Source organism: Lolium perenne, chromosome 3, assembly GCF_019359855.2.
Source record: "Lolium perenne isolate Kyuss_39 chromosome 3, Kyuss_2.0, whole genome shotgun sequence".
In the NCBI taxonomy this organism is placed as follows: Eukaryota; Viridiplantae; Streptophyta; class Magnoliopsida; order Poales; family Poaceae; genus Lolium; species Lolium perenne.
The window spans coordinates 261,048,611-261,120,699 of NC_067246.2; the positions used below are offsets into that span (position 1 = coordinate 261,048,611).

Genomic DNA, 72,089 nt, shown 5'->3' on the forward strand with positions numbered 1-72,089 from the left:
ATACTCATGCTGAAGGAATCCAGCCGGAACTTCCGTCCCGAGCGACTGGAACTTCCGCCCAAGTTCCGCTCTAGTTTCAAAATTGCGCCAAAACAACACTGGATAGTGCTGAAGGGAAAACGACCGTTTTCGGAACTAGACCGGAAATTGGCCGGAAGTAAATTGGCCCCGACCGGAACTTCCGCCCCCAGGACCGGAACTTCCGGCCAGATGCCCTGTGAAGAGAATCCAGACGGAACTTCCGCCCGTGACGACCGGAACTTCCGCCTACTCGACTGCCAGCTCAAACAGCACTTTTTGTAACTTACCTCTTCGCCCCACCAACTATAAATATCCCTGTTGGCTCAGATCTGAGATTAGACTTGATGTGAAATTAAACCTGAGGTTTGCTCTTGCCCCATGAGGGAAACCCTACCATAGATTTTAGATCTTGTATCACTCGATCTCCTTATCAAACCTTGGTGATCTCTTTGGTGACTTCTACCGATTGTTGATCTTTTGCTTGCACTTCTACCTTATTTGGTCTTTTGCTTGCACTTCTATCAACCTTCCGGTCTTTTCACCTTTCTAGATCTCTCGGGTTCGATTCGTCGATCTCTTTGTGGGACTTCTACCGGAAGGTCTTTTCCTGCAACCTCTATCGGGTTGGTGGTTCGGGTCAACGAGGACAAACCGATTTGTGTGTGTGTGTGTTTGTATCCCACGATTCCCCTCACGTTCTTCGTGTTCATCGCGTTCTTCCACCTCCCCACAAATTTCACCCAAATCCGTGAAGATCGGGCACACCCTTGGGCTTAGCCCTTACCAGCACCACTTACCAAAATTCCATCTACCGTCATCTATCATTTATCAGTACGCATTATGTAAGATCATGATGAATTCAGATCAGCATATATACCTTTCCTATAAGGATATGTCATGACATTGGTTTCTTGTGACAAAAATTACAAAGGTTTCACAGAGTTCACATAAGAATTTGTTCCATCTCTGCAATTTTGCTTGATATGATGAGTACTCCGCCGTACGAAGAATGTTCTTAGGTATTATTGCTCATTTTTTCTCAGCGAAAAAAAGGGATACTGACATTGCTATATACCTTACCATCCAAGTACGGAAATCATGAGTCAATACGTTTTAAAAACACAGTGTTATCTGTGTTACAACCTTAGCAAAAGCTATTGAGCTGTCTCGTGCTGAAAATTTGGGTGCTAAAAATATGATGATACCCATGGTCATTTTATTTCTCCAGGGAGAAAAATTGTGATGTCCACTCTAAGAACTATTTTCAAAACAATTTTCTCTTTCACAACCTTCTATCTTATTCTTAACCAAGCATATCATCAACCCAACAAAAATTATACGGATAGAAACTTTACCCTTTGCTATCCTGTGAGACTTGTCCAACATTTGTTCTGATATGAACTGTTTATCGGAAATATTGAGTGTCAGTAATATGTCATTTTTTAGATGAATTGTATGTGTAATCTGGAAAAAAAAATTGTATGAACTGTATATGTAATCTGTCAACAAAATTTTGAAGTAAGATCATATAAATTAAGCAGCAGGCCTCATTAAAAACCTTCCAGCCCTGGTAAGGAAAAAAATGCGTAAAAAACCTGCTGCTTCGAGAATTGCACATTGTTCTTACAATCGTTTGCAATCAACTGCCTAATACACTCCGGAGTCGAGTTGCAGGTGGAGCCACTAAACCATAACTTAGCTAACTAGGCTAAAATATGCGCATGACTATTACAGAGGCGATCGTCTTTAGTTACAGAAATATCCCTATATATTTTCAGCAATTCTCTTCCTTCAAGTATAAGGGGCCAACTCCTTGATACATCGGTGCCTACCGAACCCAAGGTCTGGACCGCTCTCAGACAGTCGGATTCAAGAATTGATGGCCAACACTTCAGGAGATCAGATGCTTTAGAACCTCTAAGCATGCCTGGATTTTTGCTTCCTCTGCACTTCCATAATTGGGTGTAAATTTCCACTCTGAACGTATCACAGAGCCCTCGTGGTCACGAACAATGATTCCCAAACCTGCGTCCTTTGAATGAGAGTCCATGACAGAGTTCAGTTTACATGGGTGTTTGAAGCGGTAGTGAACGAGGTTAGGTAGTTTGCTAGAAAATTCACAGAGGCCGTTATGGTAGCTTTTCCATCTCCATGTACCACGTTATTGTGATGATGCCACACCCGTCATCATAAAAATAGGACCCGTGATCGCATGTCAGGGGGTAGCCATTGAAGGAGGTGAAGCAACCACTCCTTTCCAGTCACGTTGAATGCAATATTAGACGGCAGGGACAAAACCGTGCGCATCTCCTGCCGCAGTGCCTTCGCCAGCGTGCAATGGATCAAAGCATGATGGGCGTCTTCATCCTCCATCCCACATATGGGGCAAACAAGATCAGTTTTATGTATACGGTGGTGTAGACTATCTTTCACAGCTAGAGAGTTTGTGGCCGCTCTCCATACGAGACCTTCTGGGATACATCCGTCTTCCAAATCGTGTCCCAAACACGACAATCGCCAGTAGGTTCTGTACTAGACCTAATATGTATATGTAAGAACTGTATATGTAATCTGTCATTTTTCTATATGAACTGGATATGTCATAACAACGCCCAATGCAAGATGGCGCGGCGAAGTGCGTGTTTCCATGTAGCCCAATTCAGTATGATTAATAACTTCTATAAAGCTTATATCACATCAAGTATGATTAATAACTTCTATAAACGAGGACTTAACAGCTAATATACCCCAAGTTTCTATTGAAGAAAATGGCTTACTAACTGCACCTTATTCTGAGGAAGAAGTGCAGAAGGCTATTTTCCAAATGGAATGCAACAAAGCACCGGGTCCCGATGGTTTTCCAGCGGAGTTTTATCAAACTTTCTGGAATAAGTGGATCTTCTAGATTTGTTCAGTGCTCTGCATATAGGACAACTAGAATTATTTCGTCTAAATTTTGGTGAAGTAATATTGTTACCGAAAGTTAATGAGGCAGAAATGATTCAATAATATAGACATATTTGCCTCTTAAACGTCAGTTTCAAGATTTTCACAAAGGTGGCCACCATTAGACTTAATACGGTTGCGGATCATGTCGTTCAGCCATCACATACCGCTTTCATGATGATGCGGGGTGGCTTTTGGACACCTCCGCCTCAAGACCGACAAGTGCAGCCCTTCCTATCGTTGACGCTACACCATGGCCAAGGAGTCCCCCAAGTGGACCAACAACGCAAAACCCCGCCATATATGTCAAGGTGAACCCTATCCTCTCTATGGTCGACATCATGACCAACTTGAATGGTATGCTACCTCATGCCTATCATCATGGTGTCTACAGGTGCCGACATCGACAAGGACCAAGAGAGAAGGAACTCCCATGGTGCAAGGAAGAGGGAAGAAGAAGAAGGAAAGAAGAGAAGAAGGAAGAGGAAGAAGAGGCGGGAGGAGGAGGCCCAGCCGGCCCAGAGGCCGGTCAACCGGGCCCCTGGCCGACCAGGCCGGCCCCAGGGCCGGTCAGACCGGGCCCCAGGCCGGATCCTCCCCGGAGACAACCGGGCGTCGCACCGACGCCAACCGGATGGACATTTGCGACGTTCCCGGTTGCCGCCCGGTCCCTGGCCTGGTTTGGACCGGATGGTCCGGTCCCAGGTCCGGTTGGACCGGCCCCTGGACCAGATTTCACGGGTTCGACTCGACCGGAACTGCCCGAGTCGGTCCACCGCATACCTGTTCGACCCAAGTCGCCTTGTACCTCTGTATAAGCACCTAGGTCGTCCCCTTTACTCTTTAGACAAGATTTAGCCTTAGATATGGATTTGAGCTTTGTCTCCCTAGAGTTTCATCCCCTTTGTACCCAAGGCAACCCTTGTTGAGATTTGGATATTTGTGAGTGAGATTCTAGTGTGCTCCACTCTCTCTCCCTCACCGGTCTCCGTCTCCAACACCAATCTCTCACGCGGAATTCTACCTCGTGTCTCTTCCGGGTGATTCTATTGGCGTGGTCCATCGAGCCACGGGGGTAAGTATCGATTGTATCGGGTTGGTGTGCGTGTGTTCTTCGCTGTGTTCTTCGTGTTCTTCGCGCTCTCCCTCCCTTTCCCCTTTAGATTTCGGGTCAATCGCGAGATCGGGCCACAAACGGGGTCTTAGACCACATCATATGGTATCAGCAGCCTTTGGTTTCCGCGGATTTGACCCTCCACCCACCCAATTTCGTCTCTAAAATTTTCCAAAAAATTCCCCAAAAAGTAGCCCTAATTTGCCTTTGGATGGATCTGCGATTTCGTTGCGTTTTGAGTGGTTTTGGTCCATGGATTCGGTGTTGTTGTGCATATCTACTATTTCCCCAACTTTTAGCCTCCAATTCCATCGTTTCCTTTCGATTTGGGTCGATTTGCTTGGTTTTTGCTCAAGAACAGGAGAGAGAAACGCAAACCGGCCCAGAACCCGGTCAACCGGGCTGCAGACCGGCCAGGCCAGCCCAGGAGCCGGTCAACCGGGCCCCAGGCCGGGCGCCACGCAGACAACTCCCCCGCCGACCACCGCCACCCCTCTCCACCGCCGGCAAGCACCGCAACCACCCCCAAACCACCGGGAAACACCACTGTGGCCCCACAATCACCGCCGCAACTGCAAGAGCATCGACACCACCCACCACCGGCATACCACCGCCACCACCGCCAAGATACTTTGACCCATCTTATCCGCTAACTTGTGTTTGCTTGTTCCGGTTTGAGTGCCTTGTTTGTACAACTAACCCGCAGCTCCGAAGCGAGCGACGACATCCTAGGCACCCCGGACTTGCAACCGTACTCTTGACATCACCGCCATCATCGCAAGTTGTGTGTTCATCACCGCCTAACATCTTAGGTATAACTTGCATTACCCTTGTAACCCCTCTTCTTTTGCGATCTATCCTATCGAGCATTGCTTATTGAGTGTTGCGAGACATTGCACGTGGCCCCGATTGTGAGGTGTGTGTGTAGTGTGGAGTCAAGCTTATAAGCAAAACTTGTGTGGCAAAATAGCAAAAGCGAGCTAACGCTAACATAGAGCGAGAAAAAGAAAGAAAAGCACAAAAAGAGTGTAAGTGCCATCATACATACAAAAGAGTGCAAGTGCCACCATAGATACAAAAGAGTGCAAGTGCCACCGTATACAAAAGAGTCACAAGCTTTTAAGCAAAAGAGATAAGAGAAGAGAGGCCGCGTGTGAATCTTGTTGTCTCTCCGTTTGCAACCAAAGCTTTGACTCTCCTTGTGTTAGTGTGACACCGAGCACCCTTACATACATCTTTTCCGCTCATTCCTTGGTCGCACTAACCCCATTCATCTCGTGTGTGAGTTCCATATCTTTGCCGTGTTTATAGTGATCATCGCTTTGACATTTGATTTTTGGATTTCACCCACTCTTGACAATACACTTGATTTCGGATTTCATATTTTAGCTTTCCACCATACTCACCTAACACCATATTTGCTAGCTTTTGCGTGTGCTTTTGTGTGAGTGCCCGATACAATTGTGTTTGTCCTCGGCTTGTTGGATCACCCCGATCTTATCATACCATGGTAAGGTTGCGAGGCAGTGTTCTTCCACTAACATACACCATATAGATACCATCGTGCTAACATGGATAGCGAAGATGAGGATACGGAGGAGTACATGGAGCACTACGAGGAGGATACCTCTTCAAGCACCGCGGATGTGGAGGAACATGGGGAGCTCTACTCCTACCATGGCTCCCCAAGCATCACCGACATCTCCGACATCGAGGAGCTCGACAACGACCATGGCTCCCGAAGCATCATCGACATCGATGACATGGTGGAGCACCACCTTGAGGATGACTTCGACGAGCTCTACATCGACAATGGCTCATCAAGCATGGACGACATGGTGGAGCAACGCCACGACTACGACATCGACACCATGGTGGAGCCTCACCTAGTCTCCACAATGAGCAACGACGATGCTCCCACGTACCCCTACTTGGCCAATGGAGCTACATATGAAGATAGAGGACCCCCACGATGGCACCATCATATGGATCATCAAGAGCGTCCCCATCATGAGCGTCATCGACACACTTCTCCGAGCTCCACAAGGCGCCACCATGAGAGTGCTTATGCACAAGATCGTCGACTTCAAGTACATCATGTGGAGCATCAAGAGCGTCCCCAACATGATCGTCATCGACACTCGTCTACAAGCTCCACAAGGCGCCACAAGCAACATGCCAAGCCACATGAGCCATCATCTAGGCATGTCGAGGATCGTCATCGACACACACCATCACATGATCGCCGTCGACCACCACCGCCTCATGGATCCCATCGACATATGTCACCACGTGATCCTCGACGACACAAGTCACCCCATGAGCGCCATCGACCAACATCTTCCACGGATCTTCGATGACACCACTCAAGCCATGGTGATGATGCACGAAGACGAGAGCCTCGACATGAAGACGACAAGCACAATCTTTCGGTGTCTACCACTCCAAGGATGGCAAGTGCACATTGCGCATACCTTCCTCATACGACGACTTCCACCTCTTGTGCCACCCACCACAATGGCCTCTAGCTCGTCACATGCCTATGGACTCCGATGCTACAAGTGCAAGCAACAAGGCCACCTCCCACGGGAATGTCCCAATCTCTTATGTGAGGTATGCAAGGCCAAGGGTCACGTGGCATGGCAATGCACAACACCAAGCGCCAAGACGCTCTACTTCGACGAGCTACAAGCCCAAGCCACCAAGATGTAGGATAACGTTGCATAGAAAACAAAAAAATTCCTACCGCGAGAACGCAATCCAAGCCAAGATGCAATCTAGAAGATGGGAGAAACGAGGGGATGATCGAGTCTCACCCTTGAAGAGTTCCAAAGCCTACAAGATGAGGCTCTTGTTGCTGCGGTAGACGTTCACTTGTCGCTTGCAAAAGCGCGTAGAAGATCTTGATCACGGCGCCACGAACGGGCAGCACCTCCGTACTCGGTCACACGTTCGGTTGTTGATGAAGACGACGTCCACCTCCCCGTTCCAGCGGGCAGCGGAAGTAGTAGCTCCTCTTGAATCCAGCAGTACGACGGTGTGGTGTCGGTGGTGGTGGAAAATCCCGGCGGAGCTTCGCTAAGCGTGCGGGGAAGAAGGAGGAGTGGGGCGGCTAGGGTTTGGGGAGAGGGGGCGCCGGCCACTATGGGGTGCGGCCACCTTGTGGTGTTTGAGGTGGCCGCCCCCCTCCCCTTGGCCCTCATTATATAGGTGGAACACCCAAGAGTTGGTCTATAAGTCTTCGAATAAGACCCCAAACCAAAACCTTCCATACCACATGAAACCTACCCAAGCTAGGACTCCCACTAGAGGTGGGATTCCCACCTTCCCTTGGGAGGGGGTGGCCGGCCACCATAGGTGGAGTCCACCTGGGACTCCACCCCTTAGGGTTGGCCGGCCATGGTGGTGGAGTCCCTTCGGGACTCCGCCTTCCAAAGTGACTTTCTTCCGGAATATTCTAGAACCTTCTAGCACCTTCCATAAATGCACCGGATCATTTTCAAACTCATAAAATGACTTCCTATATATGAATCTTATTCTCCGGACCATTCCGGAACTCCTCGTGATGTCCGGGATCCCATCCGAGACTTCGAACAATACTTCGAACTCCATTCCATATTCAAGTTCTACCATTTCAACATCAAACCTTAAGTGTGTCACCCTACGGTTCGCGAACTATGTGGACATGGTTGAGAACTCTCTCCGACCAATAACCAATAGCGGGATCTGGAGATCCATAATGGCTCCCACATATTCAACGATAACTTTAGTGATCGATTCACATACGATACCAATTCCCTTTGTCACGCGATATTTTACTTGTCCGAGGTTTGATCATCGGTATCACTCTATACCTTGTTCAACCTCGTCTCCTGACAAGTACTCTTTACTCGTACCGTGGTATGTGGTCTCTTATGAACTTATTCATATGCTTGCAAGACATTAGACGACATTCCACCGAGAGGGCCCAGAGTATATCTATCCGTCATCGGGATGGACAAAACCCACTGTTGATCCATATGCCTCAACTCATACTTTCCGGATACTTAATCCCATCTTTATAACCACCCATTTACGCAGTGGCGTTTGATGTAATCAAAGTACCTTTCCGGTATAAGTGATTTACATGATCTCATGGTCATAAGGACTAGGTAACTATGTATCGAAAGCTTATAGCAAATAACTTAATGACGTGATCTTATGCTACGCTTAATCGGGTGTGTCCATTACATCATTCATATAATGATATAACCTTGTTATTAATAACATCCAATGTTCATGATTATGAAACTAATCATCTATTAATCAACAAGCTAGTTAAGAGGCATACTAGGGACTCTTTGTTGTTTACATATCACACATGTATCAATGTTTCGGTTAATACAATTATAGCATGGTATATAAACATTCGTCATAACCATAAAGATATATATAATAACCACTTTTATTATTGCCTCTTGGGCATATCTCCAACACAAGAAGCCTTTGACGCCAACACTTCAAGATGAAGATCACCAAGGTGAACTCAACGGTGAAGTTGATCCGAGCCTAGCTCTCAACGACACTATGGCGCCACCGATGGAGGACGACTTGGGAGGCGATGGAGTTGAGATGGTTGAGCATGGGAATTTCCCTTCAACCAAGGAGGCGCATGGAGATGAGAAAGTCGAACCTACTCCTATATGCTTGACCGATGAGTTGGTACCAATCCCATGTGAGCATGAGAGCCACTTATCCCACTTGAGTGAGAGTGATAGTGAGTTGAGTGACTTCCACCCCATATGTGAGATTGAGTGCTTCCATTTGGAGGACATGAGTGAGCCACCGAGAGAGTTGCGAGAGGTAGTTGATAGGTCCATGGAGGACATTCCATTTGCCAACACATTAACCTCTCCCTCTATGGTGTCTTCTTATGTTGCACTAGGTTCCATTGATGTCGAAGTGCCGACGATGGAGAAGAACATGTACATGGTGCAAGAAGATCACATCACACCATGCTTCGATGAAGATGACGATGTCAACCATGTGGAGCATACAACTACCACAATACCTACATCAAATGAGTCGGACTACCAAGGTAAGGCCAAAGGTATTGGTGAGCCCATGCTTCCCCTTGTGGACATGACAAATGATAACTTGTTTCCTCTTGCTTGTGATATGAGGACTACTTGCTCTTTCACATGTGATGTTGACAATGATGACATTAGCTTCCGCATGCTTTGCCCAAAATGTTTACACCATTCCATGATCCTTGCATCCAAGATTGTGAACAATTGCTCTTTCTTATGCTTGGTATGCAAGAATGCTTATTTCATTGTCCACGAGATGGCCCCCATAGCCTTCTCACTTTTTGATGATCATGAGTTACCACATGCCATGAATGCACCTTCATGCCATTTGCACTATCGCCATGCATTTCATACCATCTTGCTTGACACTCATGGTGATGTGCACGAGACATGGAACATCATGATGGATGATGTGTTCCTCTACCATGCACACACGCTTTTTGTTTTCTCTATTGTGTATGTAGGTACCCGAACGACAAATTCCACCGCTACGGAGCATGAGCTCACGAAACGCGCAATTGAGAGCTACCCCAATAAGGACCTAACCCCGCGGGATTCACACCAAAGGGTATGTTCCCGCAAGCCTTCGCCCTCGTGTGTTTCCGACTTGTCTTGTCGAGCTTTCGGTTTGGTCCAATTCCTCGTCACCTCTTTTGCCTCTTATGCAACATATCTTAACACATCTTGTTGGCACAATGGTTGTTGTATGTCTTGATGTAATCATCATACACTCCGAGAATCTCAAGGACCATGTCATACATGTGAGAGACACCTTATGCATCTTGTGCCACATGTCACACAAAAAGTTGCTCTTATTTGGATTTCTCATTTCATCTATGGCAATTGAAATGGATTCTTTGAAACTTGAGGATACTCATACTCGGCTCACGCCAACCATACTTTCCCAAGCTAGAAGTTTCCATCTCTTTGCCATTGCACATAACAATTTTGCCCAAAATTTTGCCGCCGTTACTTGCCTTTTGATTGTTCCATTTGTGTGGGACAATGCTACACATCCCATTTTTGACAACTTACAAAGCAAACTTTTACATGCACAAATTTTTGCCCTACCACATTTTGGATACACCGACACTCTTTTGGTTCCCATTTTTGCCAAATGCCTCTTGGAGAAACGACTTGATGTGTAATATCCCAGGTATTGGGGTTACAAAAATAGAGGAAACAGATGTGTGCATTGCATTCATGCATAGAAAATCTGGGGAATTTTCGCGCTTTAAAGTAAAACAGTCACAGTAACTGAAGTTTCACTTGACCTTGGTGGAATTGAAGTAGCTCATCAAGTCAAGCTCTATAAACCTCAATGTGACTTTGTTAAACCTTCTTTTGGGTAGAGATGATTTGATCTAAGGGGTTAGATCAACTGGAATTAAATCTAACACAACAACACTTCAATCAATGATCCATTGCTTGATCTTATAACAAACCATAGTATGGTAATCCTTGCCATAACATATGAACATCCATTTAATTAGAAATCAAGTAACAATAAAATGGAGAAACCATACCTGACTTATCTTTCCATGTCTTAAGCTAATTCTTGAACCTACCATGAACCTCACGGTATCCATTACATTTCAATCTTGGAAACAAGACAAGGAGATCAACTCTAGAAATATATATATAACCTTCTCTATTCCATATTAGTATACATCAAACCAAGAGAGATGAGAGTTCTACAATAATTATTAGAGAAGCAACAAACCTTGAGCTAAACCTTGGATATGTATCCAAGTATTCAAATCATCATCTTAAAGAGAAACCCTAGGATATTATTCAAGTCCTTCCCAAGTGAGAGAGCCCATTCATATCAATTCTAGTTTTACCTATTAATGAATAGAGGACAATCTTTGAACTAAAGAATTGGGTTGTAAACCATTTCATCTTGGAGTGGTGAGATAACCAAATATCAAGTGGAATAAGACTATATCCATGAATTAGTGAAATAAGGGTTGGACTAATCCAACTAAGTTAGACAATTGAATCTTTAGCTCAGCAACCTAAATAAATATTAGGAGTACACCATAAACCCTAGAATAAACCATTCCTATATGAGAGCACTCAAGCTATGGAGTTACACTAAAAATAGATGAGGCAACACCTGGATTTGAGAGAGAGAACTATTTTTATGACCAGATGATCATATCATCATTGTTGAGTAGAACTCTAACATAATATCTCAGGCATTCTCCTGGGATATAAACTTTAGAGGCAATCCTAGTAGTCCCATTCAAGAAGGTAAATTAGAAGTACTATACCCTAGTTGATCAAGACAATGCTTGATCATGGAACTGAGAAACCTAATTAATGAGAGATACCTTAGGAAGCCAAACCTTGATCATTATTAATTAAGTGATGATCATAAACCCTAAGAACTTGAGGTATGGAGAATAAACCCTAATAGGATAAGTAGATCTCATTCACCACATGAAATCATAGGGAGGTAACTAGTAGGCAACCCTAGGCTTATATTCCAACCCTAACTTGTGATTCAATTGGTGATCATAAGTAGAATTCTACCATATCTACATTCCACATATTCTTCATTTAAGAAACATAAGAAAACCTTAGAGTTAAACACTATACTCTATATGGTGAGAAACCATACATCCATATGACCAAAGTTAACTATAAAAAGAACTATAATCAATGTAGTTACTTTAATGATAAGTTGGGGATAATAATAGGAGTTAATTGGTACAAGATAAAACGAATTCTTAAATCCTTAGTAATTAGGGAAGCACATGAAATATTAAGCAAGTAACCACCTTATCATGGTTAGGGGAGATAAAACCCTAGCACATGCAATATGGTGTCATCCCATCTCTATAACCTAGAATTAAATCTCAACCCTAGTTTGTGTATCACTATGGTGATCATATTATAAAACCAGACCATAATTGAGATTCAAACCAATTACAGTTAGGTGAATATGACTAGAACCCTACTTGTTCATTAAATCAAATCCTATGCCTCAATTGTTAAACATAAGAGACTCCCAATGATAAACCCTATATTAAAACCATATGGGTAGTGATCAACTATTTATCTTTGTAACCAAGAATAACCATGATGGAACAATACCTACCTTAGATGCTTTCAAATATAATGATAGTGTTAACCTTAAAAGGGGGTTACAATAGAAGTTATAAAACCCTAGCAAGATGGTGCTCACCCAAAATCATATGTAATCATCCACTTCTCAAATGGAAACCAAGTCTTAATAATAATAACCTCTGAAATACTTTGAGTTGAAATTATCAACTCTAATAAATCATAACAGAATTGATTCACAAGAAAAAAGGAAATTAAAAATGAGGATATAAACTCATACATAGTTTCTATTTTGAATAAACCCACAAGTATGAAATATATTCAAATATAAAATTCTTGTTATAAATAAAGAATAGTGTAATATCCATTGCACTATGTCTTAATTCAGAAACATAACAAGAAACCTGCAAGTAAAAATTTGAATCCAAATCAGATTCAAATAGAAAAATATAAAACAGAAAATAGAAAATAGAAAAAGCAAAATGAGGAAAAATAGAGAGAAGCTTACCTGCCTCACCTGGACCTTGACAGCCCAAACGAGCCCAACAGCACAACCTACAGAGCAGCCCACCAGCAGCCCAGCAGCATCGGCCCAGGGCCAGCCCAGCATACCGTTTCGCCAGGCCATCGTCTTCTTTCTCCTCCTCGCATGAACGCCACCGAGACGACGTGCAGGACTTCGCCGGCCACCTCACCGTCGTCGATAAGGACGAACGCGGACGCCATCGACCAAGCCAGAGCTGCCCATAACCTCTCTCGCGTCCACCTTATCCTGTATCGCCAAGATTCGTGCCCGAATCATGCACCGACATTGTCGTTCATCCCGGCCAGTCATCGCCGTCGAGCTGACGCTCTAAGCCTCGCCATGAGCTATAAAGACTTTCTGAAACTCCCCGGCGAACCCTAGTGCCTCTCCACTCACTCAATCGTCCTCTGAACCTCTCCTTCTCTCGCCATTTCCACCTACTGGCCGCCGGAGTCGAGGAAGAACCCGACGGTTGGAGCCACCCCAGCACCCGTGCGGAGGTCCAGGAGATGCGCCTTGTCGAGTAGAGCATCTAGGAGGAAGATAGCATCCGGGGGAGCAGTGATTGATGCCAATTTGGAGATTCCCTTTCGCAGTTCATCTCCGGCATACAAGCAATTGAGCTCGTCTCCGCCCACGATCATCATCGCAGACCACCTCAACAGAACCAGGGTATGAATACGCACCTGTAGCCCTATAATTTGCATCAAATGGCCACCTGTAGCTTCATTTCGACACTTGGCCGGAGCTGCGCCGCCGCAGACATGGTCTCCGGCGATGCTCCGGTGAGTTTCTCGAGAGGCCAACACCACCACCAGCCTCAGTGCGTAGAGAGGGTCCGGAAAAGCCTAGTCGCGCGTCCGGGTGCCAGTAAATGGCGGCGCTGCGCTAACTCGCCGGCGTTTAACCGCCGGTAGAGTCAAACTCCCGGTCAACTTTGGTGGTCGCTGCTCACATGGCGATGACGTGTCACTGACCCCACAGGTCAGTGACTAGGGTTAGGGTTTGCCACGGTATCAAACCATTTTCTTTATTTTAATTTCAATTCAATTATTACTGAAACTTTATAGATATGTAGAAAATTCGTTATAACTCAGAAAAATGTAAATAAGATATCAAAATTCTTAGAAAATTAAACTCTATCCAATAAAAATATAAAATGAAATTTTTATTTTTAATAATAAATTTAATTATTTAGTACTTATTAAATAAGCCTTTTCTTTAATTCTAAATTGAATTAAAATTCAATAATTAAGAAAACCTTCTAAAATAAATAAAAACCAGTAAGAAATTAAAGAAAACATTAAAGCTATTTTTCTTTATTTGTTATTTTAATAAATCTTTATTAGTGGAGATTTAAACCCTGATTAATAATTACCTTAATTATTAACTCACTGAAAATAATAAAATGCCAAATCCAATATTAATTTTATTTCAAAAATATTAATAACTTCAACCTTAAAGTGAAGTTATTAATTCAAGAATTTTAGGGTATTTAGACAACCCTAATTTCATAAGTAATAGAACCATGAACTCATCATTTCATGTGATCCCTAAAACCCTAATATCATTAGGAACCCTAGCTCCATTATTCATGTAAACCTTAATTTGCTTCTAAACCTAAACCTAGGTTAGAATATGTGATCATGTAACTACTTCTGATCCACAAAACCATAATTAGCAATTAAATACTTGTTATGTCCACATAAAATGTAGGAGCTCTTTTATCAATCATTTAGTACCCCATATATGCACCCCTATCCTACATGGTTGATCAAATAGGGTCAACCAAATGCAAACCCTAGCTCATATCCTTTGAATTATCATCCTTAAGTAACTTTAATTAGCATCACACCATGGTGATTAACCCTAATAGCAACCATGCCTAATATCTTGCATTACCTAACCATACTCCACTAAACCCTATCAGTGTGAGATAATTATTAATCATCCTATTTAGGAAACCAACATTCCTTCCTTAGTAGATCCAATAACCAACCCTAGACAACCTCAACCTTAATTGTAATACTTCTTATTAATTAAGAAGTATGTTCTTCAAAAGTTATTCTTTTAAAGAAAATAAGGAATCATCATCAATCCTGCCTTATAGGAAATATAAACCCTAGCTAGCCATCACCAATAAGATGAAACGGTCCAGATAGCAACCTTGTATGAATAATTGCTTAGGATGCCTAGGCTTAACTCAACCTTACCAACCCTAGGAGTTGATAAATCCAACATTGTTGGGATACATCTAATACTTACTCCAGAAACTAAATGAAACCATAGTCAACCATAGAACCCCATCAACCTAATTATCATACTTGTTCTTTACTAAAGAACATGTTCTTCAAAAGTTATTCTTTTAAAGTATATGATAATTAATCATTAACCATGCCATATAGTACTAAAACTGACCACTGTTCTTTACTTGTTAACATTATGCCAATTATCATTCTTTGTGTGCTCAATTGAATATTATGCTTTATTATCTACCTGTTTATAATACCAAGTAATCACACCTAAATAAGAACATTGTATGTGGATCACTTTAAAATTGCAACACCCCCTGAACCAATCATTATAACTCACTGATCATAAATCATCGGGGTTAGGTCACGCTTAGAGCGATTACATCTCATACTTATGCATTATTGCATCCTTGCCAATCTTTTAAACATCGTCGTTACCGGACGATGATGTTATTTCAGAATTTGGAGTTATTGCGTATCGAAGACCTTGCCTGCATAATCTTGCAGTCAAGAAAGGCAAGTTCATCACTTGCTCATGTCATTTGAGTATTTTTATCAAATTACTTGCAAAGTATTATGGTTATCACTATTGCACAAAAATCAAAACCACTACTTTCATAACTATGAATATGACTAAGTGGTGGGCAATGGAACCATGGATTGTGTTGATATGGTGGAGGTTCCATTGCACGGGTTATATCCATCTAGGATTAAACAACAAATGTCGCCAGTGATTCTTGTGCCGTAATACCCGTGTTAACCATAAGATCCGGAGTGGGACGGAGTAGTCAAAAGTGTTTCCACCTCTCGTTCATCAACGGATGCGCTTACCATAGACGGTTGCTGCTTGCGGAACAATTGGTGGGTGGGGATCCCCTTCTAATTCCCCACGGTAATGTGGTCTATGATGGGTTGCAACTACCGGCGAAGGAGTTTGGTTCAATCCCAGACTATCGTCGTGGTCGGGGTCCACCCTGAAATTACGGGAATAATGGGACCGGCGAGGACCCAGGGTCGGGGCATGCAACAAAGGGTGGGTGTTCGAGGTAGCGGAGGAACATGATTGGCTATGACCTTATACCGGGCCTCACACCAAAGGAAGTGTGGACGAGAACATGACTCGGTTGGCACCAAGGTTAAGATCTCTTATGGGTAAAGCAACACACCTCTGCAGAGTGTAATGAATCGTGACCAGTCACTCCCTGTTCCGGGTTTTGGAACTGCGAACGCGGCCGGAAAGGAACTCCATGAAGTTCTAGTAAACCGGTGAAGGCTGACGGACATAGTTCTTCTGAATAAGAGCAACCTTTTGAAGAAATGGTTATGAAAACCTGCATTGGTATTAGACTTTCTAGTCTAATGCCGTAGCTAGTGCATTAAACACCTCTTTCCTATAATGAACTTGTTGAGTACGCTCGTACTCATCCCACTCTTAAATCCCCTGCTTAGATACGGAGGCATCGAAGGAGGATCTACAGTACAACTCGAAGACCGAGGAGTCAACAACTACTTCAAGGGACAGGAACCTGCCAGAAGAGTCATATACCACATCCACCATGGAGAAAACCTAGAATAAGCAGTAGAAGGGAACTAGCTCCCTAAAACTAGCTCCTATTTAGCTAGAATCTATTCATAGCCTCTACAGCTAGTTAAATACTCTACAAATAGAGTTCGTGTTAAGACTAGACTACGAGTCATTCTTCTGGAGTTTATTTGCAATTTTACCTCATTGTAAAGTAGGAGGCTGTGATGATCTTATGTAACAGAGTCTGTATGTAATTCTATAGACATGCCTTGGACCCGCATATGTTTCTGTTGTACCACTCTGAGCGATATAATACTAGTGGAACGGTGTTTCATTGGTGTTATATCAGACTTGCATACTACACCATGCAGTGGTATGCCGGGTCACCACAGTTGGTATCAGAGCCAGGTTTCGATCCTGGGATTCATAGTGTCAGCTAGTGATTTTCTTGCAAAATAAACCCTGATAGAAGGAAGATGATATATGAAATCATAGCAGATATAAGAAGACCATAGTTGATATCAGAAAACCACAATTGGTATAGGATCAATACTGCGAGATAAAGTAGAGGATGTCTCGTCCAGTTGATCAGAACCTATAATAGAATCCATTTATAGATAACAAATAGCCACAATTGGTATCAAGTAGTCCACCATTGGATTATTTGTACCAAGAAATTGTGAACAAATAAAATTTTGTTAGCCAAATAACTATGATCTATAATCATTTAGTCGAAGGATTCACATTGGATGTCCACAATTGAGTGGATACACCACAAGGATTCTTCACGAGACCTTAGAAGAATATAAACCATAAGCTACACCTAGACTAATATTCTAACCATCAACCCAATGGTTGGAAGAAAAGGAGTTGAAGAACATAAGAAAACTCTAAGGGGTAGAGTAAAAATTGAGCTGGAAGTACAAAAACTCAATATTTTGAGCAAGATAGATGATGAAGGTCTGAACTGAGAGGAAGTCTATCTTATTTTCATAAGATTTTTGGACATCACTTTCAGAAGGATGTCAGACCAGAAGCCGAGATTCATACCTCGAGGAAGTAAGAAGTGGACTATAACTTGAGAAAGTGAGTCATATTTAATCAGAAGTACGAAAGCTCAAGTAAAATAAGGATAATGAAGTTGGATGAAGGAAATACCATAGACCAAATATAGTTCAAAAAGGCCAAAAACCGAAGAAGATTGAACATACCAATACCAAAGACTAATAGAATGATCCCTTTCATGGAACCTAAATAAACCAAAATAGTTATAGGTATCAATAATAAGCCATGATTGGATGGACTAAATGAGTCTAATCAATTCTTAGGGAAATAAACCATCACGACCATTCCATGTTAAGTACCTTACTTAGTACCATGATTGCAGTTTTGGTAGTAAGGGAAAAACAAAGACCTATTTTATCAAATAGGAGAATGTTATCCAATTAGTCCTCAATTAAGACCGTCAGGACAAGAAGAAGTCCCAATCATTGAATATTCAATGAGAAATGAAACAAGCTTATAATATAGGAGGAAATCATGGAAGTAAAGGAAGTAATAGTTGTTTGAGACAAACCCTAATGGATTCCAGGAAGAATCTGGACAAGGGATATATTCAATTATATCCAGTAAGATCACGACGGAGTTCGAGAAAAGCTGCAGTCTATACAAGTCAGATCCACACTCCGGAAATGTGAGAGAGATCAAACTTCGAGGACGAAGTTTAGTTTAAGGGGTAGAGACTGTAATATCCCAGGTATTGGGGTTACAAAAATAGAGGAAACAGATGTGTGCATTGCATTCATGCATAGAAAATCTGGGGAATTTTCGCGCTTTAAAGTAAAACAGTCACAGTAACTGAAGTTTCACTTGACCTTGGTGGAATTGAAGTAGCTCATCAAGTCAAGCTCTATAAACCTCAATGTGACTTTGTTAAACCTTCTTTTGGGTAGAGATGATTTGATCTAAGGGGTTAGATCAACTGGAATTAAATCTAACACAACAACACTTCAATCAATGATCCATTGCTTGATCTTATAACAAACCATAGTATGGTAATCCTTGCCATAACATATGAACATCCATTTAATTAGAAATCAAGTAACAATAAAATGGAGAAACCATACCTGACTTATCTTTCCATGTCTTAAGCTAATTCTTGAACCTACCATGAACCTCACGGTATCCATTACATTTCAATCTTGGAAACAAGACAAGGAGATCAACTCTAGAAATATATATATAACCTTCTCTATTCCATATTAGTATACATCAAACCAAGAGAGATGAGAGTTCTACAATAATTATTAGAGAAGCAACAAACCTTGAGCTAAACCTTGGATATGTATCCAAGTATTCAAATCATCATCTTAAAGAGAAACCCTAGGATATTATTCAAGTCCTTCCCAAGTGAGAGAGCCCATTCATATCAATTCTAGTTTTACCTATTAATGAATAGAGGACAATCTTTGAACTAAAGAATTGGGTTGTAAACCATTTCATCTTGGAGTGGTGAGATAACCAAATATCAAGTGGAATAAGACTATATCCATGAATTAGTGAAATAAGGGTTGGACTAATCCAACTAAGTTAGACAATTGAATCTTTAGCTCAGCAACCTAAATAAATATTAGGAGTACACCATAAACCCTAGAATAAACCATTCCTATATGAGAGCACTCAAGCTATGGGGTTACACTAAAAATAGATGAGGCAACACCTGGATTTGAGAGAGAGAACTATTTTATGACCAGATGATCATATCATCATTGTTGAGTAGAACTCTAACATAATATCTCAGGCATTCTCCTGGGATATAAACTTTAGAGGCAATCCTAGTAGTCCCATTCAAGAAGGTAAATTAGAAGTACTATACCCTAGTTGATCAAGACAATGCTTGATCATGGAACTGAGAAACCTAATTAATGAGAGATACCTTAGGAAGCCAAACCTTGATCATTATTAATTAAGTGATGATCATAAACCCTAAGAACTTGAGGTATGGAGAATAAACCCTAATAGGATAAGTAGATCTCATTCACCACATGAAATCATAGGGAGGTAACTAGTAGGCAACCCTAGGCTTATATTCCAACCCTAACTTGTGATTCAATTGGTGATCATAAGTAGAATTCTACCATATCTACATTCCACATATTCTTCATTTAAGAAACATAAGAAAACCTTAGAGTTAAACACTATACTCTATATGGTGAGAAACCATACATCCATATGACCAAAGTTAACTATAAAAAGAACTATAATCAATGTAGTTACTTTAATGATAAGTTGGGGATAATAATAGGAGTTAATTGGTACAAGATAAAACGAATTCTTAAATCCTTAGTAATTAGGGAAGCACATGAAATATTAAGCAAGTAACCACCTTATCATGGTTAGGGGAGATAAAACCCTAGCACATGCAATATGGTGTCATCCCATCTCTATAACCTAGAATTAAATCTCAACCCTAGTTTGTGTATCACTATGGTGATCATATTATAAAACCAGACCATAATTGAGATTCAAACCAATTACAGTTAGGTGAATATGACTAGAACCCTACTTGTTCATTAAATCAAATCCTATGCCTCAATTGTTAAACATAAGAGACTCCCAATGATAAACCCTATATTAAAACCATATGGGTAGTGATCAACTATTTATCTTTGTAACCAAGAATAACCATGATGGAACAATACCTACCTTAGATGCTTTCAAATATAATGATAGTGTTAACCTTAAAAGGGGTTACAATAGAAGTTATAAAACCCTAGCAAGATGGTGCTCACCCAAAATCATATGTAATCATCCACTTCTCAAATGGAAACCAAGTCTTAATAATAATAACCTCTGAAATACTTTGAGTTGAAATTATCAACTCTAATAAATCATAACAGAATTGATTCACAAGAAAAAAGGAAATTAAAAATGAGGATATAAACTCATACATAGTTTCTATTTTGAATAAACCCACAAGTATGAAATATATTCAAATATAAAATTCTTGTTATAAATAAAGAATAGTGTAATATCCATTGCACTATGTCTTAATTCAGAAACATAACAAGAAACCTGCAAGTAAAAATTTGAATCCAAATCAGATTCAAATAGAAAAATATAAAACAGAAAATAGAAAATAGAAAAAGCAAAATGAGGAAAAATAGAGAGAAGCTTACCTGCCTCACCTGGACCTTGACAGCCCAAACGCAGGCCCAACAAAGACAACCTATGAGCAGCCCACCAGCAGCCCGGCGAAAGATCGGCCCAGGGCCAGCCCAGCATACCGTTTCGCCAGGCCATCGTCTTCTTTCTCCTCCTCGCATGAACGCCACCGAGACGACGTGCAGGACTTCGCCGGCCACCTCACCGTCGTCGATAAGGATGAACGCGGACGCCATCGACCAAGCCAGAGCTGCCCATAACCTCTCTCGCGTCCACCTTATCCTGTATCGCCAAGATTCGTGCCCGAATCATGCACCGACATTGTCGTTCATCCCGGCCAGTCATCGCCGTCAGCCGACGCTCTAAGCCTCGCCATGAGCTATAAAGACTTTCTGAAACTCCCCGGCGAACCCTAGTGCCTCTCCACTCACTCAATCGTCCTCTGAACCTCTCCTTCTCTCGCCATTTCCACCTACTGGCCGCCGGAGTCGAGGAAGAACCCGACGGTTGGAGCCACCCCAGCACCCGTGCGGAGGTCCAGGAGATGCGCCTTGTCGAGTAGAGCATCTAGGAGGAAGATAGCATCCGGGAGCGATGATTGATGCCAATTTGGAGATTCCCTTTCGTAGTTCATCTCCGGCATACAAGCAATTGAGCTCGTCTCCGCCCACGATCATCATCGCCGACCACCTCAACAGAACCAGGGTATGAATACGCACCTGTAGCCCTATAATTTGCATCAAATGGCCACCTGTAGCTTCATTTCGACACTTGGCCGGAGCTGCGCCGCCGCAGACATGGTCTCCGGCGATGCTCCGGTGAGTTTCTCGAGAGGCCAACACCACCAGCAGCCTCAGTGCGTAGAGAGGGTCCGGAAAAGCCTAGTCGCGCGTCCGGAGTCTTGAAGTAAAACGGCGGCGCCGCCGCGCTAACTCGCTTGGCGTTTAACCGCCGGTAGAGTCAAACTCCCGGTCAACTTTGGATCGGTCGCTGCTCACATGGCAGTCGACGTGTCACTGACCCCACAGGTCAGTGACTAGGGTTAGGGTTTGCCACGGTATCAAACCGTTTTCTTAATTTTAATTTCAATTCAATTATTACTGAAACTTTATAGATATGTAGAAAATTCGTTATAACTCAGAAAAATGTAAATAAGATATCAAAATTCTTAGAAAATTAAACTCTATCCAATAAAAATATAAAATGAAATTTTTATTTTTAATAATAAATTTAATTATTTAGTACTTATTAAATAAGCCTTTTCTTTAATTCTAAATTGAATTAAAATTCAATAATTAAGAAAACCTTCTAAAATAAATAAAAACCAGTAAGAAATTAAAGAAAACATTAAAGCTATTTTTCTTTATTTTTTATTTTAATAAATCTTTATTAGTGGAGATTTAAACCCTGATTAATAATTACCTTAATTATTAACTCATTGAAAATAATAAAATGCCAAATCCAATATTAATTTTATTTCAAAAATATTAATAACTTCAACCTTAAAGTGAAGTTATTAATTCAAGAATTTTAGGGTATTTAGACAACCCTAATTTCATAAGTAATAGAACCATGAACTCATCATTTCATGTGATCCCTAAAACCCTAATATCATTAGGAACCCTAGCTCCATTATTCATGTAAACCTTAATTTGCTTCTAAACCTAAACCTAGGTTAGAATATGTGATCATGTAACTACTTCTGATCCACAAAACCATAATTAGCAATTAAATACTTGTTATGTCCACATAAAATGTAGGAGCTCTTTTATCAATCATTTAGTACCCCATATATGCACCCCTATCCTACATGGTTGATCAAATAGGGTCAACCAAATGCAAACCCTAGCTCATATCCTTTGAATTATCATCCTTAAGTAACTTTAATTAGCATCACACCATGGTGATTAACCCTAATAGCAACCATGCCTAATATCTTGCATTACCTAACCATACTCCACTAAACCCTATCAGTGTGAGATAATTATTAATCATCCTATTTAGGAAACCAACATTCCTTCCTTAGTAGATCCAATAACCAACCCTAGACAACCTCAACCTTAATTGTAATACTTCTTATTAATTAAGAAGTATGTTCTTCAAAAGTTATTCTTTTAAAGAAAATAAGGAATCATCATCAATCCTGCCTTATAGGAAATATAAACCCTAGCTAGCCATCACCAATAAGATGAAACGGTCCAGATAGCAACCTTGTATGAATAATTGCTTAGGATGCCTAGGCTTAACTCAACCTTACCAACCCTAGGAGTTGATAAATCCAACATTGTTGGGATACATCTAATACTTACTCCAGAAACTAAATGAAACCATAGTCAACCATAGAACCCCATCAACCTAATTATCATACTTGTTCTTTACTAAAGAACATGTTCTTCAAAAGTTATTCTTTTAAAGTATATGATAATTAATCATTAACCATGCCATATAGTACTAAAACTGACCACTGTTCTTTACTTGTTAACATTATGCCAATTATCATTCTTTGTGTGCTCAATTGAATATTATGCTTTATTATCTACCTGTTTATAATACCAAGTAATCACACCTAAATAAGAACATTGTATGTGGATCACTTTAAAATTGCAACACCCCCTGAACCAATCATTATAACTCACTGATCATAAATCATCGGGGTTAGGTCACGCTTAGAGCGATTACATCTCATACTTATGCATTATTGCATCCTTGCCAATCTTTTAAACATCGTCGTTACCGGACGATGATGTTATTTCAGAATTTGGAGTTATTGCGTATCGAAGACCTTGCCTGCATAATCTTGCAGTCAAGAAAGGCAAGTTCATCACTTGCTCATGTCATTTGAGTATTTTTATCAAATTACTTGCAAAGTATTATGGTTATCACTATTGCACAAAAATCAAAACCACTACTTTCATAACTATGAATATGACTAAGTGGTGGGCAATGGAACCATGGATTGTGTTGATATGGTGGAGGTTCCATTGCACGGGTTATATCCATCTAGGATTAAACAACAAATGTCGCTTGATGATTCTTGTGCCGTAATACCCGTGTTAACCATAAGATCCGAGTGGGACGGAGTAGTCAAAAGTGTTTCCACCTCTCGTTCATCAACGGATGCGCTTACCGTAGGCGGTTGTATCTTGCGGAGCAATTGGTGGAGTGGGGAGCCCTTCTAATTCCCCACGGTATAGCTGTTGCTTACCGTAGAGCGGTTCGCTTGCGGAACAATTGGTGGGTGGGGATCCCCTTCTAATTCCCCACGGTAATGTGGTCTATGATGGGTTGCAGCTACCGGCGAAGGAGTTTGGTTCAATCCCAGACTGTCGTCGTGGTCGGGGTCCACCCTGAAATTACGGGAATAATGGGACCGGCGAGGACCCAGGGTCGGGGCATGCAACAAAGGGTGGGTGTTCGAGGTAGCGGAGGAACATGATTGGCTATGACCTTATACCGGGCCTCACACCAAAGGAAGTGTGGACGAGAACATGACTCGGTTGGCACCAAGGTTAAGATCTCTTATGGGTAAAGCAACACACCTCTGCAGAGTGTAATGAATCGTGACAGTCCTCCTGTTAGGGTTTTGGAACTGCGAACGCGGCCGGAAAGGAACTCCATGAAGTTCTAGTAAACCGGTGAAGGCTGACGGACATAGTTCTTCTGAATAAAAGCAACCTTTTGAAGAAATGGTTATGAAAACCTGCATTGGTATTAGACTTTCTAGTCTAATGCCGTAGCTAGTGCATTAAACACCTCTTTCCTATAATGAACTTGTTGAGTACGCTCGTACTCATCCCACTCTTAAATCCCCTGCTTAGATACGGAGGCATCGAAGGAGGATCTACAGTACAACTCGAAGACCGAGGAGTCAACAACTACTTCAAGGGACAGGAACCTGCCAGAAGAGTCATATACCACATCCACCATGGAGAAAACCTAGAATAAGCAGTAGAAGGGAACTAGCTCCCTAAAACTAGCTCCTATTTAGCTAGAATCTATTCATAGTCTCTACAGCTAGTTAAATACTCTACAAATAGAGTTCGTGTTAAGACTAGACTACGAGTCGTTCTTCTGGAGTTTATTTGCAGTTTTACCTCATTGTAAAGTAGGAGGCTGTGATGATCTTATGTAACAGAGTCTGTATGTAATTCTATAGACATGCCTTGGACCCGCATATGTTTCTGTTGTACCACTCTGAGCGATATAATACTAGTGGAACGGTGTTTCATTGGTGTTATATCAGACTTGCATACTACACCATGCAGTGGTATGCCGGGTCACCACATGATGCTTCGTATTTGATGGAGAGCCTCTTGTTCGCCGATCACCAAATTGGCATCCACAAGCTTTCCCTTCGCAAGTTGTTTTTTCCCAAGTTCTTCTTCGACCGCGACTTTGTCCACCCAACACTACATGGGAGAACCGTCATGGACTACATCATCGATGAGGAGGAGCAAGAGTCGAGGACGACTCTTCCCCAAGGGGGGGGGAGATGATGCGGGGTGGCTTTTGGACACCTCCGCCTCAAGACCGACAAGTGCATCCCCTCCTATCGTCGACGCTACACCATGGCCAAGGAGTCCCCCAAGTGGACCAACAACGCAAAACCCCACCATATATGTCAAGGTGAACCCTATCCTCTCTATGGTCGACATCATGGCCAACTTGAATGGTATGCTACCTCATGCCTATCATCATGGTGTCTACAGGTGCCGACATCGACAAGGACCAAGAGAGAAGGAACTCCCATGGTGCAAGGAAGAGGGAAGAAGAAGAAGGAAGAGGAAGAAGAGGCGGCAGGAGGAGGCCCAGCCGGCCCAGAGGCCGGTCAACCGGGCCCCAGGCCGACCAGGCCGGCCCCAGGGCCGGTCAGACCAGGCCCCAGGCCGGATCCTCCCCGGAGACAACCGGGCGTCGCACCGACGCCAACCGGATGGACATTTGCGACGTTCCCGGTTGCCGCCCGGTCCCTGGCCCGGTTTGGACCGGATGGTCCGGTCCCAGGTCTGGTTGGACCGGCCCCTAGACCGGATTTCACGGGTTCGACTCGACCGGAACTGCCCGAGTCGGTCCACCACATACCTGTTCGACCCAAGTCGCCTTGTACCTCTATATAAGCACCTAGGTCGTCCCCTTTACTCTTTAGACAAGATTTAGGCTTAGATATGGACTTGAGCTTTGTCCCCCTAGGGTTTCATCCCCTTTGTACCCAAGGCAACCCTTGTTGAGATTTGGATATTTGTGAGTGAGATTCTAGTGTGCTCCACTCTCTCTCTCTCACCGGTCTCCGTCTCCAACACCAATCTCTCACGCGGAATTCGACCTCGCGTCTCTTCCGGGTGATTCTATTGGCGTGGTCCATCGAGCCACGGGGGTAAGTATCGATTGTATCAGGTTGGTGTGCATGTGTTCTTCGCCGTGTTCTTCGTGTTCTTCGCGCTCTCCCTCCCTTTCCCCTTTAGATTTCGGGTCAATCGCGAGATCGGGCCACAAACGGGGTCTTAGACCACATCACATGCAAGGAAGAAATATCCTTGATGGAGTGGCGGTTTTGCATGAGACGGTACATGAGATGCATACTAAGAAATTAAATGGGGTTATTTTAAAATTAGATTTTGAAAAGGCTTATGACAAGGTCAAGTGGTCTTTTCTACAACAGACACTCAGGATGAAAGGTTTTTCTCCTGAATGGCGCGCTTTAATAAGTGATTTTCGTGTATGGAGGTAGTGTGGCAATCCGGGTTAATGATGACACCGGCCATTATTTTCAAACACGAAAAGGGTTACGCCAAGGGGATCCGTTATCACCAATGTTATTCAACATTGTGGCGGATATGCTGGCTATACTCATAGAGCGGGCCAAGTCTGATGGCCAGATTGAAGGTGTGATTCCACATCTGGTTGATGGTGGTCTATCTATCCTTCAATATGCCGACGATACAATTCTGTTTATGGATCACGATCTCGAAAAAGCTCACAACCTAAAATTAATTTTGGCGGCTTTTGAGCAGTTGTCGGGATTGAAAATCAATTTCCATAAAAGTGAATTGTTCTGTTTCGGTGATGCCCAAGATGATACAACTCTATATACAGAGTTGTTTGGTTGTGGGCAAGACCAATTTCCTATTCACTATTTGGGTATTCCAATTTCATTATGGGAGACTTACAATTGCTGAATGGAAAATAGTGGAAGAAAGATTACAGAAGCGCCTTAGTAGTTGGAAAGGTAAATTGCTGTCCCTGGGAGGAAGATTGGTACTCATTAATTCGGTACTGACAAATATGGTACTGTATATGTTATCATTCTTCCTATTGCCAAAAGGAATTCTGCATAAACTCGATTATTATCGATCCAGATTCTTTTGGCAAGGGGACAGTGAGAAGAAGAAATATCGATTGGTTAAATGGAGTATAGTTTGTAGTCCCAAGGATCAAGGCGGGCTTGGAGTTCATGACCTGGAGGTCAAGAATTCAGCTCTGCTGGGTAAATGGCTTTTTAAGCTTCTTACCGAGGATGGGATTTGGCAAACTATTCTTCGAAGAAAGTATATCGGCTCCAAGACGTTATCCCAAGTGGTTTGGAAACTTGCGGATTCACACTTCTGGGCTGGTCTAATGGCGACAAAAAATGTCTTTTTTCGTCATGGTACTTTCTCAATCAAGAATGGAGAACAAATACGATTCTGGGAAGATGCTTGGTTAGACAATGCACCCCTATGTGAACAGTATCCTGCGTTGTATAGTATCGTTCGTCGCAAAAGTGATACCATTGCCACAGTAATGGCTACCTCTCCACCGAATGTAACGTTCAGACGAGTTTTGCTAGGACAAAGACTATTGTCATGGAATGCCTTAATTCAAATGCTGGGGGATATTAACCTATCACCTGAACCAGACGAATTTAGGTGGAATTTACATGTAGATGGCTCTTTCTCGGTCAAATCTTTATACAGCGCCATACTTCATTCTGATTTACCAGTTGATAATAATAAGAAAATTTGGAAGATGAAGATACCATTAAAAATAAAAATATTTGGATGGTATCTTCGTCGAGGTGTCATCCTCACCAAAGATAATCTTGTTAAGCGGAATTGGCACGGAAGTACTCGATGTGTTTTTTGTCATCATGATGAAACCATTAAACACTTTTTCTTCCAGTGCCAATTTGCGAGATCTATTTGGTTTGTCATCCAAGTAACGTCTACCTTGTATCCTCCGACTAGTGTGGCCAATGTCTTTGGCAATTGGCTTCATGGTATAGATTAAAGGTTCAAGTTGCTTCTTTGTGCCAAAGACATTGAACAAAAGGTAGGCGACATGGTTTTAGGCTTCCGAGCCGCTGACGCGTCAATCCCGCCACGCCTCGCTTTTCGTTGTGTCCGGCGTGCCCGGATCATCCCCTGTAGAGCGGGGACGGGCTCGGGACGCCGAACACTGTATCTAGCCGCGCCGGACAAAAAATAGATTTGGAGGACACTGAGAACGTTTTCATCCGACGTGGCCCAAAACCCTTTGAAACGGTTTAAAAGATGCTCTTAACCTGCATAACATGCATTGCTGCAAGCCGGCAATCATAGTTGAAACGAGTCTACCTTGGAACCTTGTCCGACTACTGCCACTGTTTGTCGCTGGCGCTCGCAACGAAAAGCACCGATTCTTTTTTTTTTTGAATAACAGCAGGAGAGCTGCTGTGTTCATTGCATTAGAAGAGAAAGGTACAGAGACCAAAAAACCTGCTCAGTTTATTGAAGAAAAACCGAGCGAAAACCTTTACATGAACAAAAGCACCGCTAGACATAAAGGGCGCCAGGAAGGCTAGGAGCGAAACAAACAGAAAAGCACACCATCGGGGCAAGCAGCGTCACCGAACATCATCCATCGTGCTTACGATGGGACGGCTTCGACTTCATTGCAATAGCACCAATGTCACTCCAATCATGTCGCATCGATCACATTTGCCACGAGCTTGTTCGCCGACTTCAACAACACCAGAGAGAGAAGACATAACCGAAGGGAGACGGCATGTGCCGCTCCGGTATTGAGAGAAAAGCACCAATTCTCATATCATGTCTGCCACTGATTGTTCTTAGGTATATAACGTTACTCATTTTTTTTCATCTGTATGCAGACAGCGATACTGACTTCGCTACATACAGATACTAGTATCATCCAAGTGTTTAAATCATTAATCGATGAGTGTAGCATTTTGTAGCTCGGGTTACATGGAGCTAGATTTTTTTTATTTAGAAAATAGCATTTAATAATTTTGAAAAATATGAACAAAAAATCTGGAGGTAGACAATGGTGTACTCTACGACTGTGAAAAAAAAGCAGTTCGAAAGACTGGTCTGTACAAAATTCACAAATCCGTGGATATGAAAAAGTGAACAATGCAGGTTTTTAAACTTGCAACATTTGTCACAATTTGTCATTTTTCTGCAGCCTCGAATATAATGTATTTCATCCTCAGATTTTGCAGAGTGGTAGAGTACATCATTGGCTACAACTAGTTTTTTTTTCAAAGGATTTTTTGAAACTTCAAATTATTGGATTTAAATTTTGCAAAAAAGAGGAGCCAGGCTACAATTGGGGTTTCCGATTATCGATACATTTTAAAAACCCCGGTAATGGCAAATTACAAATTCTTCCCCTGCCATGTTCTCTTCCGCATGCTCTCCCGCGAGCCAGAGAGGCTTCAGAGCACAATCCCGCCACCTTTCCCATAAAAGTTTCAATCTGGGCGCCCAAACCACGAAATTTCGCACCCCGCCTTCCACGTCACCGATCCGCACCCACTCCACTTCACCGATCCGCGGCACATGAGCAGAAAGATATCCCACCCATCCATTTCATCTCCATCGGACTGCTCAAACTGCACCCACAACTCCCACTCACCCATTATAAATCCCTCCTCCACCCGCTCCTCCCACCTCATCGCTTCCAGCCACCAAATCCCGCTCCAAAAAAATCCCCAATCTTCCCAAGGCAGGAGCAGCAAGCAGCCATGTCCGGGCGCGGCAAGGGCGGCAAGGGCCTGGGCAAGGGCGGCGCCAAGCGCCACCGCAAGGTCCTCCGCGACAACATCCAGGGCATCACCAAGCCGGCCATCCGCCGCCTCGCCCGCCGCGGCGGCGTCAAGCGCATCTCCGGCCTCATCTACGAGGAGACGCGCGGCGTGCTCAAGATCTTCCTCGAGAACGTCATCCGCGACGCCGTCACATACACCGAGCACGCCAGGCGCAAGACCGTCACCGCCATGGACGTCGTCTACGCGCTCAAGCGCCAGGGACGCACCCTCTACGGATTCGGAGGCTGAGCGGAGCAGTCGTGGGGCTGGATGGCCGTGCCCGAAGTCTTGGCTCCCGGTCAAGAAGTTGAGGAGACTTGGAAACTGGAGTAGTTGATTTGGGTTCCCTGCTTTAGTTTCATGGGTAGTACTAGTTGGTAGCAGCATCGTCAGTAGTACTAGAGTGTTGTAGTGTGAAGTTTGTTCTGTGTCATCTATCATGTTCTCAGTTTCTGATGGGCAAATATGATGTTTGCCGAGTTATATGATTCTAGTACTAGTAACAAGGTTATCCTTCAGCTATGAATTTAGTTATCAACAATCTGTTCATTCGCTGTTTTATTTTTGGCTACAACAGTTCGTCTATAGCAAATTTCTAAAAAATTAGATGGTTGTTCAGAGCAGAAATCAGATGGGATGTAGTTGATGCTGTTATGCTCTTCTGACTGATTTCTGCTGCAAATCTTTGCCTTCGTTTCTAGAGCTAGCAATTTGCTGCAATTTTTTTTGAATATTTTACTACAAATACTGTTGGCACATGCTCCAAAACTTTGTTAAATTCTTCTTGTTGCTGTCTCCAGACCTTAACTTGCCAGTCTCTCATCGTTACAGACCTGTGGGTGATGCCAACTCGTCTGGATATTGAAGCCTTTGAATCTGCGTTGGAACGGTACCCTTGCAGACAAACGGCAGGTAAACTGTGTTTTCTTAGATGCAAATATGCAACCATGTTTTTGTAGTAGAACAAGCAAAACCATGTTAGGCCATCTGAATTCTGTTCTCAACCTGAACAAACTTTATATGAACTAATCTGTCTTTTTTTATATGAACTGTACATGTAGTCTGTTGTTTTTATGGAGGTTAATCATACTAGTACAAGGAAACGCGCCCACTTCGCACTGGGCGCTGTTATGGCTCCAAAACTTTGTTAAATTCTTCTTGTGGCTGTCTCCGGACCTTAACTTCCCAGTCTCTCATCGTTACAGACCTGTAGGTGATGCCAACTCGTCTGGATTTGCTTTTCTGACGGTGAGTCATGCATGTAGGCTGTAGCCCAACCCCCGCAAAAGTAGGTTTCAGAGTTTCTCACCATTTTCGAATTGGCTCCTTGTGCTCCTTCCATTATTTAGGCAATCGACATGCCATCGTGCCGCTCTGGGCATTTGTTTGGACGCACTTAGCTGCAAAATTGAATGGACTGCACGGAACGGTTCATCTCCTGTTCGTTTGTTTGATTTGGAAGCCATTGAATCTGGAACTGCACCCTCGCAAACAAATGACAGGTAAACTGTTGTTTTCTTAGAGCATCTCTAACGGGCTGACGCATTTTTATGTCCGTTTGCGTCGTGCACGGACACAAAAAACGTCCGCATATCCGTATGCGTCTGTCCCTTCTCCAGCGGCAGAGACGCATTTTTTTTGACCACATGAACATGCCATGCATGATTAGAGAGGAGAGAGAGGAAAAGATTATGCGTGTATTGAACGATCTTTGTTAAGAGCTTATTAACAAGTAGTTTCAGCTTTCCCCATCTACAGTGAAAGAGGCGTTTTTTGGGCGAACCCGTGCGAACCAGCTCGCCGCCGGCGATTCGTCGGATTCCTCGCCCTCCGTCGGCCGCTCCGGCGGTGGGAGGACGGGGAATCAACGGATCCCGGTGTGTACATAGCCTAGGTGTGTGTGGGGTGCTTGCCGGCGGCGTTGTGGAGGTGGCGGAGTCGCCGGAGAAGCTTTTGTCGACGGCGGTCCTCTCCTCTACTCTGGGTGCTCCGGTGGAGGCTCATGGCAGATCTGCCGTCCCCTGCGCGTTCGCTGCTTCTCGGAGCCGTGGCTTGCTTTCCCTCAGGCCGGCGTTCGTGATGGCGGAGCTAGATCTTGAAGATCTTCTTGAAGATGGTGTTGACCGAGTTGGCGCTATTCGTGGTGCGGGATGGAGGCGCTTTGGTGCCGAGTGTCGTCGACTTCCTGGTCGCCGAAGGGTTCCTCCCCGTCCAAGGTCTAATGGAGGAGTAGGTGGCGGGTTCCGGCGACGGAACGTGCTGCGCGACGAAGAAGGCGCCGGAGCTCAGAAGGATCTTCTTGTATTTTTCTTTGTTTCTGGGCTTATCTGTAAGATGCTCGGTTGATGTAATCTTTATCCGCAAAAAATAGAGAGAGGAAAAGATTCCATTTGTGTGGCTAGGAATTGCCAGCACATGGGTCTTCCCTGCATTAAAGGAAGAGAGAGAAGAGGGCATGCAGCACAAACAGACGCAAACGGACGCGCGGACGCGTCCGCACAGACGCATTCCTGGCGCATATTTGGTCCATGTTTGCGCCAGGACGGACGCTGCGGACGTTTTGCGTCTAGCCGCTGGAGCGCGTTTTTTGTCCGCGCAGATGCAAATGGACGAAAAACGTCCATTTGTGTGGCCCTGTTGGAGATGCCCATCTCCAACGGGTCGACGCGCTTTTGGACGTTCAAATTGTCCACGCGCGTCCGTTTCCGTCGACCCGTGGACGCCATACGGACTCGGATGACCGTTTGCGTCAGGGGTATCCCAACGGCACAGACACATTTTTTAAGCACAAACATCGTCAAGGTTGTTAATGGCGGTTTAACGTCCCGTCGACGTTTGCCGTCGATGATTACTGGTTCCCACGTGACGATGGTCGTTCCCGCACGTGGCCAACATATTTGCGTGTTTCGCGCGCGGGAAACGACCTGCGCACCAACGCTGTTTCCCGTCCCGCCGTGGCTATATATGGTGGACGCCGGCGGGGTGACGAGCACACCTCAACCTAAACCGTAACATCCATCCATGGCCGAGCACAACCTTAGCTGGGATTAAGTTGTTCAGATGTGTTGCCAAGTCCACCCGGAGGAGGAGGAGCAGCTAGCTGCCGACGCCTTTCAGGCTGAGCAGTTGGAGAGGGAGGCAGAGGTTGCGGAGGCGGCAGGCGCGCGCTAGAGCGTCAGCGCCTGTTAGCGGGCAGGGTGGAAATCACCGACGCCAGGGTGGAACTCCCGGCCGAGCTCGCCGAGGCTAGGGCGCGCCGCCCTTGCGGCGGCTCCTCCGTTGCCGGCGGCACCACCCGCGGACGCCGTCACCCACGACATCGCCGCCGCCGCCGCCGTACCCAGCAGCTTCGAGTGCGCCGGCGACCAGACCGCACTGCTCGCGTCGTTTAAGAGTCTACCTAGCGACACCCATCGCCGTCAGGCTTGGACGATGAAGGAGGAAGCCCACAACTATACGATTGCCATGGCTCGAACCTATAAAAACTATTTACATGACCCTCCACACGCCTGATACAGGTGGAGTGAATACGGAACCTGCTACACTTGCTCTAACACGGCAAGGACACCGGCGGGTGCACCGATCCGTGCTGGCAAGTCGCTGGTCTTCCGCACGCAGCTGTGGGGCTGCATGGACTTGCCGTTTAGACAGTTTAGACACGGCAGAGATTATTGTTTCAACAGAACGCAATTGCATCTCTCACCTATTAGTTGAAACACTTCATCTGATAGGGCCATGATCATGTTAGATGACTAAAAAAACAAGTTATTCTTGGAAAACTCGCTGTTGAACCGGCGGGCATTTGCTCCGGCCAGAACTCGGCCTCCTATTGGTCTGTGTACTTTGTGGACCAGCCGAGAAACAAGCCTAGTTATAATCAAAACTGTGAATACGAACTAGAATACGAGTACCATCTGTGGCCCCGCAGTTAATGCGTGATAAACTGTGAATGCGTGATGGACTCGCGGTCCTATGTTTCCCGCTGGAGGACACCACCTGGTCGCGCATCAGGTCGAGGGAGATGGGGCAGCGGAAATCCTGCGACGGCGCGGGAGGCTCGGCGGCGTCGTCGACTTCGTCAAGATCCGCCTGCTTGGAGTCCACCGGCCGGTGAGCCCGAGCAGGTCGTCCACGTCGTCGTTGAGCCCGATCTCGGCGACGGGGATGATGTCGAGGACCGTGGCGAGGTCATGCTGCAGTTCGCGCACCCGGGCCGCGACCTCGTCGGACTGCAACAGCAGGCGCATGCGGCTGCGCGTGGCGCAGTCGACCACGACGGCCTTGAATCGCTGCAGCACGAGGAGGACCTCGCGGAGGCACAGCGACGCCGACCGCGGCAGCAGGGCTCCTCCCACGGCCGTGGCGGGTGCGCCGGTGTGGCGGACGTGCCTGCGTGGCGGAAGCGCGCGGGAGGGGCGGCGTGGCGGATGCCGACGTGGTGGACGCGCGCGGCGTGCTCGCAAACGGCGTGGCGGCGGCGACGACGACGCGACGGCCATGGCGTGCGTCGCGGGAATGCTCGCGAACGGCGCAGCGACGACGACGCGGCGGCCGCGCGACGGAAGAGCGCGGGCGTGCTCGTGAAAGGCGCGGCCATGGCGGTCATGGCGGGCGCGCCGGGAGGGGCGCCGTGTCTGACGCGTGCAGGCGTAGTCACAAATGGCGCGGCGACGACGTGGCGGCCATGGCGTGCGTGCTTGCGGCGGCCGCATGCAGCGGGACACGGTCGGCCTTGGCCTGAGAGTCGCGCGGAAGTATAGTTGCACGGCGCGCGCCGAAGTGGTTAGCCTCGGGCCTCCCACCATGTTCCTCGAAGGCGGCCGACGAGCGCGTCGAGGCTGCCCCTGGCCTGGCGGAGCGAGCACGGAGCAGGGCCGAGTGGTGGTTGCGCAAGTACTTGCCGGTCCCGAGCTCCATGGGTGGGCGGTGAGAGAGAGGTATGTGGGAGAGGAGGAGGGTCACATGCTCACGGCAGAGAATTAATACACCATGGGCTCCATCTACTGTACCTATCAATCAATACTCAAATTAACAATAGAAATACACAGCCACCAGATTGGGCCTACTTCTGACGTGGACCAATAAAATTTGGAGTTCCGACGAGTTCACATGCCGCCGGGTTCTGAAAATGCACTGGTTTCTTTGGTTGAGACTTATCTAATCTAAGGGATTTTTCTTCTTCTTCAGAACGGTGAAATCTAGAGGACTTGTAGTTGAGAGTTTAATAGACATATCGATGGAAGTATTACTTATCTATATGCAGTGCTTGATTTCAGGTTAGAATACATTCGGACATTGGCTACACATTGGGAGTTTCTAATTCATTTGTTTTAGCTACATGATATAGTAGCGAAATGCCGGATACGGATTTGGTGCACATGGACACCAGTGCTCCCTCCACTTTTAGATTTTTATTTTTTTTAAAATCTCACACTTCTATTTCTCTAAAAGTTATGGCATTAAATATGTAGATAGATATGTACAAGAGGAGTCTACGCAAAAAAATTCCGGTAAAATATACTTAAAATTTTAAGAAATACAAAATAAACAAATTTCAGACAAGAAGACATACAATTTTAATACTATTGTACTACCATTTACTGTCACAAATTTGTCTTTTTATATTTCCCAAAATGCACATATTTTTTAACGGGACTTTTTTGTATACACCCATACTGTACATATCTATCTATATATTTAACGTCATAATTTTTAGAGACACAGAAGTATTAGGTTTTGAAATTTTCAAAAATCTAAAATTGAAGGGAGCACTGGTGCCCATGTGTCAAAGACACTTTTTTGCGAAATGCCATTACTCTTTGCTTGATTAACCAGCAAAGTTTTTTGTTCTACCACTTGCTGGTTTCATTCACCTTATATATTTTAGCGTATTTCACATTCCACGATATTTTAGTTTTAAATAGTCTAAAATTAAATTGTGTACAAGTTATGGAACGGGGTCATTGTAATTATTATGATCCCGTTGCAACACACAACACTGGGCTAGCGCTAGTAATATTCGAACAAACATAGTCTCATGTCTTCCTTAGTCAGGCCACAACACCAATAAAAATATCACCAAAACATTCTTGAAAAATAATATCACCAAAACAATGCTATCCAAATTATAATTATATAGTAGTGACATCTTCAATTATTTCCTTCTCGCTTCTGCAGGGGCATTTGGTCAAACGGGGCAGCAACAACTATCTTGGTAGTTGCAGGAGGCTCCGGGGGCACCTCCGCATAACATCTTGCACCGGTCTTCGGTGCAGTTCGGCAACTGGCGCGTGTAGCATGACGCCGGCAGAGGAAAAGCAGTAGGAGTCGCAACCATCTGCATTCATGGCCAACAAAGAACGAAAATGATATTTAAATTATTTCGTCCATGCATATGCAGTAGCCCATAGTACATAAATTATGTCACCACCATGTGCAAAATAGAAAGAAAATAAGTAACCTCTTTGCGTGCTTGGCTTGAGAGAGGAGCAGTAACCATGACGACCATGAGGACGGCCATAAAGCAGCACAGGGTGTTCTTCTTCACCATTGTCATGATGTACAGGATTACACACAGCTACACGTATGGATGTATGGTTTTTTGTTTGTGTTCCTGTTGTGACTTGTTGTGTGTTTATATAGACCCGTGATTGTTCGTGCCTAAGAGTATCGATAAAATATTACGATTATCAATTAAATGATGGATTTATATATCCATTAATACAATTAATTCATATATATCTCTGGTGCATGGATAAGTGGATATCTACTGCTGCATACCCAAAAATGGAACCTATTAATTGTGAAAAAATAGTACTATATCTTTGGTGAAGACTTGATTCAAATGATATCTAGTGGATTCTTCGATCGTTGATGATTTTTTTTCTCATACGTGCATCTCTCAATTCTGCTGGCCAATGCATTTTCCACCTCTACATAACATATAAAACCGCAGAAATTAACATGCATGCCATTATTTTAGGGCCATTACCTTACCTATCTAATTAAATGTCATCACCGGCATGTCCAAATTGCGCAATAAGATCTAGCAATCCGCCACCGACGTTCCTCCGAGCTTTGACATATAACATATGGAGGTGTTGCACATCCAATGCTCATATGAAGTACATGTACAAGGAAGTCGTTACGTCCTGATTTAAACTAGCAATGATCGGCACGGCGGCACGCCGCGCCATATAGTGACTGGTTGATGGTCTTTTTTGGCGGTGGTAAATATTTGTGGGTTCTAGTTGATTTTTGTGTCCATTCAGAATTGAGTTTATTCTAATTTTTCTAGGCTCAGCTGCTATGTCGTTTTTTTTTGTATTGTAGTTGTATACTCGGTTAGTAGTTTTGTGTGCTTAGATGTGATTATGATAGATTGCCATTTTGTTGTTGTTGGCTAATCTTGGTCTGTGTTTTAGAAACGAAGGTGAGAACGCATCTTAACTGATAGATTGTGTCCGATGGCAAGTTTTACTTGTTTGCATAGGGGTATTTGTAGATTGGCATTGGGCTGCGGATGGAGGTGGTGAGTGGTTGTCATTGAGGAAACACCGATCGAAGAAGCAAAAAAAGAATGGAATGCTCATGTTTTTGCATACTACCTAAAGGATGTCAACGGAGAGAACAAACGAAAAACTGAGTGCCATCCGTGAACAGTTCAGAGAATAAAATTCCATCAAAGGTTCGGAAATAAAAAAGGAGAGATGATAAAATCCAACCATCGAAACAGTAGTGAAGTAGAATATAGGCATACTGCAATTTTTATCAGAAACGGCCAGATTAACGAAGTAAAATATAGCAATACTGCAAAAAAAAAATTGGATCGCAATAAACACAATAAGAAGACCTAGCAAATATGCAAAGAGTACTTTTAAATATGGCATTAATTGTGAAAAGTGAAGGCTCACAAACTTAGGTATGGAAAAATAGAAATACCTCCGAAGAACACATAATAAAAACATTTTTTTTCAATTGCACGTATATATAAGGTTACTAAATTATGAAGGCACTGGAAAGGCTCATTATCACACAATCCAAACTACACGTACAGGTCGTACATGATGCATCTTACTGTTTGTAAGGTATTTCTCCCTTCATGATGCCGCGACCTTCTTGTCATCTCATTTGCATGTAAGTTGTTGTTAATGTTTTTTAAGGAATGCCACATTGGCGCTTTATTTATTGTGGCACTTTATTTATTTGATAGGATACATATCGCTGAGATAATCAGTTGATCACTGGATACGAAGTTAAACAGTTGATTGCTGGATGATGTAATGGAGACGGAGTTGCGTTGCGATGAGCTGACTTCGGCTGTGCCAATACATATTTTTAGTAGGCTAAGCTAGGCAGCACTGGTCTATTTTTCCATTGTTCGTACCTGGACCGTGCCGACTGCATGCTCTATATTAAAAGGTTTCTGAATAAATCATTAATGTTCTACGGTTGAAGTTCACAAAATGCAGTATTGTGTATAAAGTTATTGTAGGAGTAAATTATACATAGAGTTGTAGGTACACAATATTACAGGATCGCTAGATTGTCCACTACCGGTTGCATTACATAGGATGGTATTATTATACAACGTAGCGTCGATAACAAAAGTCGGCTGTGATTTCCTGGAGGAAAGCTGTGTTTGTAGCAAGGCTTTGTTTGTAGCCGCCTAGTTGCCTGTCTGTCTTCGTTTGCTTCCAAGTAGGCCTTTGATGATAGCTGCGATAAGGGTAGGATTTGAGAGTTCTCAGAAAGAAAGAGTATGATGTGAGATTGTAATGGTATATGAGCTATGCGATTAATATCTATATTAGGCAATTACCTGAGGGAAGAGTTCCTTCGCTAGCCCCTTCTCACCAGTATGATGTGAGATTGATGTAACATGAATATGGTAGTTGAATGTACCTTTTTTTGCTGTTTTAGTTGTTGTCAATGCATTGTTTATCTTCTTTCCTTGAGTTGTTGATCCTGCTGAGGATAAGATTATAGCTCATTAGACAATTTCTTTCTTGAACTATTTTTGGAGCCAGCTTATGATAGTATTTATTTACCTCCTATGTCCATGTTGACTGCTTCTTCAGCCTATTTGTTGCTTTGGCTTTAGGAAAGACAGCTCCCAAAGCCACACATTTATTTTGATTTGCTGAAAAGCTGAAAAAAGACCAAAAAAACACGCGCTCAAGTACGCCCCTTGCAGGTGCTGCTTTGTGGGTCTTTCTCGTCCTCGAGGTGATTCTGTATATCTCAAGGTGGGTGTGTAAGCACAGATGCTTCATTGCTTGCTGCTCGGCTGGAGTTGCTAGGAGATGGCTCTGGTAGTGCTGTAGTATTAATCAGCTGGACATTTGACATGGTGAAGAATATTAAACTATCCCATGTCAAGAGTTTCCAGTGTCACATCAGCGAAAACAATACACTTCTTCCCCACCGTGTTGGCAATGGCTCGAGGGACGAAATCAGGACGGCTTTCAGTGGTTGCAGCAAGCAGTATTGCATCTCTACCTGTGAGGGTAGTGTCGTTGTCATCAAAAAAAATGAAGTGGTTAACTACCCTTTTGCTCTAGTTGTTCGGCTCAATATCAATTGGGCCCGAGAGCTTATACATGTACATATATGTGATGATTCAGCGAACATATATTGCATACATCGGAAGTACAATTATCTATATGACGATATTATTATTTTTTGTACGTGGAATTTACCTATGTCGTTCGTGTGTGCCTTTATAGCTGGAACATCTGAAGGAATTTCCAGTTGGAATTGTTTTCTTCCAACAATCCTCGTATTAACCGAACCACCAGTTATGTGGGTTTTCATCTCTTGCGATCACAATGTTTAACTTCAAGCGTTTTCCCTGTATGATCTAGTGCCATTTACTTTACTGATGCATTGTAGTGTACGACTATAGCTGGATGTAGTACATGTTATGTAATTTGAGCGAAAGGCTCACCTCAATTGCTTCAAGTAGTTATTTGGATAAAGCATAAAGTGTGGTTTCAATTTGTTCGCCTTTTGTATTTTTGCAGAGCTCTGCCAGTCTGTAATGCAGTGTTGTCCTTGAAGGCAGAAAGAAATCATTATATGAGTACATATTATAGTATGTGCTAAAAACGCGGACTATAGAATATAAGTTTGCATCTATTTCCGGATTTGGTATGTTAATGTGCCATCCAGTTAGATAGGTGCTTTAGAAAGCTAACATCCCCGCAACAGTATAAATCATTGCTTTTCGAAAAAGAAAACAACATAGATCATTGCAATAGAAGTCAGTAGCAAGTCAAGCTAATTTAATATTGTTTTAGCTGGTGTCTAGAATTTGAATATTTAAGAATTGAGCAACAGTTATCCCTAGAAATAGCACAGTCATCCCTAGAATTCGAAGTTCCATTCTCTGTTGTGTTGCCCTGAAAATTTAACTAAATCTAAGTACATGCTGCATGTGAATGACTACCAATTCCAGCAATAAATGGTAGGGCAATAGACTGAAACTTATTGCAGACTGATAATAGCCGAATTGCAAATCTGAATGTTAAACTAATAAGAGAATATGTGATGCATCAAAGGTTGGATAAATTTGGCTAACTTGCACGACAAAAATAGATATTTGGTGTGCAGATAATGAGGCTAGTAGGAAGAGCTAACGGTGTGTATTTGGTGTGCAGGAATTATCAGCAAAACTATGTATCTGAATGTTTAGGAGGTTCCTCTTGGTCAACAACAATGAAACCCATTCATATACAATTATCAAAGCAAATGATACCATATTTGTTTCTGTATCGGCGGTCTTAATTATTGACACATTACTCTATTGTAAACCAGAACAATGAATACTCATTCAGCTGGGTCTACAATCTCATTGCCAGAATTATTATCCGAAACTTTATCATTAAGAAGGTATTTGGCCACAAAAGTCCATAATGGCAGTGAAAGATATTACCGAAAAAAGAGGTTAATGGGGCTACATACCATATAATCTCTAAGCATCTGAACTTCTTCAGTAGCCACCTCTCAGTAGTGAGAGCATACCAATGCCTTGCATAGAAGATTGAATTTGTCCCGTTATTATTGCATCTCCTAGATGAGCAGTATGCTTGTTCTTTAGCAGATCTGCATCATCTTCGAATTCCCATTGTCCCATCTGACTTCCGATTCTTTGATTTAAGTTTGAACATCTGGGAAAGCAAAGTAGAACCAACAGTTACTGAGACAATGGGAACTCCAAATCATTCTAACCAAATCTTTAGGGCTGCTCCATCAGTTACCAAATCAGTAGTACTTGAGGAACACTGGAGGTTGAACCAACTGCCCAACATCTCAGAGAAACCTGTCCAACAATCAATACTAATATTTTCCGAGAATCAATGCTTCATCTACAAAATCATGCAAATAGCCAAACATGCGAATCTAAGAGAATCCAAGCAAACTGCAGTGTTCTCTGAAAATAGAAAGAATGTTTAGTTGACGGGGAGCCAATTCGTGCTCTTGATAGTTGGGTTCATAAAATCAACTGCCCACTTTAAAGTGGTACCTGAATATTGCTGGTTAGCAGCCTTCCCAACGTTCAGAAAGGTTTAATGGGTATCTTACAAAGGGTTCCACTTGCTTGCTTTGTATATTAGATGGATTTAACTGGGTGTTTCACAAAGTGACACATTCAGGCATTCAACTCAACCCATATGCTCCAGTGGTAGCAAACTTGGCCATCTTGGCTAGTCCTAAAGAGGTTCAAGCTTTTCCAGTTTTTTGTCAGTAGCACTCACCAAGCTCTATCAGTGTCAACTATTGCAGTAACTTAACGTTTACATCAATATCTTAGGGATAGAATTCATAACCAAATGTTGTTGCAGCTTTAGGTACAGGTACATAGAATTCGCGAACCTACCCAAATTTCATTATTGAACTGGCAGAATAACGGTACAACATATGCAGAATAGATGTGCAGAGCAGCGCTCACCTGCTCACCAGTCAATCTTCATCGAATTCGACGGCCGGCTCGAGCAGTGTCGGCAGCACAGGGTACTTGCGAGAGAAGCAGGCGTCGCAGTAGTCCCCTGCCTTCTCGCCGTATGTACTCCCTATCGTTCAGGGTGTCGACGCTGTAGAGGCACGAACCCACCACGGACAGGCTGACGCGCGCACCTGCGTCACGGAACTGCCACACGATCTTGCTGGACATGGTGCCGCACATTAGGTAGTCGTTCAACACCACCACCACGCGCGGAAAGCGCGGCATCGCCCTGCCCGTTAGCAGCACCTCGACCACCACGGGCTTGCCGGTCAGTAGCACCTCCACCACCAGAAAGCCGACCTTATCCACGCAGAGACCCACAGAGAGATACACGCGTGGATCCCCTACAATCACAACTGAAGGCAGACGCGCCTCCTGGAGCTCGTCGGAGGCGTCCAGGCGAAGCCCTCCCGCGACGTGCCTCGTCGCGCTCGGCGTCGGCGGCCTGTTGGAGACCGTCCCGCGACGCGAAGCTCCTCGTCGCGCTCGTCGGAGGCATCCTGGCGGAGCCTACCGCGACGTTCTCGTCGGTGGCCGCCTCGCGGAGCCTCGCGCGATGCGCTCGTCGGCGGCCGCCTCGTGTAGCCTCCCGCTACGCGCTCGCGGAGCATCCCGCGATGCGCTCGTCGGCGGCCGCCTCGCGTATCCTCCCGCGACGTGCTCGCGGAGCCTCCCGCGACGCGCCTCCTCCCGCTGATCTCCCTGACGCGATTTAGAAAGAGAGAGAGGAGAAGATAATTAGACGCCGGAGCCGCTGCGCCGTGCGGCGGCGCTGGGCGTGGCCATGGCCGGCAAGGGAGAGGTGTGTGGGGGAGGGAGGGGGAGCGGCAAGTAGCGCTAGTCGGTCTCGTTAAGCGGCAGGATTTGGGATTACTCAGTGTGGCCTGTGAAAATCAGAGCACCGCTTTGACTATCTTTGCTAATGCTACAGCCACACGCTAGAGCAACACCACAGCCCAAGAAGTATGAAGAAAAGAAAAAAGTAAAGTCTTACAGAGCACCCAAACTACACACAGAAGAATAACAAAAGAAATCACCCCAATTAATATAACACGTGCCACAACCTTGTTAATCCTCAAGGAGGCCTAAAATTCTGTGAAAAATCGAAGTGGTTAAGGTTTAATATAGTAGTTATTAGTAAAGTTCAGTAGGCAGATGACATACAAGATTACAATTTCATCTCGTTGTAATCTTGTATCTCAAAAGTTAGTATATTCAAACTGTAGAAATACAAGAGCTTCTAATCTCCATGTATTGCTTACATGAAAAGTACGTACCGAAATGCTGAGATGAAATATTATGGCTTTAATCTAACCACAGATGATACATGGACTAAGACATCTCAACATCGAGAGATGAATCCTCGAACAAAAACTTGAAGGGAAGAAAACTCAGGAGTCACAATAGCAGCAATCCAGAAGCTATAATGCGTGTGTCTCCCGTCATTTAAACAACAAGTATTCGTCTAAAGAGGCTCAATCCAGACCAGAGGGCTAGGAAAAATTCTTTGGCAGTAAGATCGGCATTTTGTTGGTATTTATTCTTCTTGCAAGCTGGGGAGGTAGTTTCACGAGTTTTGCTACTCCACTTAGAAAACAAGGGGCCACTTCCGACACTAATCAAAGGTTTGTAGTATCATTTGCGAGGTCCTAACTGTTTCTTGTTGAATCTTCGATATTATTTATAGAACAACCTTGCCATTTGGCACACTAAAGATGGAACAAAGCTCAGAGTGATCGAGCTGACGAAACAAACAACTAGGAGAATGGTAATGATGGACCCAAGCAACACTTCTGAATATTAGGTAATGGTGGAATCTTTGCCCAGGGCTTAATAAGATTGATAAAATACTCATACCAACAAGTTCCAACTTCTTTCCTGAAAGCTCATCTCCAAAGAACTTCAAGGTTAAGTGTTCTTGGCCTGGAGCGATTTGAGGATGGGTGTCCGACCGGGAAGTTGATCTCGAATGCGCGCGAATGAGCATGAAGTGTGTAGAAAAGACTAATGATGATCTGTGGGACCGGTCTAGGGGTTATATAGAGCTTCCAGGGGTAAGAGACACGATCCTAGAGTGGTCGGCGTGTTACACTCCCTAGCAGCAAACACCTGATAGTTAAAAGGAAGAAGATAATTGTACCTCTTACAGAACTAGCAAGGAGAATGGTTTTAAATTTCGGTTTCATAAATATTATAGTCACTACCTAAATCAGTGAAATTCAGTAAGTTTGGTTTTCCTTTAGATCAAATGGCTTAAATTTCTAGAAACATTTATCGAAATATTTCTATTTTTGAAAAGTGATTCGAAATTTATTCGAAACCATGTGTATTATTAAAATTAGTGAAATATTTTGACCATAACTATTTATTTCAGTTTCTACCAAAATCCTGAAATTTGGTGAATTTTGATGAAATCTCACTGAAATTGATTGAGTTGACTTAATCCTCTATGGGTGTGTTGGCAAGTCAAATATAGCACCACTTTCATATAAAGAATACGTAAAATATAGTACCTCCTACTATAGCTGCCGAATTCCACAAACCCTAAACCCTAATAAGAAAATTGGACAATAGAAGTTGTGTTTGAAGGGAATAAATGTCTCTTAACTGAAATAATCTAAAGGTGAATTGGTAGCAATTTACTGAACTATATTTATATTCCACATACATTATATTGGCCATAAACACCAAAATAATTGTTGTGATCTAGTATTTTTTTGACATGTGCCTTGAATTATAAACGTTCCAAAGCCCAATTCATATTGGAAGGAGACTTAAATACGCGATACTTCCATGGCATGGCCAATGGAAGACATCGGAAATAATTCTCGTATTCACTCTCTCACTTAAGATGAAGGGTTGATTGAAGGCCATGAGCAACTCAAATCCTACATTACTAATTATTATAAAGGTCTGTTTGGTCCTCCGGAGGAAAGTTCCCTTTCTCTTAATGAGGACTTAACGGATGACATACCCCAAGTTTCTATGGAAGAAAATGGCCTACTAACCGCACCTTATTCCGAGGAAGAGGTTCATAAGGCAATTTTTCAAATGGAATGCAACAAAGCACCGGGTCCAGATGGTTTTCCAGCGGAGTTTTATCAAACTTTCTGGGATACTATTAAACCAGACCTTTTAGATTTGTTCAGTGCTCTGCACATAGGACAACTAGAATTATTTCGCCTAAATTTTGGTGAAGTAATTTTGTTACCGAAAGTTAATGAGGCAGAAAGGATTCAACAATATAGACCTATTTGCCTCTTAAATGTAAGTTTCAAGATTTTCATGAAAGTGGCCACCATTAGACTTAATACGGCTGCGGATCATGTCGTTCAGCCATCACAGACCGCTTTCATGCAAGGAAGGAATATCCTTGATGGAGTGGCGGTTTTGCATGAGACGGTACATGAGATGCATACCAATAAATTAAATGGGGTAATTTTAAAATTAGATTTTGAAAAGGCGTATGATAAGGTCAAATGGTCTTTCCTTCAGCAGACACTCAGGATGAAAGGCTTTTCTCCTGAATGGCGTGCTCTAATAAATGATTTGTGTATGGAGTGACATAGGCATCTCCAATGGGCCTGCCGAAGATGGTACCCGAGGTTTACTGAAGGCCCACGACCCGAATTTTATGAAGCCCGGAAGCCCATTTACGAGATAGTTTGGAAAGATAGAGTTGTATTAGGAATAATGACTTGTAACTATTACGGGACGAACTCAAAGAGTCTCCCGGACTTTTTAACTTGTACATCACGAAACCCTCGGCTCCGCCTCCTATATAAGGAGGAGTCGAGGGAGAAAGAGAGGATCGATTTCATTGTCTACACAACCCTAGTTTCTGAGCAGTCGAGTACTTTTCCGGCTGAACCCTCGAGATCTACTTGCCCTCTACTTCCCTGAAAACACTAGTCTACAATCTGTAGGCATTGACAAGTCGATACCTTGTCAATTGGCACCGTCTGTGGGAACTAGAGGCGACAATGAGCTGATCTCGATGGCACATTCAACATTGTCGACATCTTCGATGGCAAGCAATGCGATGGATAGAGGTAAACGGATCGAAACTAGTCTATTCGATTTTGTTCCTCGCCCGCCCTCCCGTTTGGATGCATATGCGTATCTGGAGGAGCCTATGGAGATGACGTTCAGGAGATTTCACTTCCGCGTCGGAAAAGAGGGATCACATCGTCTCGAGGTTCCGATCCCATCGGGATCGTCGGCGGCCGACTCCGATCTTTCGGAATCATCGTCATCGTTCAAGACGGGAGTCGAGGAGATCTCGCTGCCACGCTTTGTCAAGGCTGCGACAAGCGGAGAACTCGTCAAGATCTTCGGCAGCATGTCCTTCGAGTCGTCTGCGGACTCCAATATAAGCAGCGACTCAGACAACGTCGACAGCTTCGACTTCATCGACAGATCTATGTCTGGTAGGGAGGTCTTCGCTGATCTATACGACGATGTCACCAACCCCAATGAAAGACAAACTCCAATATACCATCAAATCTATGTAATTGGAGAAGCGAGTCACCCACAGGAGGAGACATCAGAGGCTTTCGATGATGTAGGAAATCCATACATCGATCCCGCTGATCTTACGCGAGGTTTAGGCACCAAGTACGTCGGACCTGCAACACGACAGATGGTGCAACTTCCGCAAGCGGTTTGGGACAGAGTCGCAAAAGCTATCGATGGCACAGAGCCAATGACTACGGCCGCCACAGCTGAAGAGCTGCAAGCATACCAATATAGACTCGCCCGTGCTGGACGAGAACTCGAAAACAAAAAGCTGAGCTTGATAGGAGGAGAGCCGCAACTTCTGAGTCAAGCAGGCGAAGAGCTGAGCTGAGTCGACAATCAGGTACTTCGGGAGGAGATAGTCACAGAGCAGCTCGCAATAGGGCAAGGTCTCGGTTGCAGCATATACCTGAAGCCGAGAGGGAGAACCTAGTCCAAAACCTCGACATGTCCTTTATGTCGATAGATACAAGGGGGAATATTATTCCAAAGACACCAGAAGCTGGATATATGGCGACCCAGGATTTCATCCTGGCGTCCAGGCCAACTCCCGGAGATCCAAGAGAAGCATTGTACAATATAGCCATGGCAGGAGTTGGAGGCATGGGAACAGCGTTCACGGGTACAAGCACGCCTCCTGAAGGCACTGCAAGGTAAAATAGTCCACGACCTACAACAGTGCAAGACCTCCCGAGAACGAGTGGTGCAAGAGATACAGCGACACAGGCGCGAGTTGATAGGGCACGACAAGAAAGGAGAGAACATCGGCAGTCACCAGAAGTCGACGAGGAGGAGATGTGTGGGCTCCCGTGCTTCACTCAAAGAGTTCGCAAAACACGGGTTCCATCCGGTTTCAAGTTACCTGACAACTATAAGAAGTTCGATGGCCTGCAAGATCCCGAGGATTGGCTAGTCGACTATCTGGAGACAATAAAACTAATGGGAGGAACCAAGGCAACCGCCATGCAGAGCATCCAGGTGCACCTAAGTGGAGCAGCACGGTCATGGATAAAGAAGTTACCACCTGGATCTATCGATAGTTGGGAAACTTTTGAGGACATGTTTGTGAAAAATTTCTTATCTACATGCAAGAAACCTGCGTCAATAGAGCAGCTACGGGCTTGCAGACAGAAGTACGATGAGTCGATGAGGGCTTACATCGAGAGGTGGAACATTATCAAAAATTCGGCAGAGAACATATCTGATGAGCGAGCAATAGACGCGTTTATTGCTGGGATCCGAAGAAAGGATTTCGTCGAGGACTTGAGATGGACTAATCCGAAAACAATAGCAGCACTCATGGAAATAGCGAATCGCTGGGCAGATGGAGAGGATGCTGTTCACAACAAACGACATAGGTCGCCTGAGGACGATCGTAATCAAAATATTCAAAATAGACGATGATTTTCTCGCCAATTCTCTGACTATGACGGTCCCGACCAAATATCGGCTGGCTTCCGAGGAAATAGTGGAGGTAATAATCGAGATGATTATAAAAAAAGTGGTGAACAACGCAGCGATTACAAGGACAGTCTCCGTCCCAACAGGCAAAACAATGGACCAAGGTTCCAAAGTCCATATGTGTCACCCGAAGATCTCTTGAACGGACCATGCCAAATGCACTTTTTTCTCGACAACAACGGAAAGAGGCAGTCGGGGCATCTGCAGAAGGATTGCCGAACTTTCCTAGCACTACACAGATATGCAGGGCATACAAGCACGCAGGAAGTAAACAGAAACCCCCAGGGGACAAGGAGTGAGATCCATCTTCCACCTCCTCCCGCAATCACGGACGAAAATCGACACCAGTTGCAATTGGCGGCAGCTCCACACCCGCCTCCTTATATTGACACCAATGGTGCGGTCTCGATGATTCAGAAGGCCAGACCATCCAATAGAGCTCAAAAAGTAATTTCGCGACAAGTCTTCATGGCAGAAAAGATGCCTCCACCAACAATCGAGTACCTGAATTGGTCGGGACAAGACATTGGCTTCACCATAGCGGACCACCCGCTGCAAGTCCCTCGACCAGGACAATCAACTTTGATCTTACCAGCGGTGATCGCAGGATTCGACGTTTCACGAATATTCATAGATGGAGGCAGCAGTTTAAACCTCATGTATGCAGATACATTGAGAAAGATGAATATATCCTTGGCAAACTTAAAACTAACCGACACACGTTTCCATGGTATCACACCGGACAAGCCAAATTATCCATTGGGAAAGATCAATCTCGACGTTCAGTTTGGAACCCGAGAGAATTATAGAATAGAAAGGCTGGAGTTCGAAGTCGTGGATTTCCCATCACAGTACCATGCTCTACTGGGACGACCCGCGTATGCCAGGTTTATGGCGGTACCACATTACACATACTTGTTGTGGAGACTCCCTGGACCCAACGGTCCAATCACATTAAAAGGCAGTTTCGCCCTAGCAGATAAGTGTGACAAGGATTTTCATCGACTGTTAGAAACTTTCGGGATGCAAGCAGAGTATATGGGGCCAAGGCTAACAAACTGATTATGACGTGTTGCCTGATGGAGGGAGGCCGCTAAAGGAGCCAACCTTTGACACAACCAAAAATTCAAAGCAAGTGCAGATTCACCCGACATATCCCAAGAAGACGACAGCTATCGCAACAAATATGGATCTTGCATAGGAAAGCGCGCTCGTCGAGTTCCTCCGTGAGCGCTGGGAAATCTTCGCATGGTGTCCAGTAGATATGCCAGGAGTACCCAGGGAACTTGCCGAGCACCCTCTCAATTTGGATCAATGGCTAGACCAATCAAACAACCTTTGCGGCATTTTTCGGAACCAAACCGCAAAGCTATGCTGTCAGAAATTAATCGACTCAGAGAAGCTGGATTTATCAAAGAGTTACATACAGATGCCACGTGGGTAGCTAACCCAGTGTTGGTCCCGAAGAAAAACACAGAGGTCCTTCGCATGTGCGTTGACTTCACGTGTCTCAATAAACATTGTCCAAAGGATCACTTCCCCCTCCCAAGGATCGATCAAATTATCGACTCCACGGCAGGCTGTGAACGTCTTTCCTTCCTGGACGCATATTCTGATTACAACCAGATCCGATTAAAAGAGGAAGATGAGGTCAAGATAGATTTTATAACACCCTATATATGGCGTGTTCTGCTATAGAACAATGCCCTTCGGGTTGAAAAACGCGGGAGCAACATATCAACAGATGATGCAGAAGTGACTTGCCACACAGATTGGTAAGAACGTTGAAGTATACATTGACGATGTCGTCATAACAAGAAAGAAAGGGTCAACCTTGATCGATGATCTCAAGGAAACTTTCGACAACCTCGATAAATTCTGCCTCAAGCTGAACCCGACGAAGTGCTCTTTTGGCGTCCCTGCGGGAGAACTTCTTGGGTTTCTGGTGTCAGCAAGAGGGATCGAGGCTAACCCGGAGAAAATTCAAGCCATTGTGACGATGCGGAATCCATCAAAGTTAAATGAAATACAACAGCTAACTGGGCGAGTCACAGCTTTAAGCAGATTCGTCGCCAGGCTGGGAGAAAATGCGTTGCCATTCTACGCCTTGATCAAGCAGGGAGAAAAGTTCGAGTGGAACGAAGAAGCAGATAGAGCTTTTTAGAACCTCAAGCACACAATCTCGACACCACCAATATTAAAGGCGCCCAAGGAAAAGGAACCTCTCCTGTTATATATCGCAGCCACAACTCAGGTGGTTAGCACAGTACTTGTGATCGAAAGAGAGCAAGAAGGAAAACTCCATAGAGTCCAGCGGCCGGTATACTTCATCAGCGAAGTTTTATCGCCTTCAAAACAGCGGTACCCGCAGTACCAAAAGTTAGCATATGGAGTGTTCACAACCGCAAGAAAACTGCGACACTATTTCTCGGCACATCCGATAATAGTGGTCAACGAGGCGCCTTTTTCCAATATATTAAACAACCCGGAAGCTACGGGTCGCGTCTCCCTTTGGGGAATAGAGCTTTCCCCTCGGGACATCACATATGAGAAAAGAAAAGCAATAAAGTCGCAGATCTTACCAGACTTCGTTGCACAATGGATGGAGCTACAAAATACAGGACCCCCAGATTTGTCGAGAACTTGGACTATGAACTTCGACGGGTCCAAAAGGCTAGAAGGAGCTAGAGCAGGCGTGATATTAGTATCACCTCAAGGAGATAAGGTTAAATACGTGCTGCGGATGATGTTTCCCAATGCGTCTAACAACGAGGCGGAGTATGAAGCACTCATACATGGGATGAAGATGGCAAAAGCCTGCGGTGCAACCCGGTTAAAAATCTTTGGTGACTCCCAACTCGTGGCTCAACAGGTGATGAACCAGTGCGACGCAGTCAATGATAGCATGATATCATACAAGGAGGTATACAATGAACACGAGAAACTCTTTGATGGATGTGAGGTAAATCACATCAGTAGACTCAACAATGACGAAGCCGATGTTTTGGCAAACATCGGGTCGCAGTGTTTGGCAATACCACCGGGCGTATTTTGGGAGGAGATAAGTGAAAGATCGACTAAGGCAAAGAAACAACTGAAGAAAAAGGAGAAGCTCGAGAAAGGCTCGGGGGCTCCAGCAGTACCAGAAGCAAGCACATCGGGAGATGAAGAGGAATCACATGAGGTGATGGTGGTGCAAGTTCCTTGGATGCAGGTTTACATCGCATATATCCTAAGGAAAGAAATAGCCGAAGATCCAGTAGAAGCAAGATGAGTTATTCGACGGTCCAAGGCGTTTACTGTGGTTAAGGGAGAGCTGTATAAGCGGAGTATATCGGGAGTATTGCAGCGATGCGTTTCACCTGAAGAAGGATGAGTAATCCTAAAGGATGTGCACGAGAGAGTATGTGGGCATCACGCAAACAGTCGAGCTATAGCAGCAAAGGTCTTCCGAGCAGGCTTTTACTGGCTAACAGCAATAGAAGATGTCAAGGACATAGTACGTACCTGCGACGCGTGCCAGAGATTTGTGGCAAAACCTCATTCTCCGGCAGCGGAGTTAATGCCAATACCCTTGTCGTGGCCTTTTGCACAATGGGGTCTTGATATGGTGGGAAAGTTACACAAGGCGTGGCCAGGAGGATACGAGTATATGCTCGTGGCTGTCGACAAGTTTACTAAGTGGATCGAGGCAAAGCCAATAAATTCGCCAGATGCAGCATCGGCGGTTAGCTTCATCAAAAGTATCATTTTTCGATTTGGAGTTCCTCACAGCATCGTCACGGACAATGGCATCAATTTTACTTCCAAAGAATTCAAGGCATATTGCGCAGAGGTAGGAATCAAACTACACTTGGCATCAGTTGCGCACCCGTAGATCAATGGTCAAGTCAAGAAAGCGAACGGCATCATCTGCAACGGCATCAAGAAACGTCTGCTAACACCATTGGAAAAAGCTCGACACACCTGGCCAGAGGAATTGCCTAGCGTGCTATGGAGTATACTGACGACACCCAATACAACGACACAAGAAACTCCATTCTTTCTGGTTCATGAAGCTGAGGCAGTGCTTCCGATAGAAATAGAACACAATTCCCCGAGAATGGAGGAATTTGATGAAGAAACCTCGAGAAAGGCACTAGAGGATGATGTCGACGCACTCGATGAAGCTCGAGACAAGGTGTTGTCAATACCACCGGGGCCTGTTGAAGCGCTATTTTCCCCGCTCGGACGATTTACGGGACTGGTCCATGGCGATAAGGGATTGTTTCTTCATGGTTGGAGCTCTTGGCGAAGTTTGGTAAATTCCAATTGATCCGAGATAGGACAGGAAGAACCGTCAGGGAAAACGTCGTCAGGTATCTGGTTCACGCGAGAAGTAGCAGGGGAGGCAGTCGATGTTCCAGCAGCCTTAGAGTAGTTATCAAATACCAACTGGAAGAAAGAAAAAGTCGACAGTCAATCACCAAACAATGGATCATTCCCTCTCATTGATAAGTTAGGATATTTACAAAAGTGGGGATCTATTACAAAAGGTCAACTCCTAGTGAGCCGAAGGAAATAGCCGTATATCATAAGGATATCGACATCTACCAAAAGAAAGATAGCAAACGGAGGAGTAAGTTGGTCTACTTGACCTCCGTCTTGGCAGAACTGGAGGAAGCAGCTGGCTTGTACCCGAGGAATGAGAGAATCTTCTTCGAGTGTGGCTTGGCAGCCTTAATCAAGGACTGCCACCTCTCTTTGTTTATCCCCTTCGTTTCACCAGCTTTCCGTATCAACAGATGCGAAGAAAAATCCTAATGGACGGGTTAGGTACCCGATAAAACATGACTGGAATTCGGCATCTGGTAAGACCTTAAGCGGCACATGTCGAATTACGCCAGTATCCCGAGATCATGTCTAGGGACGTGATCTTGAAGTAGGTTTTTGCGGGATCGCCACAAGAGCAGTTGACTGGTACCTGATCCGTCAGATGAACCAGCCCCAACTACCGATATCCCTGTACAATATATGATTGTTTTATGAAAATTGTTATTAAACTCGAAGAAATCCTATGTTAAATATAACGAAGGAGATTTTCCCTGATTCTTCGATTCAAGCAAAATCTTGGGGGCTACTGACATAGGAATCTCCAATGGGCCTGCCGAAGATGGTACCCGGGGTTTACTGAAGGCCCACGACCCAAAGTTTATGAAGCCCGGAAGCCCAATTACGAGATAGTTTGGAAAGATAGAGTTGTATTAGGAATAATGACTTGTAACTATTACGGGACGAACTCAAAGAGTCTCCCGGACTTTGTAACTTGTACATCACGAAACCCTCGGTTCCATCTCCTATATAAGGGGGGAGTCGAGGGAGAAAGAGAAGATCGATTTCATTCTCAACACAACCCTAGTTTCTGAGCAGTCTAGTACTTTTCCGGCCGAACCCTCGAGATCTACTTGCCCTCTACTTCCCTGAAAACTCTAGTCTACAATTTGTAGGCATTGACAAGTCGATACCTTGTCATGGAGATAGTGTGGAAATCCGGGTTAATGATGACACCGGTCACTATTTCCAAACACGAAAAAGGTTACGCAAAGGGGATCCGCTATCACCAATGTTGTTTAACATTGTAGCGGCTATGCTGGATATACTCATAGAGCGGGCCAAGTCTGATGGTCAGATTGAAGGTGTGATCCCACATCTGGTTGATATGGGTTTATCTATCCTTCAATATGCCGACGATACAATTCTTTTTATGGATCATGATCTCGAAAAAGCTCGCAATCTGAAATTAATTTTGGCGGCTTTCGAGCAGTTGTCGGGATTAAAAATCAATTTCCATAAAAGTAAATTATTCTGTTTCAGTGATGCCCAAAATGATACGACTCTATATACAGAGTTGTTTGGTTGTGGGCAAGGCCAATTTCCTATTCGCTATTTGGGCATTCCGATTCATTATCGGAGACTAACAATTGCTGAATGGAAAATTGTGGAATAAAGATTACAAAAACGCCTTAGTAGTTGGAAGGGTAAATTGTTGTCCCTGGGGGGAAGATTGGTACTCATTAATTCGGTACTGACAAATATGGTACTGTATATTTATCATTCTTCCTATTACCGAAAGGAATTCTACATAAACTCGACTATTATCGATCCAGATTCTTTTGACAAGGGGACATCGAGAAAAAGAAATATCGACTGGTTAAATGGAGTATAGCCGATAAAAGATGGAAGTACTAGAAGAGTTGACAATATAGCGACAAATATACTAAAAAGGTGAGCCTACAACCAAGTACAAGCACTTGGCTGTAGCCTCGGGGGCTACTCCCATCGGGAACACTGTTCGCGTACCCGATGAAATTGAAGAAGTCATGGTGAGCATATTTTGAGTTATGAAATAACTCTTCATATACTCCCATCGGGAGGACAAGATAAAAATATACAAGTCATCCGTTGACTCGAATAAATGTGCTATTCCAGCAGCTGATAACACGTGAAGCACACGTCCGTTGGGAACCCCAAGAGGAAGGTGTGATGCGTACAGCAACAAGTTTTCCCTCAGAAAGAAACCAAGGTTATCGAACCAGTAGGAGATGAAGGCCACGTGAAGGTTGTTGGTGAAGGAGTGTAGTGCGGCGCAACACCAGGGATTCCGGCGCCAACGTGGAACCTGCACAACACAATCACAATACTTTGCCCCAACTTAACAGTGAGGTTGTCAATCTCACCGGCTTGCTGAAAACAAAGAATTAGACGTATGGTGTGGAGAATGATGTTTGCTTGTAGAAAACAACAGAAAACATAGATTGCAGTAGATTGTATTTCAGATGTAAACGAATGGACCGGGGTCCATAGTTCACTAGTGGTGTCTCTCCAATAAGAAATAGCATGTTGGGTGAACAAATTATATTTGGGCAATTGACAAATAGAGAGGGCATAACAATGCACATACATATCATGATGACTACTATGAGATTTAATCAGGGCATTATGACAAAGTACATAGACCGCTATCCAGCATGCATCTATGCCTAAAAAGTCCACCTTCGGGTTAGCATCCGCACCCCTTCCAGTATTAAGTTGCAAACAACAGACAATTGCATTAAGTATGGTGCGTAATGTAATCAACACAAATATCCTTAGACAAAGCATTGATGTTTTATCCCTAGTGGCAACAGCACATCCACAACCTTAGAACTTTCTGTCACTGTCCCAGATTCAATGGAGGCATGAACCCACTATCGAGCATAAATACTCCCTCTTGGAGTCACAAGTATCAACTTGGCCAGAGCCTCTACTAGCAACGGAGAGCATGCAAGAACATAAACAACACATATATGATAGATTGATAATCAACTTGACATAGTATTCAATATTCATCGGATCCCAACAAACACAACATATAGCATTAAAAATAGATGATCTTGATCATGATAGGCAGCTCACAAGATCTAAACATGATAGCACAAGAGGACAAGACAACCATCTAGCTACTGCTATGGATCCATAGTCCAAGGATGAACTACTCACGCATCAGTCCGGAGGCGGGCATGGTGATGTAGAGCCCTCCGATGATGATTCCCCTCTCCGGCAGGGTGCCGGAGGTGATCTCCTGAATCCCCCGAGATGGGATTAGTGGCGGCGGCGTCTCTGGAACTTTTTCCGTATCGTGGCTCTCGGTAATAGGGTTTTCGCGATGGAGAGTTTAAGTAGGCGGAAGGGCAGAGTCGGAGGAGGCACGGGGGGCCCACACCATAGGCCGGCGCGGGCCCCTCCTTGGCCGCGCCGCCTTATGGTGTCGCCACCTCGTGGCCCCACTTCGTATCTCCTTCGGTCTTCTGGAAGCTCCGTGGAAAAATAAGACCCTGGGCGTTCGTTTCGTCCAATTCCGAGAATATTTCCTTTGTAGGATTTCTGAAACCAAAAACAGCACAAAACAGGAACTGGCGCTTCGGCATCTCGTTAATAGGTTAGTGCCAGAAAATGCATATAAATGATGTAAAGTGTGTATAAAACATGTGAGTATTGTCATAAAACTAGCATGGAACATAAGAAATTATAGATACGTTTGAGACGTATCAGCAGCCGAAAAAGGCACTCGACAATATATTCTCAGAGCGCCTCAGTCGCGATTTAATCTCTGAATGCGGCAATACTTTGCGAAGGTAAGACCCCAGGATCCGTCCTGCGCGGCGTGGCATCGCCTCTGAATGCGCTCTGCTACTTTTCTCCGTATCAACAGATGCGAAGAAAAATCCTAATGGACGCGTTAGGTACCCGATAAAACATGACTGGAATTCGGCATCTGGTAAGACCTTAAGCGGCACATGTCGAATTACGCCAGTATCCCGAGATCATGTCTAGGGACGTGATCTTGAAGTAGGTTTTTGCGGGATTGCCACAAGAGCAGTTAACTGGTACCTGATCCGTCAGATGAACCAGCCCCAACTACCGATATCCCTGTACAATATATGATTGTTTTATGAAAATTGTTATTAAACTCGAATAAATCCTATGTTAAATATAAAAATGGAGATTTTCCCTGATTCTTCGATTCAAGCAAAATCTCGGGGGCTACTGACATAGGCATCTCCAATGGGCCTGCCGAAGATGGTACCCGGGGTTTACTGAAGGCCCACGACCCGAAGTTTATGAAGCCAGGAAGCCCAATTACGAGATAGTTTGGAAAGATAGAGTTGTATTAGGAATAATGACTTGTAACTATTACGGGACGAACTCAAAGAGTCTCCCGAACTTTGTAACTTGTACATCACAAAACCCTCGGCTGCGTCTCCTATATAAGGGGGAGTCGAGGGAGAAAGAGAGGATCGATTTCATTGTCAACACAATCCTAGTTTCTGAGCAGTCGAGTACTTTTCCGGCTGAACCCTCGAGATCTACTTGCCCTCTACTTCCCTGAAACACTAGTCTACAATCTGTAGGCATTGACAAGTCGATACCTTGTCATGGAGATAGTGTGGAAATCCGGGTTAATGATGACACCGGTCACTATTTCCAAACACGAAAAAGGTTACGCCAAGGGGATCCGCTATCACCAATGTTGTTTAACATTGTAGCGGCTATGCTGGCTATACTCATAGAGCGGGTCAAATCTGATGGTCAGATTGAATGTGTGATCCCACATCTGGTTTATGGGGGTTTATCTATCTTTCAATATGCCGACGATACAATTCTTTTTATGGATCATGATCTCAAAAAAGCTCACAATCTGAAATTAATTTTGGCGGCTTTCGAGCAGTTGTCGGGATTAAAAATCAATTTCCATAAAAGTAAATTATTCCGTTTCAGTGATGCCCAAGATGATACGACTCTATATACAGAGTTGTTTGGTTGTGGACAAGGCCAATTTCCTATTCGCTATTTGGGCATTCCGATTCATTATCGGAGACTTACAGTTGTTGAATGGAAAATTATGGAAGAAAGGTTACAAAAACGCCGTAGTAGTTGGAAGGGTAAATTGTTGTCCCTGGGGGGAAGATTGGTACTCATTAATTCGGTACTGACAAATATGGTACTGTATATGTTATCATTCTTCCTATTACTGAAAGGAATTCTGCATAAACTCGACTATTATCGATCCAGATTCTTTTGACAAGGGGACAGCGAGAAAAAGAAATATCGACTGGTTAAACAGAGTATAGTTTGTAGTCCCAAAGATCAAGGCGGGCTTCGAGTTCATGATCTGGAGGTCAAGAATTTAGCTCTGCTAGGTAAATGGTTGTTTAAGCTTCTTACCGAGGATGAGAGTTGGCAAACTATTTTTCGGAGAAAATATATCGGCTCGAAGACGCTATCCCAAGTGGTTTGGAAACCTGGGGATTCACACTTCTGGACTGGTCTCATGGCGACAAAAATGTATTTTTTCACCATGGTACTTTCTCGATCAAGAATGGAGCACAGATACAGTTCTGGGAAGATGTTTGGTTAGACAATGCACCCTTAAGTGAACAATATCCTGATTTGTATAGTATTGTTCGTCGCAAAGGTGATACCATTGCCACAGTAATAGCTACCTCACCTCCGAATGTGACGTTCATACGGGTTTTGCTTGGACAAAGGCTACTGGCATGGAATGCCCTAATTCACCGGCTGGGAGATATTCACCTGTCGCCTGAACCGGACGAATTTAGATGGAATCTTCATGTAGATGGCACGTTCTCGGTCAAAAATCTTTATACAATGCGATCCTTCATTCTGATATACCAGTTGAAAATAATAAGAAAATTTGGAAGATGAAGATACCATTAAAAAATATTTTTTTTGGATGGTATCTTCGTCGAGGAGTTATTCTCACCAAAGACAATCTTGTTAAACGGAATTGGCACGGAAGTAAACGGTGTGTTTTCTGTCATCATGATGAAACCATTAAACACCTATTTTTCCAGTGCCAATTTGCGAGATCTATATGGTCAGTCATCGAAGTAGCGTCTACCCTGTATCCTCCGACTAGTGTGGCCAATATCTTTGGCAATTGGCTTCACGGTATCGATTCAAGGTTCAAGTTGCTTCTTAGGGTGGGGGCGCTAGCAGTTATCTGGGCGCTTTGGCTAAGTAGAAATGACAAGATTTTTAACGATAAAAACTGTTCTTTGTTGCAGGTCATCTACAGATGTACATGTATTCTCCGTTTGTGGTTATCTCTTCAGCGAGTGGAGAACCGAGACCTATTTACGGAGGTCTCTACACAGTTGGAGGCTACGGCGAGAGATACTTTTTCCCTACATGGGTGGCAGCATAGTCTACGGATTGAAGCAGCATCCACACCTTAGGCGTTATATGATTCATCGTTTCGATATGTATTTCGCCTAATTTTTTCCATCTTTAACGGCTGTGTATGCAGAGGCTGGATGTAATTGTTTCTAAAGTAATAAAACATCCTTTATTGAAAAAATGTTTTTGTAGCAGAACAAGCAAAACCATGTTAGGCCATCTGAATTCTGTTCTGAAACTGAATGAACTGCATATGAAATCTATCGTTTTTTATATGAAGTGTAGTACATGCAATCTATCTTTATTATATGAACTGTACAGGTAATCTGTTGTTTTTATAGAGGGTAATCATACTACGAGGAAACGCGCCCACTTCGCATTGGGCGTTTATGGCATATCCAGTTCATGTTAAAAAAATGACAGATTACATATACAACATGATTAACCTCTATAAAGCTCACCGCCACATTTGTTGATCAAGTAGCTCTTTACAAGTGTCACAAGCCTCAAAAACACTAACTTTTCATGTCGGAATACCTCAGGGTTCAGACAGGCGACCCAACTCCAGATCTCCAAGGAGCAAAGGCCAAGCCTGCATTGCTGCAAGCCGGCGATCATACTTGAAACGAGTCTACCATGGCTTTCAGAACCTTCTGCGACGATTGCCACTGTTTGTCGCTGGCGCTCGCGACGAAGAGCACCACCGTGTTCCCCTTGGCCGTGGCTTTGGCCAGATTGTGAGAACCGGTCAGTGCCAGTGGAGTCTCCAACACATAGCTGTAGTACTGCATCACAACGATTTATGCCCATTCATCAGGATTCAGCAACATTACCATCAGTAAGTTACTGGCAGCAACTAGTGAGACAAATGCAGCAGTAATCCTATTCCTAACTTGAGGGAAGATTTGCAATTTCGGCACTAGAACATGAAAAAAGGAAAATTAATTACTTACAGTTAGGTCGCCGATTTTCTCGACATTGGTCTCGATAATTTCTTCGGGTTCCAAGGTGTTGCCGGTGACGAAAGGCCCCAAGGAGGAGATGAGCTTCTCGGGGCTGCCGATGTCCTCGATGGTGGCGTTGGGCCTGTTAGTGAGGCGGATCAGCGGCGAGGCCACCACCTGCACTTTGCCCTGCTTGTCGTCCTCGAACTTCACCTCCACCCATGGCTCGGCGCACTTGGGCTGGCAGTAGTTGCCGGACAGTATGTTGGCCACTCGCAGCTGCTTCCAGGTGGGCGGCAGGATGAACTCGTAAGGCTCCACATTGCCTAGAATTGTTGGAGAACGGAACTTGTCGTCAGTCAGTTTCAAAAACAAAATTAAGAAGCAAAGAGGGTAATAATGCTTGGAGATAAAGAAGCAAGAACCGAGTGATCACCAGCCCGGAGTGCGGGGGTGTCCTTGGTGGTGGCCTTGAAGAAGACGAAGCCCGGGCTGGAGGGCGCCGGCGGCAGGTACTTGCCGGCCTCGACCTCACGCGCCCCGGCGGGCAGCGGCGTCCTCGCGAACAGCGCGCCCAATGCCGTTCCGACCACCAGCTCCCTCCTGTGGCTAACAACCGCGAGAGGCGCCGGCGGCGTGGCAGCGGCAGCGTTGTCCGCGGACACAGCGTGGACAGTCGTAGAGCGGGTACCGCAGGAGGTTGGCAGCCGGAGGGAAGGCCGCAGGAGCGGTGAGAAGACGGAAGAAGACGAAGACGCCATGGCCACGGCCTCGTGTTTGGTTCGCGCGGGAGGAACGGGACGTCGTCCACTCTTATCCAGACGACTAGGATATTTAGCTCGACGCGGGCGAACTTGTGTACGTGTACGGGAGAGGTCCCCGGGACGCGGCTGAGCAGAGCCCGCTCAGTCAGTCAGCCTGTCGAGGATAAGACGAGATAAAAACGAGCCAGAGGCGCGGGTGTGCGGCCGAGCATCAACGGGACACTACTCGGCAACCATGGCGCCAACAGCTCTGTCCGCTCCCGTCCTTCGCATCTCTCCCCACTCGGCCGGAAGGTCCACCGCCGCGGCCGCTCTCGCCGGCGGGCTCCGCTTCGGCAAGACGACCTGTCTGCACTCTGCCCATTCTGGTATGCGCTCTCTGCTCCATGTTCTTTGCTTGTGCTAACGAGCTGAATCCACCAGTGAGCTGATCTAACCATGTTCTGTTTTGCATCTTGCCGCCTTGCCCCCAAAAAGGCAAAGCTGTGCTTCGGCTGCGATCAAACGAGCTGTTGACACCGGTGGCACGGAGGAGGCCTACGGCGCTAAGAAGCAGCGTGGACGACTCCAAGGTCACCGACGAGAAGGTAATGAAGCGCTTAAGCACGGATATGTCCCGAACAATTCGCGCCGGGAGCTAACTGACCAATCCGCTCGCGCTTTCCGCAGAAGGAGTTCGGGTACTCGAGGAAAGACGTGCTGCTGATCGGCGTCGGCGTGACCCTCCTCGGATACGGCCTCAAGTCAGGGCTCGAGGTGATGTGCCGTGTCGTGCTTCGAAGCTCTTCTTCTCTCGCTGCCACCGGCAGCTAGCTGCTCGGTTCATCTCGGCACCGAAGAATCTAACTGTGTTTTTGCCTTGATCGCGCGCGCGCAGTTCGTCGGCCTCGACCCCTTGCAAGCCGGCAACTTCGTGCAGCTGTTCGTCGTGCTCGGGATGACGGTCGGCTGGATCTCGTCCTACATGATCCGGGTGGCCAACAAGGACATGACCTACGCCACGCAGCTCAGGACCTACGAGAAGCAAGTCATGGAGGTGGGTGAACCTTCGATACGCAGCTGTTGTAGTATCTGACCAGCTGAGGTAACTCGCAATGCACTCGAACAAGTCGTGAAGACTGACCATCAACTGATTTTGTTTCCAGAAACGGTTGGAGAGCCTGTCGGAGACCGAGCTGCAGGTTCTGCTGGAGCAAGTGGAGGAGGAGAAGGAACGCCTGCCGCCGGCGAGGGTTCAGGGTATCACCATCAACAGGAAGACGGAGGATCAGACCACTGCCAATTAGCTAGAACGTACTACACCTTGGTTCTGAGATTAGCCCAGTACACTGTTTAGGTTAGCTTTGCATCTAATAGCTGGCTCTCTCTGGTAAGAATTTGTAGTACAAGTGCTCTTAGTTAGAGAAATGGGGTTCTATACATATACCTTTTTGATTCGAAACTGAAGCCTGTCCTAAAATTTAAGTTGTCCTAAAATTTTCCTAGTCAACAACTTATAACTCTGATCATGATTTGTACTTCTAATATTCATAAAATTTGTATAAACATATATACGATGAAAGAGATTTTTAAGACGAATGTAATGACACCATTTATGCATTCCAAATCTATATAATACGGTATATAATAGTAGTCAGAGTTGTGCATCAAAAACTGTGTGCAAAACACAAAATAATTTAGACTTCCGGTCTATATTATGCATATTAAATGTACACGGTCACCATATACAAGCAAGAAAAGAGGGACATACCTGGTAAAAACTTAGTTGCTAGAGATAAAGAAGTACACCACACTCATAATATCACTCAAAGGCTAACGGTCGGTCTGGTTGCTCGTATTTTTTTCCCCCTCTTCGGTTTTGGCTTACCTATTTCGTTTGGTTGCCCACAATGTATTTTGGTGTAGTTCTGGCCCGCTGTTTGTTTGCCCGCGTAAGTGTATTAGCTTGGGAGATGAACATAGGGCTTAGGAAAAAAACAGTCCAGTTTCCCTCTCGCTAGGGTTTGTTTCCTCTCGTCACCGACGTCGATGTAGGGTCTCTATCTAGATCCCTTCCACTGCAATTTCTGTCAGTGTTCTCGGGCTGATGAAGGGGGATCCTTGCATCCCTGCCCAGCCTTGGTTCCTCGGTTGGCAGTCTCGCAGCCTAGGGTATCAAATCAGCAGATCATCTTTGTGGCATGGTTGACATGGTGAAGTTCCTAGATCGTAATTCTCCTTTAATTACATCTGTTTTCCTTCCTAAAATGTCCATGTATGGATTTTCACACCTATGGAATAATTAGTGATTAACAATGGGTCCATAGATATATTATCATTATTTCATTGAAAATATAAGGTTTTGATGGCAATAAAGATGAGTGTTTTACCACTCATCACCGATGTAGTGAGTTCCTTATACACACCGATTACTCCTACGATGATGATTACCCATGTGTGTTGGTCGTACACAAGGATTACTCCTACAATGACATAACGCATGGTCATCTAAAAGGAGGACTTTGAGATGGAGGATTTGATTAAAACCAAATAGTTCTTGAGACTACGGTTCGAGCTACTTCACTTAAGTATTATGGTACACCAAGATGCCTATATTATAAATATTGGGGAAACTTAATATGGACATGTCATGTCCATCTCTCGCCGGTTGTTCGTTCTCTAGACCTAGAGAAAGATTTTCTCAAAACATGGGATGATGTAGAAGGGATGTTGGGACATGAAGTTTCATATCTCAGTGGCATTGGACCACCAACACAATTGGGCGGGAATTAAAAAGATCTTTTGATATCTCCAATGCACCATATTACTTGATCTATTCTTATACCTTTTGAGACATCTGAACTCCAATATCATCAGAATAAAGTATACACTAATGCTGGCTATTTTTTTTTTTTGCTTCCCACAATATGTACCTACATGGTATAACCGTCAAAATCCATTGATGTTTTCGAAGCATACTCTCTGGTGGCTACATATATCAATCATTCTAAAATATAAGGCTGCATTAACACGACTAGCTTTACAGAATGACAAACAACATACATCAACCATGTGATAATGGTTCTCTTGAATCATTAACCATTATCTGCACATATAAAGTTGCTTTTGTTGCCCAATATCACCGAGGATATTGCCCCTAGATTGTTTTGTCCCCACAAACTCCCCGAGGGTCGGGGAATACTTGCAAGTAAAATCATGTGATAACCTCTTGTTCAAAGCATCATATTACACTCTTTTCTCCCTTTATGAGTTAACTATTTAGGTTCCCATCAAGTTTTTTCATGAGGTGATATTAACATAAGATCATATGTCATACTATATGTTTTCCTCACCGGGTTTTTTTCAGAAAGTATACACGACCTATTTATTATTCTCCAAAATCTATGGTTTCACTTCATACCGATTTAACAGTGACAATGACCATTATATGTTGTACCATTTTTTCCTTCTTTTTCCACACGGTTTGAAGGAGTATTAACAACATATCAAATACTATTCTCCTTATATCCCCGACCCCAGGATTTTAGAGGAAATATTATGAACTTCAAAGATCATGAGGACTACATGGAATATTGTCAAGGTTATTGATACGTCTCAAACGTATCTATAATTTCTTATGTTCCATGCTACTTTTATGACAATACTCACATGTTTTATACATACTTTACATCATTTATATGCATTTTCCGGCACTAACCTATTAACGAGATGCCGAAGAGTCAGTTGTTGTTTTCTGCTGTTTTTGGTTTCAGAAATCCTAGTAAGGAAATATTCTCGGAATTGGACGAAATCAACGCCCAGGGTCTTATTTTTCCACGGAGCTTCCAGAAGACCGAAGAGGATACGAGGTGGGGCGACGAGGCGCTGACACCACAGGGCCGCGCGGCCTGGGTGGGGCCCGCGCCGCCCTATGGTGTGGGGCCCTCGTGCCTCCACCGACTCTGCCCTTCCGCCTACTTAAACTCTCCGTCGCGAAAACCCTATTACCGAGAGCCACGATACGGAAAAAGTTCCAGAGACGCCGCCGCCGCCAATCCCATCTCGGGGGATTCAGGAGATCGCCTCCAGCACCCTGCCGGAGAGGGGAATCATCACCGGAGGGCTCTACATCACCATGCCCGCCTCCGTACTGATGCGTGAGTAGTTCATCCTTGGACTATGGGTCCATAGCAGTAGCTAGATGGTTGTCTTGTCCTCATTGTGCTATCATGTTAGATCTTGTGAGCTGCCTATCATGATCAAGATCATCTATTTGTAATGCTACATGTTGTGTTTGTTGGGATCCGATGAATATTGAATACTATGTCAAGTTGATTATCAATCTATCATATATATGTTGTTTATGTTCTTGCATGCTCTCCGTTGCTAGTAGAGGCTCTGGCCAAGTTGATACTTGTAACTCCAAGAGGGAGTATTTATGCTCGATAGTGGGTTCATGCCTCAATTGAATCTGGGACAGTGACAGAAAGTTCTAAGGTTGTGGATGTGCTGTTGCCACTAGGGATAAAACATCAATGTTTTGTCTAAGGATATTTGTGTTGATTACATTACGCACCATACTTAATGCAATTGTCTGTTGTTTGCAACTTAATACTGGAAGGGGTGCGGATACAAACCCGAAGGTGGACTTTTTAGGCATAGATGCATGCTGGATAGCGGTCTATGTACTTTATCGTAATGCCCTGATTAAATCTCATAGTAATCATCATGATATGTATGCATCTCTATTTGTCAATTGCCCAACTGTAATTTGTTCACCCAACATGCTATTTCTTATGGGAGAGACACCACTAGTGAACTGTGGACCCCGGTCCATTCTTTTACATCTGAATACAATCTACTGCAATCGTTGTTCTCTACTGTTATTCGCAAACAAACATCATCTTCCACACTATACATTTAATCCTTTGTTTACAGCAAGCCGGTGAGATTGACAACCTCGCTGTTACGTTGGGGCAAAGTATTTTGATTGTGTTGTGCAGGTTCCACGTTGGCGCCGTAATCCCTGGTGTTGCGCCGCACTACACTCCGTCACCAACGACCTTCACGTGGTCCTTGACTCCTACTGGTTCGATAAACCTTGGTTTCTTACTGAGGGAAACTTGCTGCTGTACGCATCACACCTTCCACTTGGGGTTCCCAACGGGCGTGTGCTTTACGCGTCATCAAGCTAAAGTTCTGGCGCCGTTGCCGGGGACCTGAAGAAAAGTTACACCACAAAGATTTCTATCTCCCACGTCAACTGCACGCCAGCAGCTAAATTTCTGGCACCGTTGCCGGGGAGATCAAGACACGCTGCAAGGGGAGTCTCCCACATCCAATCTCTTTACTTTGTTTTGTCTTGCTTTATTTTATTTTATTTACTGCTTTGCTTGTTTCTTTATATCAAAAATACAAAAAAATTAGTTGCTTTACTTTATTTATTATCTTGTTTGCGTTCTCTATATCAAAAACACAAAACAAATAGTTGCTTTACTTTATTTCATTTATCTTGTTTGCGTTCTCTATATCAAAAACACAAAAAATTAGTTACTTGCATTTACTTTATTTAGTTTGCTTTATTTACTACTGCTAAAATGAATACTCCTGAAAACACTAAGTTGTGTGACTTCACTAGCACAAATAATAATGATTTTATATGCACTCCTATTGCTCCACCTGCTACTACAGCAGAATTATATGAAATTAAACCTGCTTTACTAAATCTTGTTATGCGAGAGCAATATTCTGGTGTTTGTTCTGATGATGCTGCTGCCCATCTTAATAATTTTGTTGAACTTTGTGAAATGCAAAAGTATAAGGATGTAGATGGAGACATTATAAAACTGAAATTGTTTCCTTTCTCCTTAAGAGGAAGAGCTAAAGATTGGTTGCTATCTTTGCCTAAGAATAGTATTGATTCATGGACTAAATGTAAAGATGCTTTCATTGGTAGATATTATCGTCCTGCTAAAATTATATCTTTGAGAAGTAGCATTATGAATTTTAAGCAATTGGATAATGAACATGTTGCCCAAGCATGGGAAAGAATGAAATCTTTGGTAAAGAATTGCCCTACCCATGGACTAACTACTTGGATGATCATCCAAACCTTTTATGCAGGACTGAATTTTTCTTCACGGAACCTATTGGATTCAGCTGCTGGAGGTACTTTTATGTCCATTACTTTGGGGGCGGCAACAAAGCTTCTTGATGATATGATGATTAATTACTCTGAATGGCACACGGAAAGGGCTCCACAAGGTAAGAAGGTAAATTCTGTTAAAGAAACCTCCTCCTTGAGTGATAAGATTGATGCTATTCTGTCTATGCTTGTGAATGGTAGATCTAATGTTGATCCAAATAATGTTCCTTTAGCTTCATTGGTTGCCCAAGAAGAACATGTTGATGTGAACTTCATTAAAAGTAATAATTTCAACAACAATGCTTATAGGAATAATTCGGGTAACAACTATAGGCCATATCCTTCTAATAATAGTAATGGTTATGGTAATTCTTATGGTAATTCTTACAACAATAGTAGGAGTGTACCCTCTGGTCTTGAGGTCATGCTTAAATTTTTTATTAGTACACAAACTGCTTTTAACAAATCTGTTGAGAAAAAGCTTGGTAAAATTGATATTCTTGCTTCTAAGGTTGATAGTCTTGCTGCTGATGTTGATCTTTTAAAATTGAAAGTAATGCCTAATGAAGATAAAGATATTAAGTCATTTGCTACAGCAAACTCTATCCAAGTTCAAATTAATGAAAATATTAGATTGATGGCTGAATTGCATGCTAGGTGGGAAAGGGAAGAAAAAGAAGAAAAATTAGCTAAAGAGAATAATGTAGCTAAAGTTTGGACTATTACCACCACTAGTAATGTTGATGCTTCACATGTTGCTAAACCTCCTACTATCAATGGTAAAATAATTGGTGTTGGCAATGTTTCTACTCCTAGTGCAAAGCGTGCAAAACTGCCTGAAACTGCTGAAACTGCTGAAACTGTTTGTGATAAAACTGCTGAAATTTTTCAAAATATTGGGGACAATGATCCCATTGCTGTAGATCATAATGGTTTAGATTTTGATGATTATCATATCTCTGAAGTTATAAAGTTCCTACAAAAACTTGCTAGAAGTCCTAATGCTAGTGCTATAAATTTGGCCTTTACAAAACATATTACAAATGCTCTCATTAAAGCTAGAGAAGAGAAATTAAAACTTGAAACTTCTATTCCTAGGAAGTTAGAAGATGGTTGGGAGCCTGATACATCTCCAACGTATCTATAATTTCTTATGTTCCATGCTAGTTTTATGACAATACCTACATGTTTTATTCATACTTTATATCGTTTTGATGCATTTTCCGAAACTAACCTATTACAAGATGCCAAAGTGCCAGTTTCTGTTTTCTGCTGTTTTTGGTTTCAGAAATCCTACAAAGGAAATATTCTCGGAATTGGACGAAATCAACGCCCACGATCTTATATTTCACGGAAGCTTCCAGAGAGCCAGAGAGGGACCAGAGGGGAGCCCTGGGGGCCCCACCCCACATGGCGGCGCGGCCAAGGGGGGGGGCGCCAGCCTATGGGGGGCACCCCCTGGCTCCTCCGAGGCTGCCCTTCCGCCTATATATTCTCTCCGCCTCGAAAACCCTAAAAACATAAGCCACGGGACGAGAAAAGTTACGCAGCCGCCGCCATCGCGAAGCCAAGTTCGGGGGACAGAAGTCTCTGTTCCGGCACGCCACCGGGACGGGGAAGTGCCCCCGGAAGGCATCTCCATCGACACTACCGCCATCTTCCGCCTATATATTCTCTCCGCCTATATATTCTCTCCGCCTCGAAAACCCCCTGGCTCCTCCGAGGCTGCCCTTCCGCCTATATATTCTCTCCGCCTCGAAAACCCTAAAAACATAAGCCACGGGACGAGAAAAGTTACGCAGCCGCCGCCATCGCGAAGCCAAGTTCGGGGGACAGAAGTCTCTATTCCGGCACGCCGCCGGGACGGGGAAGTGCCCCCGGAAGGCATCTCCATCGACACCACCGCCATCTTCATCGCCATTGATGTTTCCTATGATGAGGAGGGAGTAGTTCTCCCTCGAGGCTGAGGGCTCTACCGGTAGCTATGTGGTTCATCTCTCTCTCTCCCATGGTGTGATCTTTATGTGATCATGAGCTTTGTATCACTATTAATCTATGTGCTACTCTAGTGATGTTATTAAAGTAGTCTATTCCTCCTCCATGATGTAATGTTGACAGTGTGTGCATCATGTAGTACTTGGCGTAGGTTATGATTGTAATCTCTTGTAGATTATGAAGTTAACTATTACTATGATAGGCTATTCCCCCTTTCATAGCTATTGTTGACAGTGTGTATGCTATGTTAGTACTCGGTCTAAATTGCAATGGTCTATTATGCTCTAGAGGTTACTTAAATATGAACTCCGAATGTTGTGGAGCTTGTTAACTCCGGCTTGAGGTGTGCTCTTGTAGCCCTACACAATGAATGGTGTTTTTTATCCAACAAGAGAGTGTATGTAGCACAAGTGAGGAGAAGTTATTTATTTATTATGTGATCAATGTTGAGAGTGTCCACTAGTGAAAGTATGATCCCTAGGCCTTGTTTCCAAATACTGCAAACATCGCTTGTTTACTGTTTTACTGCATCTTTACTTCCTGCAATATTACCACCATCTATACCACTTGTATTTCACTATCTCTTCGCCGAACTAGTGCACCTATACATCTGACAAGTGTATTAGGTGTGTTGGGGACACAAGAGACTTCTTGTATCGTAATTGCAGGGTTGCCTGAGAGGGATATCTTTGACCTCTACCTCCCTGAGTTCGATAAACCTTGGGTGATTCACTTAAGGGAAACTTGCTGCTGTTCTACAAACCTCTGCTCTTGGAGGCCCAACACTGTCTACAGGAATAGAAGCGTGCATAGACATCAAGCTATTTTCTGGCGCCGTTGCCGGGGAGGTAATGTAAAAGGTATTCACATCCTCCGACTACTAAGCTATTTCCTAGCACTGTTGCCGGTGTGTGAGTGCTCGAAGGTATTTCCTTTAGATCCTGCAATTATATCTTTTTGTTTCTTGTTTTTATTTTCACTAGTTAGGCTTAATGGAAAACAACAACAAAATTAGAGATCTTTATGAACTTTATCTTGAACTAGGACATGATGTGTTTGAAGAGAGAATTAAAAAACCCATGGAACTTTGTTTGCAAAATAGTTGTAGCAATGTTATTAGCATGAACTCTTTGAATACTATTATTGCTAATGCTATGGAAGAATTTAAGCTTGGGGAAGCTGGTTGTGATATTTTTAGTCCCCCAAGTTTTGAGGAGAAAATTTTCTTTGATGATACTTTGCCTCCCATTTATGATGATTATAATGATAGTGGTATTTTGGTGCCACCTACTATGGAGGATAAAGTTTATTATGATTATACCATGCCTGCAATTTATGATGATTACAATGATGGTTGTGATAGTTTTACTCCCACTATTACTAATAAAATTGATTATGCTTATGTGGAGAGTAATAATTTTATGCATGTAGCTCATGATAAGAATGTTTCATGTGATAGTTATATTGTTGAGTTTGTTCATGATGCTACTGAAAGTTATTATGAGAGAGGGAAACATGGTTATATGCATCTTAATAATATTAAGTATCCCCTCTTTATGTTGAGAATCTTGAAGTTGCGCTTGTGTTGCCTTCCTATGCTTGTTGCATTGTGCTTACATGACTTGTTTATTTACAAGATTCCTTTTCATAGGAAGTGGGTTAGACTTAAAAGTGTTTCTTATTTGCTTTTGATGCTCTCTTTTGCTTCAACTCTTATTTCTTGCACGAGCATCATTAAAATTACCGAGCCCATCTTAATGGCTATAAAGAAAGCACTTTTTGGGAGATAACCCATGTCTTTATTTTGCTACTGTTTTGTTGTGTCTTGGAAGTTGTTACTACTGTAGCAACCTCTCCTTATCTTTATTTTATTGCATTGTTGTGCCAAGTAAAGTCTTTGATAGTAAGGTTGATACTAGATTTGGATTACTGCGCAGAAACAGATTTCTTACTGTCACGAAATTGAGCAGCCACGTCTGTAGGTAACTCAGAAAAATCTGCCAATTTACGTGCGTGATCCTCAGATATGTACGCAACTTTCATTCAATTTGAGCTTTTTTATCTGAGCAAGTTAAGTGCCCCAGAAAAATTCGTCTTGACGGACTGTTCTGTTTTGACAGATTCTGCCTTTTATTTCGCATTACCTCTTTTACTATGTTGAATGGATTTCTTTGTTCCATTAACTTTCAGTAGCTTTGGGCAATGTCCAGAAGTGTTAAGAATGATTGTGTTACCTCTGAACATGTGAATTTTTGATTATGCACTAACCCTCTAATGAGTTTGTTTCGAGTTTGGTGTGGAGGAAGTTTTCAAGGATCAAGCGAGGAGGAGGATACAATATGATCAAGAAGAGTGAAAAGTCTAAGCTTGGGGATGCCCCCATGGTTCATCCCTGCATATTTCAAGAAGACCCAAGCATCTAAGCTTGGGGATGCCCAAGGCATCCCCTTCTTCATCAACAACTTATCAGGTCACCTCTAGTGAAACTATATTTTTATTCCGTCACATCTTATGTGCTTTACTTGGAGCTTCTGTATATTTTTATTTTTGTTTTGTGTTTGAATAAAATCTGATCCCATCATGCTTATGTGGGAGAGAGACACGCTCCGCTTGTTCATATGAACACTGGTGTTCTTAGCTTTACTTTTAATGTTCATGGCGAAGGTTGAAACTGCTTCGTTCATCGCTATTTGGTTGGAAACAGAAAATGCTTCATGTGGTAATGGGTATATTATCTTGAATAATTTGATACTTAGCAATTGTTTTGAGCTCTCAAATAGATCATGTTTAAGCTCTTGCATCATGTAGTTTGAACCTATTAGTGGAGAACTACCGTAGATTTTGTTGAAATTTGGTTTGCATGATTGGTCTCTCTAAAAGTCTAGATATTTTCTGGTGAAGTGTTTGAACAACAAGGAAGACAGTGTAGAGTCTTATAATGCTTGCAATATGTTCTTACGTAAGTTTTGCTGTACCGGTTCATACTTGTGTTTGCTTCAAACAACCTTGCTAGCCAAAGCCTTGTACTGAGAGGGAATGCTTCTCGTGCATCCAAAACCTTGAGCCAAAACCTATGCCATTTGTGTCCACCATACCTACCTACTATGTGGTATTTCTCTGCCATTCCAAAGTAAATTACTTGAGTGCTACCTTTAAAATTCCATTCCTTGTCTTTGCAATACATAGCTCATGGGAAAATAGCTTAAAAACTATTGTGGTATTGAATATGTCGCTTATGTATCTTATGTCTTATAAGTTGCTTGTTGAGCGGTAACCATGTTTCTGGGGACGCCATCAACTTTTTACACCTTTGTTGAATATCATGTGAGTTGCTATGCATGTTCGTCTTGTCTGAAGTAAGGGTGATTTATCATGATCAAATGGTTTGAGTATGCATATTGTTAGAGAAGAACATTGGGCCGCTAACTAAAGCCATGAATCATGGTGGAAGTTTCAGTTTGGACATTAATCCTCAATCTCTTATGAGAATATTATCTGTTGTTGAATGCTTATGCATTAAAGAGGAGTCCATTATCTGTTTTCTATGTTGTCCCGGTATGGATGTCCTTAGTTGAGATCTATCAAAAACGAGAAATCAAATGCGATTTATCTCCTTGGACCTTTGTACAGGCGGCATAGAGGTACCCCTTTGTGACACTTGGTTGAAACATATGTTATGTAATGATAATCCATGTAAATCCAAGCTAATTAGGACAAGGTGCGAGCACTATTGGTATTCTATGCATGAGGCTTGCAACTTATAGGATGTCTTATGCATAACACATATGAATTATTACTATC

The 72,089-nt window shown here is 43.8% G+C and overlaps 4 protein-coding genes and 1 long non-coding RNA gene across 8 annotated transcripts in view; 3 read left to right on the top strand and 2 right to left on the bottom strand.

Moving 5' to 3' along the window:
• Window positions 1–481, top strand: part of LOC127344176 (F-box/FBD/LRR-repeat protein At5g22660-like) — a 3,415-nt gene extending 2,934 nt beyond the window's left edge. The window contains exon 4 of the mRNA XM_051370395.1: window positions 1–481. This exon is cut by the window's left edge and continues 372 nt beyond it. The gene's annotated coding sequence lies outside the window, so the exon portion shown is untranslated.
• A 29,131-nt stretch (window positions 482–29,612) lies between these two features.
• LOC127344175 (histone H4) lies at window positions 29,613–30,239 on the top strand. Its single transcript, XM_051370393.2, has one exon. The coding sequence runs from the start codon at window positions 29,694–29,696 to the stop codon at window positions 30,003–30,005; it is 312 nt and encodes a 103-aa protein (XP_051226353.1). The 5' UTR covers window positions 29,613–29,693; the 3' UTR covers window positions 30,006–30,239.
• Window positions 30,240–38,168: 7,929 nt separating this feature from the next.
• On the bottom strand, window positions 38,169–42,559 carry LOC127344174 (uncharacterized). 4 transcript variants are annotated; one of them, XR_007877786.2, is made up of 8 exons: window positions 41,710–42,559; window positions 41,018–41,190; window positions 40,722–40,927; window positions 39,706–39,811; window positions 39,458–39,609; window positions 38,807–39,257; window positions 38,578–38,723; window positions 38,169–38,474 (listed from the first exon to the last, which is right to left on the bottom strand). It is a non-coding gene; the product is annotated as an uncharacterized lncRNA (long non-coding RNA). The 4 variants fall into 4 exon arrangements; XR_007877785.2 differs by lacking the exon at window positions 41,710–42,559 and having other exon boundaries at window positions 38,578–38,726; window positions 41,018–41,548; XR_007877789.2 differs by lacking the exon at window positions 41,710–42,559 and having other exon boundaries at window positions 39,458–39,618; window positions 41,018–41,548.
• A 16,333-nt stretch (window positions 42,560–58,892) lies between these two features.
• Window positions 58,893–60,230, bottom strand: LOC127344172 (psbP domain-containing protein 6, chloroplastic). The gene is made up of 3 exons (XM_051370390.1): window positions 59,842–60,230; window positions 59,415–59,731; window positions 58,893–59,246 (listed from the first exon to the last, which is right to left on the bottom strand). The coding sequence occupies exons 1-3, from the start codon at window positions 60,164–60,166 to the stop codon at window positions 59,076–59,078; spliced, it is 813 nt and encodes a 270-aa protein (XP_051226350.1). The 5' UTR covers window positions 60,167–60,230; the 3' UTR covers window positions 58,893–59,075.
• A 55-nt stretch (window positions 60,231–60,285) lies between these two features.
• On the top strand, window positions 60,286–61,610 carry LOC127344173 (uncharacterized). Its single transcript, XM_051370391.2, has 5 exons — window positions 60,286–60,537; window positions 60,647–60,756; window positions 60,839–60,925; window positions 61,047–61,205; window positions 61,315–61,610. Exons 1-5 carry the CDS (start codon window positions 60,405–60,407, stop codon window positions 61,453–61,455), a joined length of 630 nt encoding a protein of 209 aa, XP_051226351.1. The 5' UTR covers window positions 60,286–60,404; the 3' UTR covers window positions 61,456–61,610.
• The last annotated feature ends 10,479 nt before the right edge of the window (window positions 61,611–72,089 follow it).

Coding starts and splice junctions, on each gene's coding strand:
- LOC127344172 (XM_051370390.1), bottom strand. CDS start 60,166: ATGGCGTCTTCGTCTTCTTCCGTCTTCTCACCGCTCCTGCGGCCTTCC. Junction 59,732..59,841: donor CACCCCCGCACTCCGGGCTG/GTGATCACTCGG, acceptor CAACAATTCTAG/GCAATGTGGAGCCTTACGAG. Junction 59,247..59,414: donor AGAAAATCGGCGACCTAACT/GTAAGTAATTAA, acceptor GTTGTGATGCAG/TACTACAGCTATGTGTTGGA.
- LOC127344173 (XM_051370391.2), top strand. CDS start 60,405: ATGGCGCCAACAGCTCTGTCCGCTCCCGTCCTTCGCATCTCTCCCCAC. Junction 60,538..60,646: donor TCTGCACTCTGCCCATTCTG/GTATGCGCTCTC, acceptor GCCCCCAAAAAG/GCAAAGCTGTGCTTCGGCTG. Junction 61,206..61,314: donor ACGAGAAGCAAGTCATGGAG/GTGGGTGAACCT, acceptor TTTTGTTTCCAG/AAACGGTTGGAGAGCCTGTC.
- LOC127344175 (XM_051370393.2), top strand. CDS start 29,694: ATGTCCGGGCGCGGCAAGGGCGGCAAGGGCCTGGGCAAGGGCGGCGCC.